The sequence below is a fragment of the Natator depressus genome, chromosome 9 (assembly GCF_965152275.1).
Source record: "Natator depressus isolate rNatDep1 chromosome 9, rNatDep2.hap1, whole genome shotgun sequence".
Taxonomy (NCBI): domain Eukaryota; kingdom Metazoa; phylum Chordata; order Testudines; family Cheloniidae; genus Natator; species Natator depressus.
This window is the reverse complement of record NC_134242.1, coordinates 12067519-12139607: the sequence shown is the minus strand read 5'-3', so window position 1 is coordinate 12139607 and position 72089 is coordinate 12067519. Positions and strand designations below refer to the sequence as shown.

The following is a 72089-nucleotide window of genomic DNA, read 5'->3' as shown; positions in this document are numbered from 1 at the left end:
TCCATTGGCTTCAGTGGAGCAGTGCCAACCTACAGCAGCTGAGGATCTGGCCCAAGATTTTTGGTTTGCATAAACCAAGGCCATATGAGTGGTGGAAATACACATGATATTATGGGCAGCTGAATTGTCAATAAAGCAGACTCCAGGGTCTGCCTCTCCACTGGATACCAAGTGGTAAGAAAAATACACAGCGAAGACAGACATTTTAGAATCACCCCAGAGTTATCAGAATACTACTGTTTTTCTCCTCTTTTGCGCCCAGTGCATTGAGGGAGGGAGAAAGGGTGTAGGTTACAGTTTCCCAAGAAATATCAGATTGCATCCTCTCCCTCCCTTCCCCACCAACAGAGGAGTATTTGTTATAATACAGCTCTCTCCCAGAGGTGCTGACATTTACGCTGGAGATGTACAGAGTCTTGCCCCCTGGGGAAGGCTGGTGCTATTACTAGCAGCTAAGCGAGGTTGCTAACCACCACCACCACGCTTCTTGGAAGCTCCTTTTTACATTCAGCTCCATTTGCTAAGGTCCATATTTCCATTCCTGCTCACAGGCTCATTACAGTAAGTACTGCTGGTGATGACAGATGAGGGAAATGCAGGAAAAGAAAATTGCTCATGCTGGTCCTATCAATAAGGAGTGACCAAAAGAAAATGAAGTGTAAAAATGACAGCAAATTAGCTCAACTTTACCATCTTTGAGATGTTTAGATGAAAATCAGTATAGAACTGCAACATTGTCATCATTGTTATTCACACGCTGGCTACGATGGACATCTCATTGCCAAAATGCAGGCCCATTTCTACAATCTGCTGAGTGCTATCTGTTTACACAGAGGTCAACGGGGCAAATGTGGAGTTCCTAACTCAGTATCTTCACAGTCCTTTCACAAACGCCTATTAACTTCAAGATGCTACACTATCAGAGAGAAAACAGCAGGCATTACCTTTAGACATACAACATCTGTTCCTGAAAGCAGAGCTTATGTACCTTTAGATATGCATTCTGCAACAGCGCTGCTCTGCTTTTTCACCACACCTTTATTTATATGGCACACAGTAGCGGAGATGGGCCCAGGCCACAATATATGGAACCCCAAAGTCTGGGAAATGTATGGAGGCCGAGTTTTGGTACAGCTCCACCTGTGTGTGGTGGAGGGGCGGGGGGAAGCTCCCTGAAGTAAGCATAATTACACTCTCTCTATAATCATTTATAGAGGTAAGGGCCTTGTGAATGACAAGCAGGGATGAGAAAAACACCCAGATCCACTGGAGATTAGTGGATGGAGTTTGAATGGGAATCCTGCTAATGGCCAAGCCTACCTTGGGAACTAGCAAACTAATTTAACTAATAAATCTAACTTTAACTCCACCCCACTGAATACAACAGGATAGAGGTGATTTTTTTTTTAAGGTACAAGGAGCATTAGGTGCCTATGGAGAGCCTCTGAGGATTCATAACACCGAATTCATATGCTCTGATCCATATAAAAGCCGCCATCCCCTCCCACTTTAGCCTGGTGGGAAGTCATAACTTACTAAGAATAAACAGCATATGAAAATAATCAAGAATTTTTGTTCCTCTAAATCTTTAGAATTATCCCACTCCAGGCACATATTTTGCAATTACCACACTACAGTGAGTCAACCAGCTAAACAAGCACAGAGGTTCAATTTATCTTCAGTTTACTGCTTAATAGCTACCGCAATTTTTTTTGTATTACAGTATTCCCAGATGATCTCCCCCAAGCTGGCAGGCAGTAGCTGGTACATACTCTTTTTTGGGTGGATGACTTTCCTTTATATGCAGGAAGAAGAAGAAAAAGGTGGAGAACGTAAAAAGAAAATTGTATTTGCTGTGGAAGAAGAGAACCTTGAGTCAATACACCCTGCAGCTCAGAAGTATCCAAAATGGAGGGCCCTGGAGTTACCATTGCAGCCCTGATTAAAGTTAAAATGCCCCTCGTGCTGGAAGGGCTGATCCAAAATTCACAGAAATCAATGGGAATATCTCCATTAACTTCACTGGGCTTTCAATCAGGCTGCTAGTGATGCATACAGCTGGTTGGGAAAAAATTGTAAAGTTTCCTGGTTGAAAACAAAGGGGGTGATTTTTTTCATGAAAATATTTGCCAAAAATGTCCACACTTTTCTACTAACTCTAATGATGCGTCTTTTGTGCTTCAAGCTGAAACCAAGAGTGTGACAAAGTGCACGAAGGCCCTGATTCAGGAAAACTTTTCTAGTCAGGATAACACTTCAGCATATGAAGTCAATGGGAGGAAAGCACTAGGCTTGGCCCTTGCTGGTCCCTATATTTTTTTAAAAAGAAAAGGAGTACTTGTGGCACCTTAGAGACTAACCAGTTTATTTGAGCATGAGCTTTCGTGAGCTACAGCTCACTTCATCGGATGCATAGCATATCGTGGAAACTGCAGAAGACATTATATACACACAGAGACCATGAAACAAAACTTCCTCCCACCCCACTCTCCTGCTGGTAACAGCTTATCTAAAGGGACCATCAAGTAGGGCCATTTCCAGCACAAATCCAGGTTTTCTCACCCTTCCCCCCCCCACACACAGACACACATACAAACTCACTCTCCTGCTGGTAATAGCCCATCCCTCTTTGAAACCTCTCAAAGCTTTCAAAGAGGGATGGGCTATTACCAGCAGGAGAGTGAGTTTGTATGTGTGTGTGTGGGGGGGGGGGGGGAAGGGTGAGAAAACCTGGATTTGTGCTGGAAATGGCCCTACTTGATGGTCCCTTTAGATAAGCTGTTACCAGCAGGAGAGTGGGGTGGGAGGAAGTTTTGTTTCATGGTCTCTGTGTGTATATAATGTCTTCTGCAGTTTCCATGATATGCTATGCATCCGATGAAGTGAGCTGTAGCTCACGAAAGCTCATGCTCAAATAAACTGGTTAGTCTCTAAGGTGCCACAAGTACTCCTTTTCTTTTTTCTTTTTACGAATACAGACTAACACGGCTGTTACTCTGAAACCTATATTTTTTTAAGCACTTGTGGGGGTTCAGGTACCTACATTTGAAAATGAGACCCACAATATGCGTGTTTTATGAAAGAGCGATATCCAGTCATGGCAAGTGTTGATGTCAGTGGAAATGAAAGGAGTTCTTTATTTATACTATTTTCTTTTGATTTATTGGAACCAACAGGCAGCTTGGAGAATAGGTAAATGAAAGATCTTTCTTTCTCCCACATGCACACACACCTCCTCAGATCATCTTCAGCTAATTCAGAACAAACTGAAGTAACACTAACCAGCTTTGCTTAAGCAAGAACGTGTTCCCATAGTTACGATGAAGGCTTTCTAAATATGGTGGCCCATGATGCAAGCAGCTAGAATGACTGGTAAATAGGAAATGTAGTCCCGGTTAAATCCTAATGACCCACTGGCCACATTTTAACAGCTTTCACGAAGAGAGAATTATCATGGCTCGTATGTTTGGGGAGATGAGTTGCAATCGCTAGGGAGCTCATGAGTTCCGGTTTGATCATTTCGATGGTGCACAAGAAATCATTCCCCCGCCATGCTACTGGTAGCTTCACCTACAGCTCACTTTCGCTGGGACACCAAACACATTCTGTTTACTCTTCATAGGTTACGCAGAAGTTAAAAATAACACCCAGAGACAGAACACTGAGAATATTTTCCTTTTCAAAAGCAAACTGTTAGAATTGACGTCGTGAACTACTGCATCTATCAAACAAACCAATGGGCCCAGCAAATTTGATAATGTGAAAAGTTCGGACAGGACAGGGCTCTTTCTGAATGACAAAGAGAGGCTGTCTATTATGAAAGCCCAGCAGGAATCCAAGTTGAGACTTGAGAAAGATAGAGCTGTTTAAAATTTCGATTGCAGGTACTCAGAAGGAATTTAAAGTTCTCTGTGGAAAACTGTGATGTCACAGGCTGGAAAGCAGTACATGGTGGCTGAACAAACCTAGTAACACCACCACGATCCTTTCAGGCTCCCAACTTGTAATTCACTACATGTCGAACTGGGATATACTGTTGCACTGATGACTGGGTTGGGAAATATTTTTTCCCCTGAAAGTTAACAAAAAAAAATATTATTTTTTTTGGTAAATTGTCTGCAAATTTTTTTGGAGGGATGGATTTTCAGTAAGAAAAATGAATATTTTTGGCAATATATATATATATATATTTGGTCATTAAAAAGTCTGTTCTCTACAAAACCTCATTTTTTTTTTTTTGGAAATAAAGAAAAAACATCCACACCTTTGTGGTGAAAAAATGTAGACCAGTGGTACTTATAAATTTGAATGATCCTTCTGGGTCTCCAAGTTTCCCACTGTCAGCAGAAATGGTTTAGTGCCACTGCCATTACCAAGTGGCCAACGACTAGACTCTGCTACCTTTACTCACTCTGAGTAATATTTCACTCCGTGGGAAGTCGCACTGAAGTGAAGTGGCTGCTTTAGGAGTAAGGTGCTACTACAAATGAGAGTCTGGTCCTATGAAAATACACTCACATTATGACACATACAAAAAGTCAAGCCAGGCAATGAGGCTCAAGTGAAACTTGGATTTTCACTATCTGAATAGTCCTCTAAATAGTATAATTTTAAATTATAGAGCCCAGATAATATCTTTTATTGGACCAACATCTGTTAGAGAAAGATTTCAGAGTAGCAGCCGTGTTAGTCTGTATCCGCAAAAAGAACAGGAGTACTTGAGGCACCTTAGAGACTAACAAATTTATTTGAGCATAAGCTTTCGTGGGCTGGGCTGTAGCCCACGAAAGCTTATGCTCAAATAAATTTGTTAGTCTCTAAGGTGCCACAAGTACTCCTGTTCTTTTTGTTAGAGAAAGAGACAAGCTTTCAAGCTACACTGAGCTCTTCTTCAGCTCTTCATCTTGAAAGCTTGCCTCTTTCACCAACAGACATTGGTCCAATAAAAGATATTACCTCTCCTACCTTGCCTCTTTAGTATCCTGGGACCAACACGGCTATGACACTGCAAAAAGTCACAAATTATGTCAGTCATCTGAGAACAAATGGCCCTAACTTTATTGCTCAAAAATATTTTTCCTGGAGGCCTGTTGCTTTCAACAAGAAGCGCTTATTTTTGTTTTGTTTTGTTTTTTTAAAGCCCTTCTATAAGGAAAAACACTTTTGCATTAGCACACACAACCTATTCCTTCCAAAGATCAATTCCTATAAGTGAGTCAGTTTCTATTTTCTTCTAGGTTTGTACTGAAGAACGAAACCAGGACCTGTTGGGCTATTCCAAAATCTAGCTGTAATCTGGAACCAGAAGGAACCAGTAGAAGTTTTTTTTCTCCTGGAAAATCCACAAGGGATTTTACTTAATCTGGTTCACATACATTTATTTAAACTTGGGTATTTGTTCTGGGAGTGTTCACATTCTTTAAACAAAAGTTCCGCAGTGGCCTCTAGAAAAGCTGTTCAGGAAGCAGCTAGTTTCACCCGAGAATGTTACAAAACCCATTCCCCTGCCTACATTGTTCCCGGCAGAGTTGCTGCTGAGAGCTTGTATTTCTGGGAATGACCTGGTTGCTGTGTTGGCTAATTATTCTTCAACACCATGTTGTCATTACTAGAGTTAGAGCTTTGGAGGCAGGGTTGAACTTCCTAAAAGAACAAAATTCAAGATAGTGTTTTGTGTTTGTACAGCACCTGGCACAATGGGGTCCTGGATCCATAACTGGAGGTACCTTGGTGATACAAATAATAAATAGTATGTACTCACCAATTCAGAGAGTAGGGGGACATGACCTAAACACAAGGGGTCTGCTTTGTTCAGAAGTACCCACATGCCTTTGTATTATATGATTGTGTAACTAGAGATGGTAAGATCCAGATACCTGCTCTGTCCAGCCATTAACACTTCTTTTTACCTACTGTAACTAATCTGTCACTGCATAGAGTTAATGCTCAACCATTCCACATTCCGTGGCCACACAGAGTCATTAATCAATCCCCTATGCCTGAGCCAATTATGCATTTTAATATTTTAAGGCTGATTTTGTTTGTTTATACATACTTTTAAATCGTGTCTGTGTTAATTTTAGTTGTGATTTTATTTGTATTTTTCTTCAGGAGCTCTCAGACCATCAGATTAAAAAAAATCTGAATTAAACAAAATGTGTAACAGTTTAGAACCCAATAGATTAGGATAAAAAACAATATCAGGACATTAGTTACATTACAAAGCAATATGAACAGAAGAGAATGCTGGGAAGGAAAAGGCTAAGACTCCCCCTATAGGTTTGTTAAGAACTGACCTTGCTTTATCTGTAACTTCTCCCCAGCCCTCTATTTCCATGATAATGTTTATCTGTCTAAAGCTCATTGGTACTACAATATTTGATTTAAAGGTTTTACTTGCCAATTTATTGTAGAGGTTTATTCTTATCTGAGGAAAATAATCCACCTGATCTATGGGTTTTGAACTCACCAGCCCCCCCAAATCTATCCCAACTCAATTTTATCACAATCTTCTTGACTCAAGAACTGCAAACAATGACACAGGAACTTTCAGGTTAATGAGTTTAAGGTTTACAGCTTTTAATGCGAATGTCAGAAAGCATTACAAATAATCTCAATAGTGTTTAATACCTGTGATACAGCAGAAAATACTATAGGCTTGGTTCTTTAGCTGGCTTACAGTCCCTTTGCAGAAATCCAACTGCAAATGCCCAGCAGAAAAGTCCCCTGGCATAGGGGAACTCCATTCTCGTACATTTGGCCCTGTGCCTCTGCCCTTTTGGCATAGTGAAGGGGCATAGTAGGAGCAGTGCTATGCTATATGGCAAAAGGTCTATTGAGGCAGCAACTGTAAATTATATCAGACCAAGGCTGTCCCTGTGAATCAGGGAGCTGGAATCAGTCATCTGACAAGCCCACCCCCTTACCCATTCTTGCCCAGTGGCAATCTCATTTTCCCTGCACCTCATGTAGACATACTCATTGCGCAAAGTGGTGTAAAATGATACCATGCTGATTTAGTAGTGATTTACACCTACCTTGTACTCATTTTGCATGGTTGTAATTAACTACCTACATAAGGTACAGGCCAATGAAGATTCAGGGCCTTAGTTTGTGAATTGGCACTTTCTATGATGGGGTGTGCTTATTGCTTTTAAAATGCAATCTGTATACTCTTTTTCTCATCTGTTCTTAGATAGTGGCCCATTTAATATTCTTGATGACTGGATGACTATTTTGACAACTTTATATATAAAGTACAGCTGCTAAATGTATTTATTTGACAAACTGAAGCTCGTCTGTGTTTGTGACTTGTCCATGAGCAATTTCTGATTTCCCTGAGTGTATTTGCTATTCATATGAATGGTTTCAATGAAAAATTGTTGGTCTGTATTTATAAGCAGATTGTTGCAAGTATTTGATACTCTAAATGTGGGCTTTGCTCATGAGTTTTATGAAGATATATTGATCATGTAGTATTGTTTCTGCTTCCTGGATGGATTTAAAGGTTTCCAATATGAATACTTGAATACACTCTCTAATATTAAATTTACAGTTCCCTGCTTATATGAACATCTTTCCAAATAAACTTGTTTGACATAATCATTCCAGAAACCAAGCACAAGAAGGTTTCAAAGTCAGGCAAAGCAAATTCAAGGTTTTAGTTAAGTATTTACAGATAACTTGTTGAGAGATTTTCCCTATTTGAATTAACATCTGTTGTGATTTTTTTCTGTAGCAAACATGTCATTCTTTTTCAGTATTTCTATATCAATGAAATGAAAATGCAGAAATAAAATGAGGGAAAATAATAAAGTCTAACAAATAACAAATAATTCGTCAACACTGCAGCCTGTGTCTCAAAGAGCAGCTCAGCCAGTTGGTGAAAGAGATACTTAACCTAAATAGCCACTTTTCCAATCCACATCCAGGTTCAGTTCAGTTCATACACCTGTTCAGTTACACTCTTAACAAAATAATTAGACACCATATAGATGGATTGTTTTAATAATAAATTCTCTCAGTATCCAGATCATGAGCCTTTCCTATTGGAGGCTGCATTTTCCATCTCTTGCTACATTAGCATACTTCTGCGAATGTTAATGTCCTCAAGGAATGGAAAGGGTTAATTTTTCTAAGACTGAATCATCACAGGATTCAAATACAATAGCCCATGCAGAATAAAAAGCAAGAGATGCATTTAAATGCCCCAAAGTAATTTGGTTAGTCAATGAACCACAGTATCTTCTCCCCACTCACTGTTCACTCAGCGTCCACCACTTATATTTTGGATCAGATGCTCACTGTCTGAAGTAATAATGGATAAGCGATCCAAAGAGTGGAGCATCGCTTTGAATTGCTGACACACTGAATAGCACTATATTATGCAGCACTGTGTTGCAAGCCAAAATGCCCAGTTTTAACATGAAGTTCTCTGCAGAGAAATTACTTCCCCCACAACGCTCTGATAGATATTCTCTGGGAGAGATAAAAATGGTAGACTGCTACATTTGTTCCATCTTGAGTGCATTGGCATGTGATGCTCTTAATTTTAATCATCTAATTCCTCAGACACAAATGTACATGAACTGCCTCTGACCCCTCAATTTAGTTTTCCAGATTAATATATTAAGAATGATGAAAATGGAGTTTGTACAGCCGGGTGGTGGTGGGGGGGGGGGAGAGGAAGCTGTGAGTGCAGCTTTTGCTACTGAAAACTTTTGCAGCAAAGTCCGCATTTTAAAGGTGTGAAATTTAACAAAATTGGATGACTTTCTGGGGAAACGAGTAAAAATTGCTGTCTCCCAGCAAAACTGCATTTTGCTCATGGCAAGATGCACAAAATGCGCTAGCGGAAGTGAGGGTGGTTGTTGGGGGATTTTGGTTTGTTTTTTTTTTTTTACACTCTTTTCTGGAATCCTGAGTTTTACCAGTCTTTTCTTACATTTCCCTTATACAGGTTCATCCTTCCTCTGCACTCAGTTGGTCATTCCAATCTCAAGTCCATTCCCTTATGACTAGATGTTATACAGTACTCTGTAGAGAAACAATGCTGTCAGGTACTATGACAATGTTTTGCTTTCCAAAACTGACTGTACTCTTGATTTTCACCCACTTTTGCCATCCAATGCTAATGCTACCCCGTCTTCCAACACCAGTGTCCTCTTCTGATACTGGATCACCCCTCTGGCAAGTAGTAGCAGATGCAGAGGGCCTTGTACTTAGGCTTCCCAGAGGAGGATAAATCAGTGATGTACCATCTACATATATACCACTTGGAACAGAGATGGTCAAACAGTATGCAGGTCAATCCCTTCTTTCAGGAATCTCAATCCAACACCAGTGCCTGCTTTCTAGGGAGAAAATCTGTCTCAGGAATTGACTGTAATCACTGACCAGGGCAGAGAGCAAAGTTTCCTGCAGCTCATACAGGTTCCTCTACCCAGAAAATCATATAAAACAAAACTAACATAATGACTATTTCTTCCAACACTAAAAACTTGCTTTCACACTAAGAAAAAGAACAAGAAAGACTATGTGTAACAGCTCCACAAAGTAGATGGCACTGTAATGTACCAACTTTGGTGCTGATCCTGCAGTTAGATCCATGTGGGCGGACCCCCAAGAATGATGTTACCCTCTAGTGACCCATTACAGTTGTTAGCTATAGGAGTTCTCCCTTGAATCAAGTGGTAGTATATCCTACTGGTCAGTGTGCTACATGTAGCCCATCTATGCCTGGATCCACAGAGGATGTGAGTATTTTACAGCCCTGTCTACAGAGCCTGGCTCTTTAGCTGAAGCTATGGGACCTGTGCTTTGAGCTCTGGAAGTCATTGTTTTAGAACTCTTATTTGCAGTGGAAAGGCCAGAATTCTAGTTGCAGCTCCGCATACATGTGATTTATATAGGGAGTTATCTGTTGTAGGTAGCAGATTAATTCACCACTGTTGCTGCTGAAGGTGTTTAAATGATTCAGCAGGGAAGGGGCAGATACAGGCAGTAATGAGCCCCCAATGCTCAAATAAAGCACTTTTAGAAGGGTGAGTTTTAGGACACACTGCGGGAGGAGGAAAATTGCTTTTATATGCTGTTGATCTTATTACACAGTGGAAATATACCATTAATGTGAAAACCTGTCTCCTCAATGTGGGTTCTAGTGGACTGGATTGAAAAAGGCCTGGACAACACTTGATCCCACTCCAGGCTACCCCATTCAATCCTGAAAGCAAAAAAAAAAAAAAAAAAAAGCAGCAATAACCTTGAATAAGAGCTAGATGAATAATGGGTTTTTTGATGCACGGGAAAACATTTTTCCCTGAAAACAATTTTTGGCCAAAAAATTTCACCCAGCTTAGCATAGAACACGGTTTATCTCCTGCCATCCACATCTGGGTAAAATAATAAATCAAAAAACTAATAAGCAACAAAATGACCTTTCAGTTCTGAATCTGAGTTCTGAATCTGGTGCCTTCACCAGCATGGCAGCTTGGTTGTTGACAGAGGCCTGAGATGCAGATTACACAGGGGTTGCTACTCATCCTGATTTATTCACCACCAGGGAAAAAACAACACAAATAAATAAGTAAGAGCATCTGAGGGGTGTAAACAAAGACAAGCCCAAACTGTTTTGGTTTGCTGGCTCCTAGCCTGCCCTACACATAAAATGGATAGGTTAAGTGAAAGCAGAAATCAAAGCAGAGGGGTATTCTCCTGGGTTTAAAGCAGGGCCAGGGAGCATTGGTTTCTACCAGCTCTCTGGAAAAGGAAGAAAAGCAAAGCAAATAAAACACACTTGCACTAACATGATATCCCAGTCTCTCATTTCATTTGGTTCAGGATACCTGATGACCTCTGCTAGAAGGTAATTAGTCTAGGGGTTTTTTTAATTTGCTCAACAGTTACATTGTCACCTGGCAAAAAACACTGAGGCTTCTAACTTGTCCAGTTAACCCAATATGATCCTTTCCCCATTAAGAATGAGTGGGGAAAAAGCCTTTTCACTGGGGAATTAACCTTTCATGGAGGATAGGTTCATCAATGGCTGTTAGTCAAGATGGTCAGGGATGCAACCCCGTGCTCGGGGCAACCTTAACCCTTTGACTGCCAGAAGTTGGGTGGGGAAGAGAGGCGGATCATTCCAGCGGTCCTGTTCTATTCATTCCCCCGAAGCTGTGCTGCTGGACACTGAGACAGGATCTTGGGCTAGATGGACCATTAGTCTAGCCTCGTCTGGCCATTCTTATGCTCTTCATTAGCCCATGGCAGAGTTGTATCCTAGCTAATATTAGACTGTTGCTGAAGAAACCACATTCCTTTCCACACACCCCCAGAATCAGGTCCAATGCTGTATTCCTTTATGTGAGGCAGCTGATTGCCTGTGGTGTCACACAGACTCCTGTAAAACTGACCTACAGATTGATATTAACTGAGTTTAATGACAGTGGTGATGAGTTTATTTTTCATTCTTACTGTTACTGAACACATTTTGCAACAATTAACCTTGCAATATTACACTAACTCCCCAAATCCCAGCCATTGACAATGAGCATTGTTTATCCATGTTAAATCAGCCAAAAATATGACCTATGGCAATGATCTGTTCTGGGGAAAAGCATAATAGCTTTGCTGTACATTGCATACAACTCTCAGCTGGGTCTGGATGTCATTCATGTGATCCACATCCCATCCTCATCACTAGTATTGTTGTGTGAGCTGGGAAGCAGATCCAGGTTTGAGGCATGACAAGATCTTGTTTATGAATAGGGACCTACCAAATTCACTGTCCATTTTGGTCAATTTCACAATCATAGGATTTTAAAAATCATAAATGTCATGATTTCAGCGATTTAAATGTGAAATTTCACAGTGTTATAATTATAGGAGTCCTGACCCAAAAAGGAGTTTGTCATGAATATAAAGGGAAGGGTAAACCCCTTTAAAATCCCTCTTGGCCAGAGGAAAAATCCTCTCACCTGTAAAGGGTTAAGAAGCTAAAGGTAACCTCGCTGGCACCTGACCAAAATGACCAATGAGGAGACAAGATACTTTCAAAGGCTGGGAGTAGGGAGAGAAACAAAGGGTCTGTGTCTGTCTGTATGCTGCTTTTGCCGGGGATAGAAGAGGAATGGAGTCTTAGAACTTTTAGTAAGTAATCTAGCTAGGTATGTGTTAGATTATGATTTCTTTAAATGGCTGAGAAAGGAACTGTGCTGAATAGAATGACTATTCCTGTCTGTGTGTCTTTTTTGTAACTTAAGGTTTTGCCTAGAGGGATTCTCTATGTTTTGAATCTAATTACCCTGTAAGGTATCTACCATCCTGATTTTACAGAGGGGATTTCTTTACTTCTATTAAAAGTCTTCTTGTAAGAAAACTGAATGCTTTTTCATTGTTCTCAGATCCAAGGGTTTGGGTCTGTGGTCACCTATGCAAATCGGTGAGGATTTTTACCAAACCTTTCCCAGGAAGTGGGGTGCAAGGGTTGGGAGGATTCTGGGGGGAAAGACGTGTCCAAACTACGTTTCCCAGTAAACCCAGTTAGAGTTTGGTGGTGGCAGTGGAGATCCAGGGACAAAGAATAAAATTAATTTGTACCTTGGGGAAGTTTTAACCTAAGCTGGTGAAAGTAAGCTTAGGAGGTTTTCATGCAGGTCCCCACATCTGTACCCTAGAGTTCAGAGTGGGGGAGGAACCTTGACAGAGTTGCTGGGGGGGGGCGGGGGGGTTGCAAGGTTATTGTAATGGGTGTTGCGGTACAGCTACTTTTACTTTTGCGTTGCTGTTCACGTCGGTGCTGCCTTCAGAGCTGAGCAGCTGGAGAGCGGCAGCTGCTGACCGGGAGCCCAGCTCTGAAGGCAGCCCCGCCCCCAGTAGCAGCGCAGAAGTAAGGGTGACGATACCATGACCCCCCGAAAATAACCTTGTGACCTTTTTTGTCAGGACCCCCAATTTGAGAAATGCACTCAAAAGACCATTTCACGGTGGAAGATCAGATTTCACAGTCCATGACGTGTTTTTCATGGCCGTGAATTTGGTAGGGCCCTATTTATGAAGGTATAGCAATTACATGTTGGATGAGAGATTCTGTTCCTAGCTCATGGCTGTCCAGAAGGTGCTGCTGAGACCTACAGGCAAATAGGATATTCACAGAAGGGCTTTAAAAGAGACAGATACCCAAGAGTCTACACAAATTGACTTTCACTACTGCAATATTGCCACCCAAGTGCTCAGAAATCATGAGATTAGCTTAAAAATTGTTGTTGTGTTTTAAAAGCTGGGTCTTTTTATTCACCTTCTGAGTTTTGAACCTTTAGGGTTCATATTTTCCATCTTTTGTCCACAAACACAAGAACTAGAAGCTGGCTTATCTTTTTATGGAAGTGGAGATCCTTCCATTTTCACATGACTCCAGGAGCTGGTGCTTTAAGAAAAACACAAAATATGAGATTTGTGATAAAATTGTGAGCGTTAGTTAGCACTACAGCCCTTACCCAGTGAAATCCATAAGAAGGGGATACTTGAAAATCTTGATTAAAATAATTGTAAAGCGTGAAAGTCTCTATCCAGTTGCGTGAGACTTGGCAGACTGAGTCTGAATATGAGAAAAATAGCCATCAACTAAAATCCCATATAAAAAGTTTACTTAGCCTTTGAGCCCTTTGGGGCAGGGACCATTTTTCTGTTCAGTAAAATCCTACAGATTAAAGCAATTGGGTTCTGTGATGTTGGGTAGAAATTACTCTAAACAACTACTAGACATCCCCAGTAGAGAACACCTGCAAACTCTGGGAAAATTCAGATCCATCTTTGCTGCTGGAACTTGTCTCTGTTCTGGATGGCTCCCCCAGGCCAGGTACGATATGGCCTGGGTGCAGTAACACAAGGCGACGAGCCATGTATTTCTTTGCTTTCAGAAGTTTGTGTCGCCACCTTATTTCAGTGGGGATTTTTATTTATTCATTTTCTTAGGTGTTTATTCCCCTGTTGCAGCCCTCTGAGTCCTTATGACATCGCCCACGGTGCCGTTGCTAGGCAGCACAGTGTACTGCAGCAAACACTGGAAGATGGCAGGGCGGAGGTGGAGGAAGCTAGCTGGGGGCTGGGTAATGGAAAGTGCTGAGACAGAGTTTCCTCTCCCTGTCAGCCTTTCAGGTTTCATGGTCCGGTCACATACTGAGCCAACAAGCCAGCCCCTATGGAGAGAAAAGGAAACAGTATGATGCTGTTATTAAATGGAAAATTGTTTTATTTCATGGCAAAATTGTTCTGATCTGCTTTCTGGGCATCATAGCTCCACTCCAAGACCAGTCAATCAAGTGACACAGAATTGCCAAATTCACCAAGTTCTCATTGGACCTGCTTTGGTTGCATGCTTCAGCCAATGCTGAGTCACTTTCTCTTTCCCACACACCAACACAGCACGGGACAGTGAGACTTACCCACCACCACCACCCCCAAAGGAATGAGCTTTACTGTGCATGCTGGTGCCAGGCACCCAGCACTGTCATAACAGGCCTTTATTCTGCATATGGCACAAGCTAAGAGTCCAAAGAATGTTCTTTACCATCAGACTGGGGAGTGGGTAAAAGGGGGTGGGCAGAAAGAATTAGGAATACCTCTAAAATGTGCAGGATATCACCAAAACAGGGAATCCTGCCATTTGCCAGCTGTTCAAGCCACTTGTGAATAGCTTGGCACATGTCCAACAGAAACCCATACTGGATTTTACATAGATGTTTGGTTGTTAAATCACATGGACTAGGAACGGAGAAGTTCTTCAAAACAACATATTTATCACTTGGCTTATTTGATGGATGCACATTTTAAGGCTGAGGGTGAAATCCTGACCCCACTGGTGTCAATGGACTTGACTTCAGTGGATCTATGCTGATTCACAGCAGCTGAGGATCTTCCCCAATGCACATAAATGTCTCCATCATCAGGGAATTTTGGAACTTAATTGGATCTCCTGGTCTCAGAGGAGGAGTTGCTACTTGAGGTGGATGAACAGGGTTCATGAAGAGTTCGACACATTGTTTATTCACAGATTTTTGTTACATCATGTGGCCAGCACTGTAGATAGCAGAGGCATCAGATAAATAATTCAGGAGTTTTCCCGCATCACTCAGTAACATTCTTTTGGGGAATAATTTCCCCACTGTCCCACCATGCAGCAGGAAGGTGTGCTGATTGTTCGGAAGAGGAAAAGCCTGGTGAAAGATATAAACTCCAGACCCGCAGGTACAAAGAGATACACACGTACCCTTCATTTAGGGCATAAGACTACATACATTTCATGCAGTTCTATTAACAATATACCAGGGCCCCCCATAAACACATACAGCCCAAACTGGTGGTGTGCACAGACTGCTCGTCCTGATACACAGTGGGGTGTTGCCATGGTGCTGTCTGCTCTCTACTCCCCTGCTTTGGGGAGGAGGAGCGAGGTTGCCCCAGAGCTCAGCAGTGGCAGTTCTGCCTGACTATGACACCACCAGTGCCAGGGAGGAGCCCACACACCCAAGCGACTGGGTGGAGATCTGACCCACAGTGCATAAATGCACCTGTTTTCTTTCCTCAGGTGTGTGCTGGGAATTAGGAGTTTGTGTTATTGTTCCTGGCTCAGGGCCTGACCATGCCATCCTCTCTAATATTGAGTAGTGTTTTACTGCATACGTGGTGCTACGGCATCAAGTCTGTGGCACAGCCAGAAATACAAACTCAGCACGAGCGGCACTGTTATTATTAGCTGTTTGTATTACAGTAGCACTCTAGAGAACTACCCATATCAAGACTTGAGCCCTACTCTATAAACACAGAGCAAGACACAGTCCCTCTCAAAACAGGCAAGCCAGAGGCACAAAGTGGGGAAGTAACTTGCTCAAGGTCATACAGCAGGTCAGTGGCAGAGCTGGCACTAGAACCTCATGCACCTGAGAAGCAGGCTGGGGCCCTACCCACTTGACCACAGTGCCTCTCTAAATAGTACATGGCAGACTCAACTTCTAAAGAACAATGCTGACCTTTGCTGGCCAATGATCTGAACTACTATAATAGCTTTAACTGACAGACTTATGGGTTGAATTTTATTTTTCATATTACATATATATATATATATATAAAATAGTAAAACTCCAAATATTCCATCTTAAATAAAATTAATGCTCAGAATAACTATTTTCGAACAGCCAGATCTGACTTAAAACATAAGAACAAGGAGAATTCAGATCTATGGCTGAAATGTCATCTGTAACATGCTCCCAAATGCCTATGTATTGTGGTGTCTCTCTCAGACAATTATAGCAACAGCACATACCATACATCTTTGTAGTTAAGACACAGTTTGGAGAGTCAGAAGATCTGGTCATTGACTTCAGTGGAGTAGGATTTTACCCCAGGTCCTGTTTCATACTTACTGTGTGACTTTCCTTCCTCCGCTTTCCCATCTGTAAAATGGAGACAGTATTTTCCATATCTACATCAGGGCAGGATTATGTGATGCTTAATTCATTAATACATACGAATCATTAGGAGATCCTCACATGGAAGACTTTACAGAATTGCAGAGGGATGAATTTCCGATATTGTTTCAACTTGAATTCCATGGGTATTTAATGCTGGTTTAATTCTTGTTGCTTTTTTCCCAAAAAAAAGGTCCCCGCCCCCATCACACATTATATAACAATCTGTGTGACAGCCAATTAAGCAAATGAAAGAGGTTTTAATTGGATTTTAGAGGGTGCTTACAGATTAATGTGTGTAGATGGCATTTTGGTTAATAATATCTGACATCAAATTCTAACACTTTCCTCCTCCTCACTTTTGCATATAGGAACAGAACTTCAGCTGGATTTTGGTTACCTACCTTGATTGTGAGAAATCTATGCCACTGCAATTTAATATAACCCACTCCTAAAATACACACTAAACACTATTATATTGGAAATGGATCAGAGCACTTGTTGCTGATATAGTTCACGGTTCATAGACTGGAGTGGTCCTAGAATGAAATTGCTATTGAAATAGTGTCCTTTAGAAAGGTAGCTCAGGAGATTAGGAGTTAATACTATTACTAATAGCTCTATAGCTCTACAGCTTGAAGTGTTAATGTAAGATTCTTGTGTCATTTTAGAAAAGGTGACAATTGTTTTATTTTCTGCTCAGGTGGTTTCTTTAAAAGATAATTTAGAGTGTGGGGGAAATACACAAAAACCTGGCTTTGTGCGGAGCTTCCATTTCTGGTGGTGGATACTGCCTCCTGCCTGTGATCTGCAGCATTACACTGTATGTGGTGAAGTCTGTGCATACATGTATAATTTGCAAACCCTTTGCAATCACCCCCAAATACTGCAGTTTTATTGTTGCAATCTGTAGTATTTTACACCATTACTACAGAATACTGTAGTACTTACTTATATTAGGTTCTATTTAGCAGCACTAAAACTGGTTGCAAGAGAGATTCAAGCGTACTCGAGCAGTATGATTGTAACACGATGGCTGTGCCACAGATAGAAGTTGAAGAGGCTAACAAAAGTAGGGTCTTTTAGCTCAAGCAGTAAAGGCTCGTGCATTTAGATCCAGACATAGCAGACTCGATCCCAGCTATCAACAAGCTGCCCTGAGGTGCAGTGTTATATTTGCATACACAACACCTCAGTCATCCAGGCTGTACACACACACTATTCCACCGGTAGAGCTGAGTGAATTGCAGCTTGTGTGCTTGAATACTCATGGGAAACAAACCTGCCCCCTGTGAGCATTCACACAAGCAAACCGATCTGAAGGGTTATTTCAATCAATGAGAAGGCACTGCAGCACACGACTCCTGTGACCAATCACAAGTGAGCGCCAATGGTGATAAATTTGAATATTAATCCACAGGGTAAATCATATTTGTGAGCAATTCTGACTAACGTGTGATCTCTGTTCCCAGATGTTCCTCACACGGAAAAATGCATTGTATTGATTGTTACAAACTATTCACTGTGTATTACCCCACCTTAATGGTGCACAAGTCCTATTGCAGGTGGGAGGGGAGCTGAATGGAAGCTACACATCTTATCTTACACACAGATCTGCAAAAGGTACAGCAAGCCCTGCAGGATAACAAAGGAAGGATTAACCAACATTATTATTAATTATTATTATTAATAATAATAATATTGTTTGTTATTTGGATTGCGGTAGTACCTCAGAAGCCCAGTCATGGACTAGGACTCCATTGGGCTAGGTGCTGTACAAACACAGAACAAAAGATGATCCTGGCCCATAATATGGAACTGAGCACTCTTCTGATAGGAACGGGGAAAATGTTGGCCAGATCTTTAGCTGGTGTAAATCACCATTGCTCTGTGGGGCTATATTAATTTTTTACACTAGTTGAGGAGATGACCTTCTTTCGGGAGGCAATGTGGTCTGATAGAGCACTAGACTGGTACTCAGGAGAATGGGTTCTATTCCTGGCTCTGCCACTGGCCTGCAAGGTGACCCTGGGCAAGTCACTTTCCTCCCTGTGTCTCAGTTTCTCCATCTGTAAAATGGGGTAATGATATTGATCTCCTTCATAGAATGCTTTGAGATCTCTAAAAGTGTTATTTAAGAGCTAGGTATCAATGATTATTATTAGCCTGCATGCAGTGTAAAACCAGCACAGCATAACCAAAGAAGTGACATTTGAATCTATCTCAGCTCTTATGTAACACACTGTGCAATTTAGGTACTTCCAAGCAGCCCACTGGCAAAGACAGACATAGTATTAGACAAGAAACTACTCAAGTTTTTCCTTAACACCACGTGTTCAGGGATTATTTCATGCATGGGAATTGCAGCACGATTCTTCCTCGCCTCGTCGCCTTCTTCAGCAGCAGGGAGAAAACCAGCAGCTGGCTGAACAGCAGCACATTTAACATTTGGCATTCTCTCCTGGAGTCTGTGGAGCGTGGGAAGGCAAGTGGGGGAAGTACCAAAGCACGGCCTAGCAAACAGACACAAGGAACCCATGCAGGCAACAACCATTATCAGCCGCAGCTCTGCATAAGGTGACCCATAGGCGCCGACTCCGTGGGTGCTCTGGGGCTGGAGAGGCTCAGCACCCACTGGCAGCCCCACAGATCAACTACTCCCCCACCCACCGGTGGGCCCACCAACCAGCTCCTCCCACTCCTCCCAGCACTTCCCGCCTGCCCAGGATCAGCTGTTTAGCGGCATGCAGGAGGCAGAGGGGGAGGAGCGAGGGTGGGGCATGCTCAGGAGAGGGGGCATAATGGGGCAGAGTGGGGGCAGAAGAGGTTGGCGGGGACAGGACAGGGGTGGAAAGAGACAGGCAGGGTGGGGTGGGTGCTTGGGGGAAGGGGTGGAGTGGGGTGGGGCCTGAGGCAGAGCAGGGGGCCAAGCACCCCCCGGCAACTCAAAGACAGTGCCTATGAAGTGACCACTATACTGCACAAGCAGAGCTGAAGTACTGATCACAGCCCTGTCTTCCAAACCCTCCTCCCCTGCTCTTTCACGATAAACTTGGCTCTACTAGAGAAAAAAACACTTAGGGCCAGATCCCCAGCTGGCATAAAGTTGCATGGCTCTATTGATTTCAGTGGAGTTACACCAGTTGAGAATCTGACTTACTTTTAAAAAAAAAAAAAGTAATAATTTCTGCAAACATTGCACATCTTGTCAAAAAGGCAGATGGGGGGTGGGGGCATAGTGGGAATCCAACTGGAAACCAGTTAAATTTGTTCAGTATTAAGCTGGATGGTTTCTATAATTGAAATAATGCAGTTTCCTCCTCCAAAATAGAAAGAATCAGATCCACTGATGGCAAGAACTTCATTGACTTATATGGAGTTACTCTGATTTACACCAGCTGAGCATCTGGCCTGATATTCTCATTTGCAATTTTCACAGGTAGCAGCAAAGGGTGAATGAATTCAGGCTGAGGCTTGCAGATCTCTTTCTTTATGTTGTAGCATATGGATTATGATGGCACTTTTAAACCTCCACATCTGAAGCATAAAATCAATTTTTAAGAACACACCAACTTTGGAAGCTTTTAAAAAAAATCTACAAATTAGTAAAAGAATAAATCTTGAACACTGGCTGTTTTCCAATGTGCTTCCACCTACCACGTCTATTTCAGATCTGATAGAGTGTCTGAAATGACAGAAGGTTTCTGTTGTTTCTGAAGGGATGTTTTTGACGTCTGATGTAATATGTTAGCTCTTCGGCACTATGGGAATAACTTGAGAAGTTTTAAGATTTCAGTTACAAAAATCCCCAAAATAGTTATTTTGGGCTTAATCCTACAATCATTCTCCTTTTGAGCCAAATTATGCTCATTGTTACACCATCATAAAACTGCAGTAACTTCATGGACATAAATAACGACAGCATTGTCTTTTGGGGAACTAAGGGCTTGTCTTTACTGTCGTGCTACATTGGCACAGCTGCATCGTCTGGTGTAGACATGCTATTTCGATGGGAGAGCACTCTCCCGTTAATGTAAATTACTCTACCTCAACGAGAGGTGGAAGCTATGTCAGCAGGAGAATGTCTTCCACTGACATAAAGCGCTGTCTACACTGCACTAAGTCGATGTAACTTACATCATTCAGGGGGATGGGTTTTTTCACACCCCTGAGCGACGTAATTTACATCAATTTAAGTGGCAGTGTAGACAAGCTCTTAGACACATGGTTCCTCAAGGATGCTCAGGTAGTACAGTGATGGATGGATGTGTAAGGGCTGAAGGACAATACCTTTTATTTCAGCCCAATATTTCAGATACAATAGTCTATACGGTTTTATGTTAGCTGAGTGTGTGTGAGGAAAATACCAAGGGCCTGAATTTCAATAATATATTATTGAAAGGGGATGTATCTAAAAAAACCAAAACAAAACAAAAAAAACCCTTCTTTGGAAGGATGCAACCCCTTTCATTCTGCTTGTCCCATCTGTGCATAGGACCTTGCTGATATCTCTATATCTTATAGGTAAAATACGTTATGAAAATTCTTAGGCTCTGTTGGGTAACAGTGCACAGGTCTCTGCTAGAGATTAAAATAGTGTATGTTATTATGTGGTATAATGCTTATATTTTTAGCCTAGCATCTCAAAAGTTTTTCCATGCCATGTGTTTCTTTCATATTGACCTAGATGTTTTGGATTCCCTGAATCTTGTAAAAGTCTTGGTCTGTGGAGTTTGTTTCCATTGATGAACCACAAGTGTAGGTATTTCCACACGTCTCTGCTCCTAACAAGAGACATGCAACTACCGGGTAACTGTATCTTTAGCTTAAAGCTCATCTCCACTCAGCCTGTCTTAATGGAGGTAACAGATGAAAAATGTTTATATTTATTGTATTCTTACAATAATCATAATTAATAACATAAGGGCATTAACAACTAGTGACACAATAAGAATGTAAGCTAGGCATATTTGCGCATGTGTGCACACATCTTTTTAAGATGGTTTGGTATGAAGAATAAGACATAATGACAGATGATGAATTTCTTAAGAGCAACTCCATTCCTCCTACCTACTCTGTAATTCTAACAGAGCTGTCCTTTTCATAATTCCTAGTAATTTCATATTACATTCTGGAAACACAGCTAAAATGAGCAGAAAGAATTGCAATATGGAACCACAAGGGACACATGGAATAAGGAGGAAAGGTGTTAGCAAAATGTGACAACTTCTCTGCAACTTCAGAGACCAAGTTTCAAACCCGATTTGAAGTGATGGATAGTTGATGGATTTAGCTCAGTCACATCAGACAGACTGGCCTGTAATCCACTTTGTAACTGTCACACGTTAGTTGATAATGCTTAGGAGAGGATTGGCAAGACAGAACGACATAACAGAATTACCTCTATCATCTACTTTATACACAGTTTAGTGAACTGGGATCATCAATGGTGAGCTCGTGCTAAGGACCCTTGCGACGTCACTGCATTTTCAGGAACTATATCTGGAATGGGGTGGGAAAGATGACATTTCTCCCCCCACCCCCATTCCAGATATGGTGCAACATATAGCACTGTGGGGATTTTATGCCTTTCTATGGAACACCCAGCACTATCCAGTGTTGGAGACAAGACCCTGGCCAGGATGGATCATGGCCATGCAGCAGTATGGAAAAAACTATAGATGTTCCTATAGGAACACATATTTCCACCATACCTTTACACACAGGTTTATGACAAAGCGAATTCCCCTCCTCCTTCCACCGAGGTATGGGGAGGAGAAGCTGATGCCAATATGCTACTAGGGACAGAAGAGTCCAGTTCTGCATGCCCTGCACCCAGTCTTACCACTGAGAAATCTGGTCCACACTTACAGACACTCTAGTCATGTGCTGCCACGAGCAGATTGACCTTTGGCCTGGTGTCTGGAAGAACTCTTCCCCCTTGGACACTCCACACTTTTGTGGGGCTCATCTGATTAGCCATGTCCTCTGTTCTCTTTCACTCTTCACAGGCCAGATCTTCAGCTGGTGTGAATGACACAGCCCTATTGACTTCAATGGAGCCGAGCCCATTTACTCCAGCTGAAGATCTGGCTCCATACATGTAATTGTTCCTCCAGAGCCCATGCAGAGTGCGGTAGGGGGAGAAAAGGAGATGAAAGGACTGATGACCTGATGCAGCATGTTAGGTGCTGAGCTCACTCGGGCAGATGCAAAAGGGGAGGGCAGGAGTGATTTCAGTATTTTTTAGGAAGTATGGAGCTGGCATGATGTTTGTCAAACACAATGGCTCAGTCACTTTGATTCCATGCAGCCCTTTCCCCTACACCCTTCATCCGTATTGTGTCTATTTAGACTAAGCTTTTCCCAGTGGGGAATTTTGGGCTAGGTTCTGGTTTCCATCTAAATCCAGAGTTACTTCAATAAAGCAAATCTGGATTTTCACTCATTCCAGCAAGCAACATCTGACCTCTTTGTCTATATCTGAGAAGCACCCAGAACATGGATGCCATATAAAATAATAAAGATAGCCATTCTTAATAAGCAGATGAGTACATTTTCAGCCCTCTGAGCTCTTTGTTTTCTCTCAGCATAAGCACATTTTTATTGCAGGCTGCTGTGATCTTCCAAGGGATAATATGAGGTGGTCTGAGCCAAGTTAATTTGCTTCCTTTTCTTTTTTTAGGATTGCAGATATCATCAAAAACAAACAGTACAAAGAAGTGGGGCGGGGAGGAGGGAGAACAGGCAGAGCAGAAATTGATTCAGAAACTAATTAAAATAAAGCATAGTCCTCAAATCCTCTTTAAATTATTCAGATGTCCCAATACTGAAGAAAGCAATGGCTCCTCTTAGCTGTTCTTCACTAAGTGTTCTGTTTTGGTTTCCAGAAATAACTAGTTTAATTAAATGTTCAAGACCACCTACTCAAGTGAATTCAGACTCTCACAGCTAGGGATTTTGAAGATTCCCAAAGGACCTGCATTTTTAGTGGCTCTGAATATTTAAAATGGAGGTACCTTTTTAAAGGAAACAGAGGTCAGGATTTGAAATCAAGGGACGGAATCCTAGTCCTGAGTAAGCCACTGGCTCTCTTTGGACTAGATTGTAGTCTTACAGATCATCGATGTAAGGGGCAATGTATAACTGCACCATTCCAGGAGCACAGCAGAGAATTAATTCTGGCTCAGAGAATCATGAACGATTCCTTCCCTGCTCCCCCACTTGTTCTGTGAAGGGAGTAACCAACTTCATCCTTTTTCATGGAACTGGTTAGTCCTCACTGTGCACCTGGCCATGAAGTAGGGGATGGAGCAGGATCTAGGGCTCTTCCCTCTTGACAATCAGCTCACAACAGGGGACCCTGCTCTCCCTGCTGCAGTCACAATCACAGTCCACTCAAGGGACTAGGTGAGGGTTCTTTCTCCATCACACAGCTCTCAGTAAGGGCTGTGATAATTTAGTCCTCAGTGACTGTGGACAAGCATCTTGATCTTCATGCCTCAGTTTCCTCATTTGTGGAATGTGGATAATCAAACTTATCCAATTTTCTTTCTTTGCAAAGCACTTGGAGAACTGCAGATGAAAAATGCCAAGTGTTACTTTAACAGAGTAACAAAATAACAACAATAATAATAATAATAAATATGGTGAGGTCTTTAGAATCAATCGTCATCCTCTGTCCATTTGTTCCAAGAGAACTGATCTCCAAAGGCTGAGTACAGAACTTTCCCTAAGGAACAAAGCAATTCCTCATGGCAGTGGGACAATTCAGTACTAATCACCACAGTGGGGCTCCTCCTTCCTTGAAATTTCAGATTGCTGGAAAAGTTCTGATCCTCTTCCACCACTACTGGGAAATTGAGCCTTCCCATTTCCCGTGGTGGAACAATAAGAATACCTTTAGAGTGACCACCCCCCCGGATGAAAAATTGCTTAGGGAAACATTCTAGGAAGTGTCTATTTCAAGCCAGGTTCCTGGGACATTTATGTTGGGAGAACATGCTAACAGTAATTAAAAAAAGCCTTGTAATAACTCTTGTGGCTGTAGCCCTGACCAACAAAACACCACCTTGGCAAGCCTGTCATTCTAGTACAGATCCTGACCTTGCACTAGAGAACTAGAGGCCAGCCTGATCACACAGCCGCTGCTCTCATCACTGGGGTTTTTCAAAGCTTGCACAACTGGAGGTTCCCCTTAGTAACTTCACTGTAAGCCAGTAGTTCTCCAGGACTTCTTAGTAATATCTGGAGACATTGTCCCCGGTAGTAATTTCAGATCAGTGTATAGTAAGGTATAAAAAATACATCAGAGGGTGAGATGAGGTGGGTACGTCTAGCAATAACCCCAAGGGCAAGATTTTCCAAGCTCATACAGCCTGATTTTCAAAGGAGTTGAGCAGCTGTAACTCCTGGTGACTTCAATGGAAAAAAATTTGCCTAGCTATCTGAGCAATCCTTGCATTTGCACACTCAAATTGCATAACTGTGCACAGAAATGGGCCCTTACGTGGGAGGGGAAACAACAAGGTTGGTTAAGTGATTCCCAAATCCCACACCACATGCCTGAGAAAATGTCCAGCTTGCCTCCAACTAGGCCCAAACTCCCTTTGGTTCCCTTCCACAACCTTTGGGGAGGAAGTCACCTCAGGAACAAATGCTGCACTCAGCAACACTTATCTGGGCAGAGACAAGCCCCATATAAAGATCAGGTATGACTGGGGGGTGGGGAGGCCTTTGGAGAGTCACACATACACACAGCAATAATACAATATACCCAGCCTCCAATACCTAAATATACAGATTAATACTCTCTAAACTGAGTACGAGTCCGGTCACTAGTGCTTGGGCATAGTGCAAGCTCAGAGTGCTGCATCATGAGCTCTGCTGGGCTGACTGGTGTCCGTCCCCATGTTCTGTAATACAGGGCTGGGTCTAGGCTGCCCGTGCAGCCTGGCTGCAGCCATGCCCCAGATCTGCTTGGTGATCCAGTCTCCTAGCCCTGAGTTCAGGCTCTGTTTGGACTTGGTCTCCCCAGCAGAATCAGCCAGAAGCACCTTCTGCTCAGACCTTAGCATGTGTGTTCTCTCTCTAGCACCAGCCCTGTGCCAGCTAGTTGGCTCAGAGTCAATAAGATGTCCCGCAGTCAAGCCCCTGTCCTTGTTTCTGAGTGACATTCCTCCCCTCCAATGGGAAGGATGGCTAGCAGCAGGGAGTGAGGTGTGGGATTTCCTTCTAGTCCAGCTCCCCTTTCTGAGCACTCCCACACCAATCAGGCTCCTGGAGATAGAGCTGACTCATGCGCAATGTGGCCACTCCGTGCACCTCCCCTCTTGAGCACAGCTGTCCCTGGGGATGTCTTTCCCAAGTACCCACTGTAACTATCCCTGTCGCAGCATTGCTTCCCATAACACCTTCACATACAGCACCAGTAGAGCAAAGAACCTGGTTTTGTGTAATCAACAGGCCCAACCTCAGCTCTGCTCTGCCACAAACTGACAGGAAACCCCCTGTTCTGCCCGAGCACTGCAGTGCATCTAGGCTCTCATCCTGCATCTCTCAGGACCAGGGCCATGATCCAAGGCCCCGTCCCAATAAGCCCATCATCTAAGGTTCACAGAGACCAGTCTGCCTTCCACATACACTACTGGGAGTAGGGCTCATATCCTCCATCTCAGCCCTGGGCCGGAAGCCCTCTAGCAGTTCCACCTCAGGGAGCTTCCCAATATCCAGGAGTGGCTGGCTTTTCTTTGCTGCCATCTACGGCAGCCCTTTCTCCATTCTCTCATCCAGCACATTGCCACTGAGTCTGTCCCCCTCAATGTGACTGTCCCTGAGGGACCGGCTGTGGTCAACAACGGCCAGCACCTTGTTCTCCATCTGTAGCTGGACAATGCATTCCTACAGCCTATGGATGGCAAGCTGGGCTCTTTCTGGCTCGTTCATAAGTGCCAAGCAGCTCAGGTGCCTTGGAGTCCTGGCTTTCCAAGTTGGCAAACTTGATGCTTCTCCACCTGGAAACACTGGCAAAGCTGCTCCTCTGCCCAGGTGGTCTCTCTTCTCTCATGCAGCATCTGCATCTGAAGACAGCTCCTGAGGCTGCTCATCTTGCCCTGTCGTTCTCGCAGCCACAAGTCTAACTTTCTGCTCTGCTCTTGCACACTCTGCAGGTCTCTCTCCAGGTTTACCACCTCCCGGGTCAGCTGCCTGGTCTGCAGCTCATCTCCATCTTGCAGTGCTGAATCCAGTTTATGCTTAGCATGATAGAGGGCAGGAGCACGATTATTTGTATCGTCTGAAAGCATGTCCCCCCATTTAAGGGATACTGTGCCTTTTCGCAGCAAGTAACTATACCCACCTGGCTTGGAAGGACTCAATCAATCACGTTGATTCAGCTTCCAGTGCTGAAAGAGCTTTTCCATCTGGATAGCTTTCATCTAGGAGTGCCCAATAATGAACTCATCTGCAGAACACTGAGGATGACAGGAATGATCGGGCATTGGCCAATTAATTTAGTCTGCTGCTCCCAGTCAGGCATTGGACCTAGTATTTGTCCATTCGAGGCTCAGTCCTTCACCCCAAGGACTCAGTTTAAGGCCACTAACTTCTGTGCCTCATCTCTACGTAACAGACTTCTGCAAACCCTTGGTGGATAGACCATTCTGGTGGAACTGGTCACTGGCTCTCCTTCTAGCCACTGGGTTTCCCCATTGCTCCTTGCACCCCTGCACAGTAGCCTGACAATGGCTACCTTAAGTGCAGGGATTGCTCTCTCCCAACACTTCACTGGCAAGATACCCCATGGGACAGGGATGACTGATGAAGTAGTGGGGAGACCATAGTCCCACCCATCCCCTCTCCACCAGCCAATGGAGTTGGCTGCATGGGCAGGGGAATGCATGCTGCACTCAGGAAGAGGTACAGCAGTGGGCGTGCTCCCTTTGCACTCCCATAGAGCTCCACCTGGAGACCACTGTTCGGCACAGCCCTGACTACAGAGCGGTGATTAAAGACTAGAACTGAAGCAGACATTTTCCTCTACCTTCTAAAATAAAAAGTCAAATTTATCCCTTCTACAATGTCCAGAGAAGAAAATAGCCCATATTATTAACTGACATCAAATAAACCTGTGAGAAAGAGACACTTTGGAAGAAAGGCTCTGTCCTGCTCTTGACCATTAACTCCGGATTAAGCCCATTTAATAATCCCAGTCTATGGCCTTGTTTACACTACACAGTTTTGTCGACAAAAGTCAGCTTTCATCGACAAAACAATGGAGGTGTACCCACTACAATGCTCCTCTTGCCAAAATTGGGATATGCGTGCCATCTATCACCCCGCCGCAGTGAGGCAATCCCATTGCTTTAAAGCCATCAGGCATTTCCTGCACATTACAGAGAGTCACAGTCCTTCATAGTAGGAGGCGATTAATGACCCTGCACACTTGCATCACCACAGCCCCCACGGTGGACTTTCCAACTCCAAACTGATTCGCAGCTGACCAGTAGCAGTCGGGAGTTGCCAGCTTCCACCCAGCAATTGCCACTCACTTTTCCACCGCCAGCTCTTAGTCTGGTGTCCCTGCGCTGCAGTGGGGGAGCGAGCTCCTCACACAGGTCCAGGAAGGGGGATTTGCGTATCTGAAAGTTCTGCAGCCACTGCTCGTCGTCCCAGACAATGACAATGCAATCCCACCTCTCAGTGCTTATTTCCCGAGCATATCGTGTGCAGCTGCTCTGTGAATGCCAGCAGCAATCTTGAATTTTTTCTGTCCATGGCACACAGCAGCACAGGCACCACCGATTCACTTTGATTCACAGCTCATGAAATACTGTAGGACCGGCTGTGCTGTGTTCATAATGCTCATCACCAGACTGGTCAGCAGTTCAAGATCCATGCTTTCAGGCAGAGATGGCAGGTGCACAGTTAACAAGGGCCGTTGAAAAATGGCATGAAACAAAGTCGGAAGCCCATGGAATGATGAAAGAACTTTATCATGGGACAGTGAGCACACCCCTATGATGCACCATGATCTGTTCCCAGAGCTCCCAATGGCAGAGGGTGGTGAGTTACACAGTGGGATAGCTACTCACGATGCAAAGCTCTCTCTGTGAAGGCAAGAGCACCGACTGTGGATGCGCTCTGCTGACAAAAGGAGTGTTGTGTGGACATGCACAACCGATGTAATTAAAGCGGCTTATGACTGTCAACGTGACTTAAGTCCACTTAACTCTGTAGTGTTGACATGGCCTAATTCTTATTGCACTTAAAATATTCTTCCCCAGGTTAAAGAAAATATAGTCCCAATTACTTTGCACTGGAATCTGCTCGATTTCAATGGGTCTAAGAATTAACAGAGCTTACAGTCAGACTCTGAGAGCAACTACAAGCCTAGAATGTTGCACTGTTCTCCCACCCACCATAACCTCTTCTTTTCAAATCCCAGTGCATCCTTCCTAAGGTGTTCTGTGTTGATGGGTAACTTTTCATGAGTTCTCCATCCACTTTTCTTCTCAAATCCATCCCGTCTGCAAGCCTTAAGCTTCATTCATTTAAGAAGGATCTCAGAAAGATCTCCTCTCTTGCAGCTTGTTAAATCTGTCATTAGCATACCATTGTGACTTTGCACTCTATGATTTTATAAAAATATGCTAATGAGTGAGAATACAATGTAACTGGAATATGCTTTCTGCAAAAGGTCTCTTGTAAGGTATCATTACAAAGCTTATAATCTACTGAATGTGGTCATCCTATTTGTATAAATGTATCACTCTTGTATCTGAAACTAGAAATATGAAATCTAACTCTGAGGTCCTATTGTAGTTATGCAAAGTGTGGGTCATTAATGGTGGTTTGGAATCTTAATGGCTCCCATTAACCAGGACAATTGACTGTAGATGGCTCTGTTTAACTTGCAAGTCTTCCTGTATAGGTTTGTTCTGGCAAATGGGTAATGAAGTCTTACAGTGACATGTGATCATGTCACCTGAACTGGAATCCATCTTTAACCTGGTGCTTTTCCATTAAGAAGGAGGGGTGGGAACCCAGAGGGACAAAGGATTCCCACCTTGTGCAAAAGATATATAAGTGGGTGGAACAGAACAAAGGTGGGTGGCCATCATGACAAATTCCCTAGCTACTGCCTGAGCTGGAACAAGGGCTGTACCTGGGGAAAGGATTGTGCCCAGACTAGGAAGGTGTCCAGTCTGTGAAAGAAACTTATTGAAACATCTCTGAGGGTGAGATTTTATCTGTATTCAGTTTTATTATTGTACTAGGCTTAGACTTGCGTGTTTTATTTTATTTTACTTGGTAATTCACTTTGTTCTGTCTGTCACTACTTGGAACCACTTAAATCCTACTTTCTATATTTAATAAAATTACTTTTTACTTATTAATTAACCCAGAGTATGTATTAATACCTGGGGGGGGGGGTGGCAAACAGCTGTGCATATCTCTCTGTCAGTGTTATAGAGGGCAAACAATTTATGAATTTACCCTGTATAAGCTTTATACAGGGTAAAATGGATTTATTTGGGGTTTGGACCCCATTGGGAGATTGGCATCTGAGTGTTAAAGACAGGAAGACTTCTTAAGCTGCTTTAAATTAAGCCTACAGCTGTGAAGGGATGTGGTTCAGACCTGGATCTGGGTTTGCAGCACGCTAGCGGGTCTGGCTCGAACCAGGCAGAGCACTGAAGTCCCAAGCTGCCAGGGCAGGAAAGCAGGGGCAGTAGTCATCTTGGCACATCAGTTGGCAGCCCCAAGGGGGTTTCTGTGATCCAACCCGTCACAACCATAAATGCACCAGATACACTGCACCATTGCAAAACCTCAGAGTGGAAAAAATGGTTTGCTTTACTATCAGTGTAAACTTTCATCTTCTTCTACAGTCTTATTCAAAAACCTCGGCTATATTTTAATTTGAACTTAATGATGGCTTACAGAAAGTCAATGTTTAGCACAATGGCAGCTGTTTTTGTCCCCCCCCCCCACAGACACACCTTCTTGGTTTCAATTAAAACAGATTTATTAAAAAGATGTTTTGCAGACATGCTGCATTGTACTGCTGGGGACACAGCGAATCAATTAATTTTGGAGGGCTGCTAATACATACAATTTGCACCATCAGCATTTAAGTGAAGAAAGGGTCATTTAAAAAAAATCTTTTACCCCTGTGGAATATCTAAAGTCTACTTCCCAAACAGCATGGCCTCACAGTTCAGAGCAACGGTGGCACAGGCTGCACTACCGTGACTAACAGCTAGCACACATCACATCATAATAAAAACCATGACTTGGAATGCAGTCAAGATGCAGTGGATCATAAAATAGCTTTTTATCTCTAATTTCACTGAGAACAGCAGGGTTGGTGCTGAATGCAGAGGTATCACTAATGGTCTGAGGCCATGTTTTTTGGAGTTAAGGAAATTAGAGTACAATTGTTGTTCCCGCTAAACTTTTGAGCTCATTCTCTTTTTCGCTGCAGCAGCATTAGTCACCTTTTCCCTTGACAAGCCTGTAATGAATGCATGCATGTGGAGAGTACATAAAACTGAGCAACCCGAGCTCTCCGCTTGGCCAAAACAGACCTACATTCCAGAAAGTAGTTCATTTGGAAATGACGCAACTTCTCCACGTATCATACCACCCGGGTTAAGCGCTGTAATTTTGTAAGCTGAAGATAATGAAGATCTATAGGCCAGATCCTCAGCTAGTGTAGAATGGTGCAGTTCTGCTGAATCCAACGGTGTGACTGATTTACACTGGTTGAGTTTCTGGCTCCAGGCGTATTAAGAATAACAGAGTATCTACAATATATCTATATTTTGGATATATCATCAGCCGTCCACACCCAACAGATGCAAGTGCAATGCCGAATCTGAAGGTCCATTTATTCAGTCAAAACTGTCATTGACACCCATATAGAGGGCATTCAATACTTCTCAGGATTGGGTCTGTGTGACGCAGAGGCCCATTAATTGTACGTTATCCTGTGTGTCAAGCAACTCTTGTCATGCCTGACATACTCACTACATCTAACATACTATTGTCATAATCTGTATCTAAAAAATATCATGTAAGGTATTATATACCAACTGATAACATGCTGGTCTTGAAAATCATTGTGAGCTGTATGTATGGGGTGTGTACAAAGAATTATAAATATGTACTAGAATTACATTTTAGCATGTGTTTGGCAAGGAATGCATAAGCTCACTCTCCCCTAGACAAAGGAATGTGTATTAACAATGAAGGTACAATTACATGTAAGGTAAAAATGCTATCAAGCAAGGGATAAGATAGCATAGCGTCTATACCCCCAAGCAGGAGAATGAAAAGTCAGTCTGAGCAGAGTTTCATTTCACACATTTCAAAGGTTTACTGGACTATAAAAAGAACAGGAGAGAACCCCCTAGTTATCCTTCACCTAAGGAGTCAAAGAGTCCAAATGCTTTGAGCTCTGTGTGTTGGGTCCTGGCTAAAGGTCTAGCCAGCCACCGTGGAAGACAGACTGTGATGAGAAAAACTTCTTTGAACGAAAGACTCTAGTTTGTTAAGTTGAGTTTTAAGTCTTAGAAGTGTATTTTGACTTTTGTTTGTCTGTAACCATTTCTATCCTTATTCATTATATTTGGTATCACTTAACGCTATGTCCTTTTGTTAATAATCTTGTTTTACTTTACCATAAACCAACTTATGGCTTTGATTGAAGTGGAATTAGAGTAACAAGCTGCTGTGTGTTGTCTCTTTAAAGAAGCCATGAACTTGATCCGGTTTTGTGAGAGTGTTACAGTAAGGAGGAATTGAATTGTGGAAAGAGGCCTTTGAGGAACTTACTTGTTAGGCAAGGTTTGGACTAGCGGAGTCCTGAAGAATTTGCTGGCAAGGCAGACAAGCTGATGACTCAGGGAGCTCACATATAGCTTAGCAACAGAAAAGCTCTCATTTGCTCAGGCTGAGAGGGGTAGCACAATGGCTCACAGATCTGGGAACCCCAGCAGAACTTCACGGTCTGTTACCATGGTGATGAGCTCAATATAAGAATCTATGCAGTCAAACAGGGTCCAATATAATCCTCCTTTTAAAAAGACCTGTGAGATACAGCATTCTTTGTGACCTTTGGAAAACCACCACCACAACAGGACTGTTCAATAACATTCAAGAAAAATGATGGTGGTTTCTGTGTAGAAAATCAGCTGTAAAATCAGCTGGGTTGAACCTTTGCAGAATATGTTTTTATTTGATTTACTTCACACTAACAATATGAGACTCATCTTCCAAACACTTTGCTTTCTCTTTTTTTTTTTTGTTTTAAAAACCCCAGCGCAAGAACATTTGTGCTAGGGAAGAAAAGCCTCACAGACGAATGGCTTTGTACATACACGGATAAAACTGCCTGAAATAGCTTTGTTTTGAAACAATCATTGTCTCTTAGGAATTTTAGTTATTCTGTTGGAAGATAACTCTCAACGTTTTTCTGTGTCTTTCAAAGTAGTTATTTACTTAGTAAGTGAAGGGAAAAAGGAAAGAAGTTTCTTCACTAAATTTATTTTGCAGCTGTGAGCATCACAAGCCAGAAAAGGGATGAAAGCAGGCGAAAGACAGGATTACATTCCACCCCAACTCCAAACTGACATTCAGAAATTGTCCCCAGATTATCTGAATATGGAAAGATTTTATTAGAGATTCCTGATTGTTAAAAAGCTGGCTAGAGTCCAATGGTATGTGTGCACTTTAGATGTAATTTTCAGATTGGGTAGACTACACTAGATAGTTTTGATTGAACTAGCATGTTCGCAGTGGGTGGGAGGCAGTACCGGTTAGCTGCCACAGTACAATCCTGTCCAAGACCCCTGTATGTACCTGAGTGTTGAATGTCTAGCCATTAAACAACAACATAGTGTAGATGAATCCAGGAATTCACAACAAACATATATAGTTTCAGGAAAGACCATTTTGTATACTGAAATATGGTACACTATATTTTCTTGAAAAAAGAAAAGGAGTACTTGTGGCACCTTAGAGACTAACAAACAAATCTTTTTGTGAATACAGACTAACACGGCTGCTACTCTGAAACCTATATTTTCTTGGTGTTTTAACTTATGTTTAGTGCCTGCATCTCCCATTTATTTATACACGCACACACACACATACAGAGAGAGACACGGGGGTGGGGGAGAATAGCTTTCTACTGGAAAACAGCCCAAGCTGTGATGTTTGATCTGAAGCCCGAACCAAATGGCTCCAAAGCCTGAAGAGGCCTGATCTGGTGCCTTGGTTCATCTGAGTTCTATAAAAGGTCCAAGCAGCAATATTCAGATTACTTCTCCACAGTCCAACAAGGTCTGGTATGCTGGTTTGGATCCATCTTATACTATTTCAAAATTTCAAGTCTGCAGTTGAATTTTCCCATGTTCCGATTTGGCCTTCTCTCTACTTGCTATAATAATCATATTACGTAGTGCCACAGAATGAAAAAAAGATGCAAAATTAGCAAGTGCACGGAGACCTTACTATTTCCAGCATTGTTATGCAACACCCTTCCTCTACCCAACCCCCACATTGTGCCATTTCACTCTACGATGTGCACATGTTCAGAACAATAGCTTGCATATGTGCACGGTTACACCTCTGCTTTCTTTCCACTAGGTGCTGTAGTCTTTGACTTACTGATCTTTCCTTCATGCATCTCTTCAGAAAATTCCATGGTAGGTACATCATTACTAGCTGTCTATTCTATTTCCAGCATAAATTTAAAATCACCTCTTTGTCCCTTTTGCAGCCCACACCCTGACACAGCATCTTCTCACAGTTCTCTCCCACACACACAACTCATGAAATTACATTCCTAACCCATATGGGTATGATGAATGGTTGGTATTCACCTCTGTTACACAGGACCAGCTCACTCGAGGGTTTGTAGTGGGTGACAGAATGGCCACTTGTTCGCTGGTTCAAATGTCATTTTGGATGGCAAGGACAAAAGGTTACGCAATGTTTATTCTTTGTTTGCCTAAATGAGTCAATGGTATCATAAAAACGGCCAGGATTGACAGTCTTATTCGCAGCCTTAGAGAGGTCAAGAATCAGGAGGTGGCTGGACTACTCTAGAGAGATATTGATTAGGGTGGTGTGTGTGTCCAAAATGAGCATTTGGGCATCTATGTAACACTAAGATATACTGATGGGCAGCCTCTAAATGACAGATAGAGCAGTGATTCTCAAACTTTTGTCCTGGTGACCCCTTTCACATAGCAAGCCTCTGAGTGTGACACCCCCCCTCCCCCATCAATTAAAAACACTTTTTAATATATTTAACACCATTATAAATGCTGGAGGCAAAGTCGGTTTTGGGGTGGAGGCTGACAGCTCACAACCCCCCCTCCCCCATGTAAGAACCTCGTGACACCCAGAGGGGTCCCAACCCCCAGTTTGAGAACCCCTGGGATAGCGAGATAGGACAGACGTACCTAAATGTAGGATTTGTGCCTACTTTAGAAAATTATATTTTGCTAGAATAGAAAGCCAGCCACAAAAAGCTGCTTTTCGTGGGCCTTTTGTTTCAGTAATTAACCCCAAAAAACAACCTTTCTGCAGACACACTAGTGAAATACACTCGTAACAGGCCTCACTTTGGCCTTTTTTTCTCTCCAAGGTGTTGAACATGAGGTCAGTCATTCCCCTTAGAACAAACATCAGTCTAGTGGAACTGCTTTCTCGGAGGAAAAAGAAAAAGAAAAAAAAAAGCTCCCGTTCATCATCTTCCTTCAGCTTTTCTCTAACAGAGACTGTGGCAATATCCGTTTAAGTTTAGAAAGCATATTGTTACAGGATGTGTGGGAACCACAAATACCATCTGAGGCCAAGTTACAGTAAATCCTATTCTTAGTGTCGCTAATGGAAGTACTTCCTTCTCATCAGAAAAGTAAAAGAAAGTAGGCCCATTAATTTTTCACTCACTGCTGCAATAAAAAGGCACTTTACAAGGGAAAAAATGACTCCAATAAGTTACCTGAGGCATTCTCTGCTTCAATATATTTCAGTGTCGGGAGGATTGAAATTAGCTCTGTCTATAAATGGTCAATGCCCAAGCTCTGCATAGTGTACCATAAATATGACTTCAATTTTTTGTCTATATTTATGTTCATGTTTTTACATTATTCGTTATTAAGGACACACATTGCAATAAAAGGCTAATCATTTACTACTGTCGTCCCTGGGCATTGTGTATAATACTGTAGAATAAATCAGAAGGAACACATTTGCCCTTAATGTGAATTTAATATGACAAGGGATATTATATGTTCCACTTGATCTGACTGTTTACACTTCCTGTGCCTGGTTTTCCTGACCGACACCAGAACAAAGCAGGAGTAAATCCTTTGAAGTCAATGGATTTAAGCTAATGTAAATGAAGTGTAAGTCAGAAGAGAATCAAGCCTTCTGTATCATGAATTCATTCTCTATTCATTGTAATAGCATTAATTTAAATGAACTGGTTTGATATTCTTATGGCTATTATATATATGTGTAATTTATGCCATGTTTTCTAGTGCTTGGAGCAGGAGACTGTTAGTCAGGACTCCTGGATCCAATCCTTGTTCTGCCCAACTGTGAGCTACTGAGGACGCAGAAGTCCCACAATCCCCTTTTGGCGTCATGGAAAGTTATGGCTGCTCAGATATCTCAGGATCAGTAAGTCACTTTGTATTTCAGCTTCCTCAGGATAATCTGGGGGTTTCTTTTTTAAATGGGATAATATTAGGGCATCTTTAGGACTAAGAAAAAAGAAAAGGAGTACTAGTGGCACCTTAGACTAACCAATTACTCCTTTTCTTTTTGCGAATACAGACTAACACGGCTGCTGCTCTGAAACCTGTCTTTAGGATTAAGACAGACTGTACTCAGTACCAAATGAGAGACACATTTTGTAAATGCAAAGTGAATTCAGTGCTCATGAAAGGTGCCAGCTTGTCAGCCCTGAAAGTTAACATCTGGTCTTTGTCACCGGGACAAGTGCAGCGAGTGGCATTGTTACCCCAGAATTTGACATAATACCACGGTCAGCAGTTTTGTACGTTCAGCTATTGCCAGCTGAAAACCAAACATCACATAGCTAGGAAAATCTTAGGGGAGGAGACAAGGTCAGACAGCTGCATACTTGCAGTTTGTTAATCAGAATAGGAGGGTGGCACAGAAAGTTAACAAGTATGGAAGAGAGTGAGTATACAGAGGCCTTGGTTTTAAGTGCCCCGACACATTGTTATGACTAGAAATGTTTTGATGATCAGAGATGAGTAGTTTTGCTGAAATTAGGAGAACTGGTGACCCACTAGAAGTCGCTATAGGTTATGTGCTTTGTTTGAATAAAAGATTAGGTGAAAGAATATGCTTTGGAGCAGACCAAAGAAGCTTTCTTTCAGCAAGAATCTGACAGCTAAATTCCCGGGGAGCAGCCCCCCCGCCCCGGAATGCTGGCCACTGATTCCTCAAAACTATTTTTTAACTCTAGATAAATATACTTGTTTTAACATGCACTAACTCTGCTGCGACAGCATGTGTGTGTGTGTGAGTGCACCTGAGATCTAATAAAAAAGTAGTTTTAGGTGAAAGCACACTTGCTTGTATCAATTATTTATCGGGCAGATTGATTTATTCCTGACACTGCCTGGAGAGAAACAGTTAAGTTACCAGCGCATTGGGGTTCTGAGAAACCCCAGGTAACAGCATCAGTGCAAGCTTCCACTCATGTGCCTCAGCCTTAACATGGGGGGGGGGGGGAGATCACTTCTAGAGGAAAGAGTAATTCCTTTTCCGTGTCCATTCAATCCTGGGTCTCTCTGCAGAGATCACCAACCCATCCAGTAGGAATTAGTGTGAGACTAGCCTTCTATGTCAAAGACCACCCCTCAGAAAATGGTGACTTTCTGTCTCAACTGATCTGGAAGAATATCAGCAGCCTACAGGTAAAGGTTCGGTAGCCTGTTACCAATCATCTGAGCCATTCACAATGCCATGTGTATACATTTCTGGTCCATGTCGTAATTTGTATGACAACATAGAAACACACAGTTCCAAATAGCCAAAGCTCTTGTAGCTTAGTCTTGGATGGATTTCTTTCCTATCAAAAAGGATGGGAGATATTATTAAGCATTATGATTAGTGATAACAAATAGTAAAAAAAACATTTAGGGCTAAATTGTGCCTAACCACTGCATGAGTAGTTGCCTGGGGGTATTGGCATGAGGAGTGGGCCTGTCAATACCGCCCTAACTCTGATCCCATTGAAGTCAATGGGAACAATAAGGTGAGTACTACATTTTGAAAATATCACCAAAAGAGACTCCAACCTGGACAAGGTCCAGGTCTGCTAGCAATATCCGCACTTGAAGCACAGAGGCTACTCCCCCATGGTGCCCCCCAAAGGTCCAAGTCCCCCCCAAAGCATGACAGGAGGAGACAGGGCCATGGCGTTTTTACACAAAGGTAACAAATGGAAAGAAATATGTCCAGAGAAAAACAACTCTAATCTGTATGAGGTGGCTCTAATGATAAAACACTAGAATTTAGGGCTGTAGTGGAATTGTGTGACCCACATGAGTTTCTCCAAAAGAGGTTGCCCACTGCCAGAGTATAGAGATTTGACCGATAAACTGAGGTACTGACATGAATAAATAGTACATTTAGATCCCAGGGAACCTGGTTCTTGTTGCCTCATAATATTGTACTGAAGACTGAAAGTCATCATTAAAAAAAAACAAAAACTTTGGTATGTCTGCATTTTCTTACATAGGTCAGGTAGGTTAGCAGGATACTAACAGAAAAAGTGCTACAAACAGAAATAAATTGTGGTTTATGCATTTGGTTAGCTGTTGGGGTTAAATGTTGCAATATTTCACCTGACACAAATTCTCCTTTACATTTCCTCTCTTCAGTGAATAAGAAGAGCCTAAGACTAACAACAACAAAAAAAAAAAGAAAAGGAAAGGCACAAATGAAAAGACAGTCAGGCGGGAAAAAGATTTCTTTCTGACTCTGTACTGCAGAGCTCTCTGCTTCACTGGTTTTGGCTCGGGACACAAGTCTCAGAAGACTTCTGGTGAGCACGAGAGACAAGCCCTCCAAGTTCATATGCTCTGGAAGAGTTTAACCGTTGTCAGTTCAAGACGGCCTTGTGCAGCTCCATCTAAACCACTCATTCACTGTTAAAATGAGCTCTCTCCTTCCCATTCATCAAGGTACTGGAACAGGATATTCAAGTGGGTTCACAGAGGTACCGGTACATGGTCTCCAAATGGGCCCTCAATGGGCCAAAAATTTTGAATTGTATTAGTTTTCATACTGGCCTGTCTTACAGAAGCTGAGCAGAAGGGATTCAGTCATGGTATCTTCACAGAAGCAGAATTACAGAGTAATTATCCCTCTCGGATATAAATAAATTAGAGTGATAAAAAGGGACGATCCTAGCTAAATCTATTTGCAATTTTCCAACATGCATCAACTTCCCCCAACTGAAAACCAAAAAAATTTAGCCAATGTTTTTTGTGTATTTTATTCTGTTCCAATCATAGCAAGACTGCAGGACAGCAGTATGTTTGCATCTGTAATGAAGGACACTTGAATTGTATGATTAAACCAAACTGGTCTTATATGTTTTTTTTCCTGTGTGGAATGCCATTATTTAAATATTTTTATTAAAAAAAAAGAAAACAAATGAGTTATGCAATGCAGTGAATACAATCTAATGAAAAGAATATATAGCTCCACCTTTCTTTTCGCAATCAACCTGAGAAAACAATTCATCTTATTAATGTCCATCATTTTGGCATTTTCAGATGCTTTGTTTTAAAGATGACAATCAGACACACAGAACTAACGTTTTCCTCCAGTCATTCAGTCACTTTTGTGTGTTTTTGCTTATTTGTTTGTTTTTGTTTTTAAAGGGGGGCAGCTGCTTTGTGATCAGTCAAATGTCAAAAGTCATTCTTATCATAACAAAGCAGAAAATAAAATATTCCAGGTAGCTCATTGTCATGGACGTTCTTTAAAATCATAAAGGGGTAAGATCTTTATCTCCATTCACATGGGTTAACTTTCATTAAAGTTAGTGGGAATTGCACCCCTGCGTCAAAGAAAAGACACCTAGTGCTCTGCCTCTTCTTTTTAGCTTTAGCATCCAAGGAAGAAACTATATAAAGGTGAACTTATTTAGTGGTCATCAGCTTCCTCTGGAACACAGGAGTGATTTTGGAGGTCCACAGGTATTTTCTCATCGGCATTACTCATGTGCTTCAGTGCTTTTATAAATCAGGCACTTACATTCAAACACATTAGCCAAACGTCCAGTTTGCAAAGGAAATACCTAAAGCCCAGTAAGGATTTCAGTTTGGAAATCTAGAGGTTAATTGACATCTCAGTGACCTCATATCTGCAGTAAAAACTTTCAACATGAAAAATGTAATCTCTGTAAATATTGTAATTAAAGACAAAGATGTTTTCACAATTGTCAGGAAAACAGAGTGTAAAATTACCCAGGAGGGAAGAAATGAAAGCAAACAGATCTGTAGGAAAATAGTCTCATGTTAAATATCAAACTAAAATAAAAACTGCCTATGAAAAATTCACAAATAAATACTCATAATGCATTTGCAAATGTATTATCCTCTCAGGTTTCATAATTCTGTGAGAGTGCGATTACTTAACAGTGGTGCTGTTATAAAATTACACATAGTGGCTGGCAGGTTTTGAAACTACTCCAGAAACCAAAGTCTGACATTACACAACTATTGTATTTGGGTATTTGGCAACAGGAAATCTGGCTGACGATAACTGAGTGGTACCGAGCTCTGCAGCAGGCACTGAGAAACTGTGTCCTTTAAATCTTCAGATGGCAAAGTAGATATGAGATTACAGCTGCACACACGAGGATATGACATCTATGCCTATATTCATCTCATGGCTGGTTTCACATGACTCATTCAACCTTTTTTCTGTTACATGAAAGGGAAGCTAAGTAACAAGACCTCTGGTGATTTTTAAATGGGTCCAAACCTGCTATGGTCTACATTTAAGGAGTAAACAGAATAAAAAGATAGTCATCACATTCTTAAAGTTGTCATGTCATGGAGTTGTATCAGCCCACCGGTATCTGGGCAAATCCTATGTATATTTCATTATATGTGTTTCCTATGCAATCCTGTTCAAACATACAGGCAGAAGTGCCCAGAATGTAACAAGCAGATCAAATGTATTTACACACACACACACACACACACACACACACACACACGACGAGTCAACAACATCAGCAGATGTTATTCCAGCTATTCATAATTAAATAGAATACTCAAGTAAATAAACGAACACAAACCTGCAGCACTGTCTGTTTTACAAAGATAAGCTGAAAATTTCAGCAAAATTCAAATGTGCCCACAGGCGGCAGAGGATATGGGAGAAATTTCCTGGTTCTCTGCTGCCCAGGAGAGTATTCACATAGTAGGGTTGTGTAAGTTACATTGGGTATGGGTCAGAGTGGTTCACAAGAGCCTTTCCTTTGGATATGCATCATCACTGTTCAGGAGCCAGGCCTCTTGTGTTTTGCTCTTAATCAGAGATTCAGTGAGTGCTCAAATTGGAACTCTGTTGAAGATGAAGTTTTTCATCCTGTCCTCTGGAGAAAACACTAGATGTTTCACAGGATTTTGATGCAAAAAAGAGTAGAGTAACATCTACAGGCCCTAACAGAGGTAGATAAAGGCCCCGTTTTGCTAGACTCCATAAAACACATAGCAAGAGAGTCCCCACTCTGAAGAGCCTGCAATCTTAACAGATAAGACAGACAATGAGTGGGTGCAGAAAAAGAGGCAGAGAGGTGTAATGTGACTTGAAATAAGACATATAACCCATAAGTGGCAGAGCCAGGCATATAGAACCCAAAATAAAAATGAAAGCTGGAAAAGTTTTTCAAAGCATTTGGAGGAAAAATGTGGGTTTTGGTAAATGTTCAGGGTTTTTTGAGGCATCAAAATAATTTTTTTAATCAAAACTCCATTTTTTGTTCATTTTCTTCAAAGTCATTTTTCATAAAAAAATGTTTGTGTAAACATTTTGACCAGATCTAACATCTGCCCTTTGGAGATACTATCATTTGGGTCTATGTTCCACATTAACTAATGTTTGGAAGATGAAAGCTAAAGCATATATACCAACTAACAATGGGAGGATAAATTCATTTTAGCTAGTAATTAGTCATCCATGCAGAGAATATCTCCTGAAGATCTATTGGAACAAGAGCCTGGAGGAAAAGTCCAAGCCCTCCAGGGCTGGCACACAAGCTTGATACCTGATTCATTCAGTTCACCACCTTTTCTGTCTGGTGATGTTCAGGTTCTTTAGAAAGGCCAATTAACCTTTTTTAACGATCAGCAAAAAGTTCAGCACTGCCCTTTAACCCCCTCCCCCCACTTTCTGATGAGCTCTCTGTGGCACACAAAGTGCTTGAGAAGACTTTTAACTTCAAAGATCGAAACATTTGAGGGACAGTAGAAAAGCAAGATTTAATTTTTAAAAAGGAGGACAAGAGACAGACACTTTGATCCACTACTCTGTCTATGGGAGCAGTCTCGACAACTGTACCTGTAAATTATAATTAATGTCTTGATGCCCGTCTGTGTTTCAAACTCAACATGCACTTTCACCACTATGGAAATTACAACATTTCTATGGGCTTTCTGGGACACAAGCAAACAATGTTAGATGCTGGTAGGTAAAATGCTTCCCTCTCACATAGCTGCCAAGCAGGTCCCCTAACTAATACTCTACTTGCTCTATTTAGATCCTGATCCTTACTCTTGGGAGTTCCTCATGTTTAAGGCGTAGGAGGCCATGTGACTATTTGAAATACGAAGTCTGAGAATGACATTATAATGTGGACTTCTGTTAAAAAGGAGGTCACACTAGATGATCACACTGGCTCCTTCTGGCCTTATAATTTGTGAATTTATAATGTATGCACATCAATTCATCTGTGTGGTACCATTCCATCCACCCATAAATAAATCACTCTCAAGGTAGTACTGTATTTCTGATCGACTGCTATATGCCAGGTTGGCGCATCGCCACGGGCAGCTGTCCCTCATTGTAGCCTACGCTCCCACCAAGGAAGCTGCAGACACTAATAAAGAAATTCTATCAGCAGCTAACAGCAGTGACATAATCAGTACTGCCACACAATTAACTTATTATACTTGGAGATATGAATGTTGCACTAAGTTGTCAGAGAAATGGCTTCAAGACTACTCTTGGATCATTTTGCTCTGGAACAATAAATTAGAATTCTGTGACATTTCTCTCCTTTTGCACTTCTTATAATATTGCCAGCCCTGACAGCTGGTTCATAGATATTCATCAGGAAACCAGGATATCCAATGAAGCGTGGACCAGGAAGGAGCTGGACCATATATTCGTCCTGAAGCATAGTATAGTAAAGTCACGTTGGGTTTACAGATGTGCAGAAACCCCAACAAATAGTGGCCATCGTCTCCTTGTTGCAATTACCCTCCTATTTCAACACAAGAACAAGAACAAGAACATGTGTGTTATGCAACAAAAGGCATCTATGAAAATTCAGCACTTGCTAACAAATACTCTGTCACAGTGAATAACAAATTTGACACACTTGGCTCTCCCCTGGATGAATCAGCTTGGGCAGCCATAAGCACAGTCAGCTGAGAAACTGAAGATGCCATCCCAAAATTTGAATGCTACCAGTGATGCCCTTGGCTATCTGATGAGATATTTCAAATTTTGCAAAAAAATTTGACGCCAGACAGCACCATGATGATGCTGAATGTAAATGTTTACAAGGCATTTTTCAGGTGACAGCAAAAATAGATCATTATTTTGAAAACTTGGCAGAAGAGAGAATAAAGGTCTAATAAATTACAGCCTACACTCAAAGCTATTAAATCACTTCAATCCAAAACTGGACTTTGCTCCAGGTTTATGCAGACAAATAAGGCTGATGGTAAAAAGTGCTCAACCCAAGAACTCCTGCAAAGATGGAAGGAATATTATGAGGTTGCAATTAACCATCCTGAAGCAATCCATGCCCTGATCTGCATGTGTTAGTAGTAGATGCAATACCTGACCCCATAACCTATGCAGTCATGTCTACATTGGAAGAGTACCACCCTGCTATAAAGAAACAGCAAAGAGGCTGGACCCAACGGCATAATACCCAAACTGCTCAGGTGCACCATAGAGCCCATAAGTGTAAGATTACACCAATTTTTTTGTCCAGGCTTGAACTACTGGGAAGGTACCAGCAGAGTGGAAGGAAGGATCTTCATCATCCCACTTTGTAAGTGGAAAGGCCCGCACACTAATTGCAGCAGCCAATAATTCTTTTTTCTGTTCCTGGAAAAAATGCATACATGTCCTTCTAGCCCAGCTCCAGCCTCTCCTTGGGAAACATCATCACCCAGAACAATCGGGCTTCAGTGCTGGGCAATCTACAATGGACACTATGCTTGCTCTTCATCGTTTATCTGAGACCCATCACAAATTGAATCATCCTTTGACAGCAGCAGTGGCGGATTAGCCACTGGGCCAATGGGGGGGTCCCTGGAAAAATGGGCACCCCTGCACCCCACCCACCCACCACTCCTGCTGGGGTGTGGAGTTGGGGTGCAGGGGCTTGCCCTGCTCCTCCCAGCGCTCTTGGCAGGGAGCAGGGGAAATCACCGTACCCCGACCGCTCCCCGGAAGGAGCGCGGAGTGGGGACTGCACGTGGAAGGGGTGGGGAGCCCCCACTTCCTCTGGCCCAGGGCCTCACAAACTCCTAATCCACCACTGGGCAGCAGCATATGTAGACCTGAAGGCAGCCTTCTATTCTGGCGATAGAGCTGCTGTATGAGGCACTGGCATTCCCAACATTATCCTGAGGTTAATTCAAAAGCTACGTAATGACTCAGGGGTACAGGTTCAAATGGAAACCCATAGTCTGACAGGGTTTAGACTAGATCAGGGGTGAAGCAGGAATGTGTCCTGGTCCCAGCCCTATTCTACCGCACAATGCATTGGTTCCTTGAACAATTCTCTGCAAAATATCAGTATAACAGCTGTTTCAACTTTTTACCAATTGAATTACGTGGATGATGTTGTCCTCTTCGGGCCAGGACACAAACGATCTTAAAGATGCATTGGAGAGCTTCCTTGGGCTAAGAATGTCTTGGGCAAAAATGATGAACACCAGATCAGTAATAATCGTGTGGTGATTTTAGATGCCTGGGTTAAAGCCCTACAATGTGGCCATGGACATTCGGCATTCTGGACCCTTGCTGTGTAAGTGCATTATTGTTGGTGATGTCATTCGTGGATGTGCAGTTCCTATATATATATAATAGCATTCAAAATGGTGGCACCTTCCAGGGAGGAAGTATTATAAAAATGCTCAGTGTGTGTTCAGGCCTGAAGTTTACAAAACGATCAGACTCCCCTCTATATGTCAAGAGGATGCCAGGTTCCTTTAGATTGCCGCTTCTTGTGGGATCATGACCAACAGGAGGGCCACAAACAAGTTTCAGAGGATCATGGCAACCATCCCTTTCTTTATGGCTATTTGGAAGGAGGGTCCCAAAACTTTTTTCTGGGGTAACATGCAGTCACAACATGGAAAAGGGTGAGAATCAGAGCACTAGACAGTATGAGTAGTTTCTAACCAGGCATCTCCATACTGGGTGGTTCTGTGCTGATATTTACACATTTGGATTGACTGGAAAATCTTTTTTTTTCCCCTCCTTGAAAAAATATTCAACAAAGCCTTTTTATTCTCATAAAAATTTGCTATGAAATTTTTCAGGGTTTTAGTTTTAAAACCAAAATATTTTGGGTTTGGATTGGCACAAACTGAAAAATTTTCAACATATTTTTGGTGAAAATCTTCTCTGTCATTAAAGCCATTTTCCATTGAAAAAATCATTTTAATCATCTCTATAATTGCTATTGTCAAATGTATATCAAGTTGAACTTATGCTGAATTTTGTAAATCTTGAGTTCTGCTCTAAAACAGAATTTCAAAATATAAACCAGATGACTGGCGGGTAGTTAATGTAATGCCAATTTTTTAAAAAGACTCCAGAGGTGATTCCTGCAATTACAGGCCTAACTTCAGTACCAGGCAAACTAGTTGAAAATATAGCAAAGCACAGAATTATCAGACAAATAGATGAACACAGTATGTTGGGGGAAGAGTCAACATAGTTTTTTGTAAAGGGAAATCATGCCTCACCCAATCATTAGAAGTCTTTGAGCATGTCAGGAAACATATGGACAAGGGTGATCAGTGCATATAGTATACTTGGACTTTCAGAAAGTCCCTGTGACAAGCTCTCTCACTGAAGGCTCTTAAGCAAATTAGGCCAACATGGGATAAGAGGGAAGGTCCTCTCATAGATCAGTAACTCATTAAAAGATAGGAAACAAAGAGGAGGAATAAATTGTCAGTTTTTACAGTGGAGAGAGGTTAATAACTGGGTCCCCCAGAGGTCTGTACTGGCCAGTGCTGTTCAACATATTCATAAATGATCTGAAAAAAGCGGTAAACAGTGAGGTGGCAAAGTTTGCAGACTATACAATATTACTTAAGATAGCTAAGTTCAAAGTTGACTGAAGAGTTACAAAGGCATCTCACAAAACTGGGTGATTGGGCTACAAAATGGCAAATAAAAGTTAGTGTTGTTGGGGACACTGGGCACTACACTAGGTAACTCGGGAGGGTGGAAGACCACGAGTGTCAAGGAAGCCCTCCTGCTCTAGGGCCGGATAAACCAAGGCCCCTTTGGTCCTTGAACCCTCTGTGATCCTGCATAACTCTGAGGAAGCTAGCATACAGACAGGTTTGCACACGGCTCGCCAGCCAAGGCCAGCTTCAGCCTGGGAAACAGATAGATAAGGCAGAAATGTTTAGCAAAAACTGGTAACAAATAGGACCAAATAAGGCAAGGCTTAGGCAATGCTACTGAGGAAAAACACAATTGGCTGCTTTAGCTGATTGGCTATGGTATTGTGCAGGGCAACAGGTAATTGGTTGCATAAGCTTGTGTAGTGAAATAGGCAAAGGTATAAAATGTATACTGGAATATGCTGCACTGCTGCAGGATTTGAGACAGCTCAGTCTCCCTGCGCCCTATTTGGAGCTCCAAATAAATCTCTCTGCTTCTCCACCCCGTTGTGGTCATTGGCACGACGCATACCGGGCAACGAACCCAGCTGTTGCTTGCCTCGGGAACTCTGTGCCAGCAACAGTGTTGATATATGTAAAGTAATGCACATTGGAGAAAGTGAATAAGGAAGTGTTATTTACCCCTTCATATAACACAACCAGGAGTCACCCAATGAAATTAATAGGCTACAGGTTTAAAACTAAGAAAAGCAAGTACTTGTTCACACAACACACAGTCAACCTGTGGAACTTGTTGCCAGTGAATGTTGTGAAGGCCAAAAGGTATAACTGGGTTCAAAAAAATAATTAAATAAGTTCTTGGCTTTTAGCCAAGATGATCAGGAACACAATCCTATGCTCTGGGAGTCCCTAAATCTGTGACTACTAGAAGTGGGACTAGATGACAGGAGATGATCACTCGATAATTTCCCTGTTCTGTTCATTCTCTCTGAAGCATCTGGCACTGGCTACTGTCAGAAGATAGGATACTGGGCAAGATGGACCATGGGTTTGACCCAGTATGGCCAGCTTATGTTCTTAAACTGAAAATTTGTTTAAAAAAATTGAATAAATGCAATTTAAAAACAAAACAAAACCAAACAACAAAAAACCCAGTTTCACTCCTTTTTTCCCCTGTATTTTCATGTTCTGGTGTATCATGTCAGAATATATTATTGCCCCACCAACTATGTTATTCTGAAGCCGCTCGATATCCTTTCAAATGCATTTTTGCCGCAAGTTTGTGTATTTGAGATGTTATTTTTAACTTTAAAAATATGGTCAGTAACCTTTTTCCCTACAAAAATAGAGAAGCTTGTGTTTTGTACTTTTGGGAGAGAGTATGGCTGGAGCAGAGTGTGGAAAACAAGAGCAGTGCGTTCTATTCCCAGGTATGCTAACAACTCTGTAACCGTGGGCTAGTAGCTTAATCTTCTGTAATTCCATTAACCATCTGCAGTAATATCTACCATACCAGTTTTTGTGAGGGTTGTATAATTAATGTTAGTAAAGCAGTCTTACACAGTGTTTTATTGCTTAGTAAAAAAAAAAAAAGTACTTACACTGAAAAATATAATATGGATATCACAAAAATGTACAGTATCTCACAATACAGTAGTTTAACTGAAGTGTTTATGGAATATTTTATCTACAATCTTCTGAGATAAGATATGTTACAAAAGCTGTACCTTTTGTCTTTAGATCAAAAGCAATTCACCTCTTATGATCTTGCCCCTACTCTGACCACAGGGAAGAAAAAGTCCTCTAGATCACATCATATTCTGTGTCTTGTGTCAAGCAGGGTCCTTCTAGTACTAATTACCAGACCTGTTAATTCAGCTGTTGGGTTTTTGACAGGTGAGAGATAGCAGCTATAAATGTCCATTTCCCCTACTGATGTAGTGAGGAGTTAAGAGTAGGATTATAAAAAGATAAAAAGCTATTTCAAAAGCATTTCCTGCTGTTCCCATTGCGAGATCACAAGATTTCATGTACATTCAAATACTGAAGGAGAGATCAGTTCCTATTTACTGAATATCCCTGCAGAGGAAAGCAACCAGCAGATTGGAAGCCTTCCTGAAGTGGTGACAGGTTATTTATTGAGTTATTACCTAAAAACACTGCACAGTAATTTACAAGAACTACGTGGTAACTACACAACAACTCCCTGGAAAACAAGAGTAACTGCATGGTTATCTTGTGGCAATGTTATTACTTCATCTTGTGATAATGTGATAAATAACTAAGCCATAATTCCAGAAAGTGAAATTAATCACAGGCTAACCTGGTGCTAGACATTAAATTCTGGGCTTGACTAGAATACCTTTGGCTTTGGGGGATGCTTAGTAGAAAAGTGAAATAAGTGAAAAATCACCTGGTTTATCCAAATATTCTGCAATATTTCACCCTAAAATCATTGAAGAAAGCAAGATATTTTTCTTTTGCTATTGTCTCCTTCACTGTGTTCTAAGCCCCCTTCCTTTAAAATAGGTGCAAAATCTACTATCAACATCTTATTCTACCATTACTGGGTGTGTAAGTAGGAGGCTACTTAAACAATGAAATGTGCTATTTAGTGTACCAGAGTTCTTTGCTGGGTACAATCAGTACTGCTCAGCTGTGTGCCATAGGCCTTATGCTGCTGAAAAGGTAAAGGAAATTCTCCTTTAATCCAAGTAAGAGGTGCCTATGCCTTCAGAGGAGGAGAATAGGAGTTCTATTCCCCTTGTCACCATGAAGTTGAAAATGGTGACTTTATATATCATAAGGATACCCAGGAGACTATAGGTACCCATAGAAACTGAAGGGTGTTGAGATGAGAGATGCATTTAAAGGGTGTTCAATATGTTAAGGCACAACAAAGATGAAAGCTATACTGGAGCTACCAGTGAGAGTCTGTTCACTGGGCTTCAGTGCTCTCACGTGGTATTGCACCATCCTGTCATCAACAATGTGAGGAAACGATTTGCAAAGGGCTCATCTGACCTTGATGTTTTTAATGCTCAATGACTTATCCTCTGAGTTCATCCACCTTGATCAGCGAGAAGCTCCGGTCACCCCAACCCAGAACCCCACACCCCCTCCTCCCTATCAATGCACACTGCAACGTAATTGTTACGAGGGCCACTAAAGAGGTGTTTTACAGTAGCACAAAGGACTGAAATAGTTATGTAGCTTTGTCACAGTTATCATAGCGAGGCAAATTCATTGAAGACACTTCAATGCTACCTATGTAATGCAGCAAAAAATCACCTAGTTATATAGTAATTAGATCTGGGTAAAAACTGCAAATCAATATCTGAACACATTGGTTCAATTTTTTAAACAAAATTTGCTTTGGCTGCATTTGCAACTGTCTCTTATTATTTGTTATTTATAGTAGAATAATAACTGCAAGCCCCAACTGAGATCAAGACCCTAATGTGCAAGGCACTGTAAATACACAGTCAAAGACAGCCCCTACCTTTAAGTGATTACTATCAAAATAGACAAGACAGGAAAAGCATGAGAGAAAGGAGATTTCATTATCCCTACTTTCGAGGCACAGAATTAAGGCACAGAACCTGAAATTGAACACAGATCTCATGAGTCCTGGTCTTTCATGTTTACTTTCTACAACTATCCTAAAAAACAAGTTTGCTGGCATAATTGTTTGTGGAGTCAATGGATTTTACGTGAATCCTGCAGAATATTCACAGAAATTGAATTTTGAATCTGCACCTTAGGTTAAATTATCACCACATATTTTGCAATGAGATGTAGAATGGAGGGAGGATTCTTTGCCAAGCTGGCCTCAGAAAGGCATAAAAGGAAAATGATGACAAAAGGAAATGGAATAAAAACCTAAAATCTAAGAGAAGTAGAATGCAAATAACATTATGAATTTTATACATGAACTGTCAAACAAATCATGTGCTTCCTTGCAGTTAAGTGCTTCCTGATGTTCTGTCTGGTACCCTCAACTCTGTGCCTGGAAAAAAAAATCTTTGTCTCTAAACCATCATGATTAGTTTGGCACTCATCTAAGACAACACCAAATTTAAGTCACAACTTAGCAATGTAAGTGCAGACAGATAAAACCATTGAAATGTGGATTTATAATTGTGATATTTAGGCAGCAGGAGAAAATAAACAGCACAGAGGGTGTGTTGGGCTTTTGCTGATGAAGAATTGGTGTAAATTCTGCAGGCTGTATTCTGAAGTAAAGACCAAAAGGAGGCCCCACTCCTTCAATCAGATAAGTACAGGAAAGCTTCACACCTGCTGGCACCCCACTGAAGTTAATGCAATGCCAGCCTCCCATGGAGATGCAATTACAGGATTCGCAAAAAGAAAAGGAAGACTAGTGGCACCTTAGACTAACCAATTTATCTGAGCATAAGCTTTCGTGAGCTACAGCTACATGCATCCGATGAAGTGAGCTGTAGCTCACAAAAGCTTATGCTCAAATAAATTGGTTAGTCTCTAAGGTGCCACTAGTCTTCCTTTTCTTTTTGCGAATATAGACTAACACAGCTGCTACTCTGAAACCTGTAATTACAGGATTGGTGTTTAAGGGTATGTCTACACAGCAATCAAACACCAATGGCTGGCCCGGGTCATCTGACGTGGGTTTGTGAGCCCAGGCTGTAATATTGCTGTGTAGACATTGTGTTTGGGCTGGAGCCTGAGCTCTGGGACCCAAGCTCTTACCTAGGTGTCTACATAGCAAATTTTAGCCTCTCAGCCCATGTCCTGTGATCCTGTGTCAGCTGACTCAGGCCAACCAGGGGTCGTCTTCCACTTATACCCTAAGTGTAGTGAAGTTTTTGTTACAAGAGAAAGAAAAATCTAGATTGAGCGCATTAGGCTTCAGCCAAAATATTAATACAGTTTGAGGTGACCTCTGGTAAGAGAAAAATACACTGCATTTGATTCCAACCTTCCGGTTTGGTCTAAATAAATCTAATTTGTTATGAGCGATTGGGTTAAGTACAGTACTTAAAAATGTATCTCAAAGGATTGCTCATCCACAATTTGTTTATGTTCATGGGATACTAATAGATGTGGATTTGCAATTAGGGTTGCATTTTCATAAGATTTGAAACAGAAGACTAATATTTATATGCAACAAGTACAGCTCCTTCTTTTAGTATAGTAATTAGACTTTCGTTAAGCAGCTGAGCTGCTATGGTCATCCTATAATTTATCACATTTAACAATCATGGGTAAATGGCTTCAAGAGGTAACTTATGAATCCACATATTTTATATTAACTTGTAAAATGCTTTGCAAAGAAGCAGGTTCTCAGCTTTTAATAGCAGGGGGAGGGGTGACTGATTTCTGCAAAATTCCATTTATTGCTCAGAGTGCTGCACAGAAGCATGAGGTTTTATTCCCCCCAGCCAAAACTTCACCTAATACTGCTGTAATAAGGGGTAACAGTGATCTTGTTAGGCAGGGATTCTGTAGTCAAACTCAGAGGCTGCTTATTACAGAAACCTGTCAGACTAAATCAAATCAGTCCAGGCTTGTGCCACCAGACATCAGCATGACAAAAGATCTTGCCAGCTGCAGAGTGAGAAGTAAAACTCCCCCTCCCCCCCCCCCCCCCCGCCCCCGGAAGGGCTGAAGAGACTAAAGGATTCATGTGGACATAACAGCAGCACACATCAGGAAGGGTCAAGAACATATTCATTTTGACAGGTTGCATGGTTATGTAATTTTGTTACTGTTCACCTACCATGGCGATGGGCACTTGATACCTAGACCAGTCATGAGGCCTAGACCATGGATTAATTAGAGAAACAAATGCAGGAGAATGGCACTATTATCAGCTCTTCTGTAGAAGAACAACATGTAAAACGTGACACATGTAGCATTGTGCCCTTTAAAAAGATATGGTGAAGGTTAAAATTCAGTTCCCCCCGTCACATTTAACACCTCCCTTTAGCACATGGATGACTGGGTTGCCTATCCACTCAAGGCGATAAGTCACATCTAAAGTTCCCAGGGATCTGTAGGAATATCAATGTTTGAATAAGCTATATGTACGTATACTCTTCATCACTAGCAAATATCATTAGATTCAATACTATATTCCTCTCTAGCTACATTTTTGATTGGATACGTCTTTCATTCCAATATATTATTATGGCAGTGGTGAATTTTACAGCTTCTGGGCCTGACTCTGATTTTACTTGCACTTGTTTTACCAAGTCCTTTGGCTTCAGTGGAGTTGCTCCCACTTTATAGCAGTGTAAGCAACATCAGAATGAGGCCTGCTATGGCTTGTGGCTAAAAGATTATTTCCTATTTGGGAATTGCTAATTTATCACATGTTAATTAGTCTCTAGAATGTAGCTAGAGAATGGTTGAACAAATACAATGAAGAGAATAGTATGAAACAGTACAATTTCCACAGGGCATCTCACAGTGCTGCCTTCTGTACTGGAAAATGTCACTCTTCTAAAATAGATTTTGCATCTCTGAAAGATGACAGTAGGGAAGAGCTTTAATCTGTAAAACAGAGAGTTTCAGGCAGAATAGTAAGGTGGGTGGGTTCATTTTTGATTAATTTTTTAATTGTAATGTTTAGTGTATTCTTATAAGTGTTCTTTGTTATTTTGTGCAGTGCTCCTTAATCCCTGGGTGACGCTGTGGGACTGCAGAAATACACTAAGTAGCAGGAGCATTTGCAGTTAAGAGATAGGCATTACATGCATTTTAATGATTGTTGTTACATGCATTTTAATGATTGTTTTCTGTATGCCACCTGCAAAGGATCAAATTTCTGTACTATAGAATTTCCAGGACTCGGGGGTACTTAAATTAAATCAAGTTTAGCACATCCATTTCTCAAGAGGAAAGGGAAGCTGGAACTAAGTACAAAGTAATTAAGTTATGATTTTCTCATAATCAATAAGTAGGACCAGTAAGAAACAGCAGACATTATAAGTGAAGGTCAATGGGCCAGAGACCAATCCATAAAGTTCTATCCCAGTCTGAACATTCTGGTTTGATCTCACCCCTGTTAAGTATCTACAGTAACTAGTTCCGGTTCTAAACATCACTTTGCTAATTGTTTCCTGCTGCTAACTTTGTGAGTGTACTTCAAAAGCTCACTATCCCCTCAATGAAAGTGTTCGGCCTGCCCTTTGTTTCTAACCATGTCTTAGGTTCTTAACCCTCACCTACATTCCCAAATGGAGAAGCCAGTCAATTAAAAAAATATCCTCTTTTTTAATTAGAGTGTGGTATCTATAAAGCCACAGCCCTGGAAACAGAGGCTCCAGATAAACAGAACAGACACACTAAACTATGCTTTCTTCTGTTCCTCTCCCAAACTGCTTCCCCTTAGAAATTAAAGAAAGAATTGCAAAACAGCCTCCTATAAACAAGAGGGTGAATGAAGGCAGCTGGATCCAATTATAAGGGCTCTTGTTCAATCTAATTGGGGTGGGGATAATGGGAGAGCATAGTTCACCTGTAAGCTGTTAAGGCTCTGTCTGCAACTATAAAAGCCTCAGTTAGGAAGCTTCTAAGATAGAAGTAAAGGGGGTGTTAGAAAAAGTATTGGTTGGGAGGCCTCTTTGATAAATATTTTCTCTGCTAGAGGGTACTGTCTGGGGAGCAGTTCCTCTCAGTAGAGGATTTTTTGTTGTTGTATAATATGATATATTTTTAGAGATGTTCTATGTCTGAAAGGAATAAGCCCTTTAGTAAACAATGGCTGTAGCTTTGGGACTGTTAATTCACCTTGCACCACAAAGAAGAGTAGATTAGTATTTGTTATTATTGAGTTCTTAACCACTGCTAAATGTACCATTAGCACTCCTTTTGGAGAAAGGCTTTATTAATGTGGATGCTTGCTGTGAAATGGACTGAGACCTGCCAAATGGCTACTGGATACTAATGACTTATTTACTAGTGATTTAGAATTGACTTGAACCAGTCAGCTCCCAGAGAAAGGCTTTTCTGTTTTATTGCTGAGTCATCATGGAGAAAACTATCAAGCTTGTTTGATAGCAGGATTCTTGTCAAGAATAGAGGTTTTTCAAATCTCCTGTACAATACTGAGCAGTTTCCTGCACCCAACACTCTACATAGGAATCTGTGTGTTCCTGATTATTTATCTAACTTATTTGTAGAGTGTCTAGCAGTCATGTAGGTTGAAAAAGTGGCACTAGAATAAAGCTGTTAGTCACTGACTGGTGGATATGTTGACAGATGCTAATAATTGCCTGTTTTTAGGTATAAGAAATTGGTTGCAGCAGTATTCTTATAGGGGAGAATTCACTTACACTGTTCTATCTCACTGATTCATCAGACCCTTCTTCTAGACTTTGGCTCCGGTTCCGGTTCCAGACAGTGATTAGCTTAGTTGAACACAAAGGATAATATTGTATCAGCAGCCTTGCTGTTGAGGAGAAACACTAGATAGCTAAGTTCTTTCTATTGTGAAGAGAAGCCAAGCAAGAATAGGCACCAGATAAAATGATCTAAAGATCTGGAAGCAAGAAACACCAACATTTATTGTGGATGTGTGGGTTAAAAACAGCTGCAGAATCAACGTCAGCAGCAAGTGAGAATTTCCTCCTTTGTCTCCCAAAATAGGCCTACCTGACATAACAGGGGGAGGGGGTGAAATGTTAATGATGGAAGCTACAGTTTTTGCCTCCCATGGGGAGTAAGTATAGGCAAAGGAGACATTTCAATTTTTGTAACTGAAGACTCTAGCTTCCCTGGTGACAGGTGCTTTTGGAAAGTAATTAAACAGCAGTGACTTGTGCATGCAGCTGGACATGGAGTGGGACACGATAGGGGGGTGTGTGTGTATAAAAACACCTTTTGTGAGTGTTGTGACAGGCAACTATTCTGCATCTAATCAGGGGTGTCACTGAGACCCAGAGCTCAAGTTCTGAACAAAGTTTGCTTTCTGAATTAAGCTTACACTTCACATAACGTGGTAGCCATGTGCTCTAAACAACACTGCTCAGAATTTTGCCTAAACAGAACTGTAACAGGGTATGTTGGCCCTTAAAGAGTAGGGTAGGCCAGAAGACCCTGTACCAGGAAACTGGAATAAACAAAGGCCTAGGAAATGGCCTGGCAGTGAAAGAGAAGAAGCCATCCTGGGGAACTTGGAGTTGATTGGGAGAAACCACAAGACACTGTTTGTTTTAGGGCCTGGGATCAGGACCCTTTGAGTGTAGAGTGGGGCCGGGGTCCCCTCTCTCCCAGAAAATTGGGAGGAGCTGCCTGGAGGATGGCAGTATATAGACTGGCTTCTCTCTCAGAACAAAGGAGATGATAAAAACATAAAGAGGGCTAAGACTGAGCTCCAGCCAGCAAAGGCTAGGACTGGTGGCTTCAGGTGGACTAGACTGGGACAGAAGAAGTGCTGTGTGTGGCAGAAGAACTAGTGCTCCATGTGAAATGTTGTGTTGATGGACTTTATTCTGAGAACTCTGAGGGTTGTTTAAACCATTACTGTTATTAAACTAGCCCCAGATGGGGGTGCTCTTGGCAACCACACTATCTCTGTTGTGGTTTAAGGGGCCTTCAAGAGAGGGCTAACTGGGGCAGGGTGCCTGCAAAGCGACCCCTGACCACAAGCTGTGCTCAATAAGCAAACATCCAGCTACAAATCTCTCCTTTTAGTTAATTTTTTTCTTTATAAATACCAGAGCAACCACAGAAACAAGGCACTGCACCATTTCAGAGTAAAATTGAAAATGGTTCTATTAATCTATTACCTCTCCGGAAACTTGTTTATAGGGTAAGTATGGCCATAAATTGGAACACAGAGCAAGGCACCAGGGGGCCTTAATCTGACTGGGCTTCTGGGCAGTACTCTAAAACATGTAATCAATGTCCACTGGCCTTAGTGGAGGTGGCTGAATACTGCAAAAATTCATGTCCTCAGCATTTGTTCAAATTCCAAATGGCTGTTCCGTTTACCCATTTTCACGCTGTTTCTCATTCACTAAAGGCCAGTCTTTGAATGAACAGTTTGTGGAGTGTCTGTTCTCTATTTGAATACCTGTCTCAATATTTAAACTAGGGTTGTCATGCAAGAACAAAAAGATCAGTTGTTTGTTGTTTCTAAATCATTGCTGTGATGGATGAAGAGCTGCTATGTAACCATCAAAGTATACTGGTTATGTAATAATTCTATGAGTATTGTATGTGACCTGGCCAGGGGGGTAAAGTTCCTGAATAAATGTATTGGCCTAAGTTAGTAGGGAGCTGTTGGAAAAAAGCAGGATAGCAACATAACAGGTCTAGATAAGCAACCTCCTAGCAAACATTTGTGGGGATATTACAGGACAGTGACCTATTTCCAGGCTTCAGTCCAAAGCTGTATAACACTTTTGCCAGTGCTAATAATTTTAGGGGTATGAAGAGTTAGAGTGAGAAGGGAAGTGATCCCAAAGGCTTGAGTGGCTTTAAAAGTGTCTCTCCCCAAACAGGAGAGAGAAGGTTTGTGAGTTAAGAAGAAACCAACACCCAGACCCTAGAGGACTTGGAGTGCCCAAAGAAAGCTTAGACATCCCAAGATCCCCATGTATCAGGCTAGACACCTAGTTTGTTTACTTTTAAGACCTGTTGTCTCTGAGATACACTTGTTCTAAAAAAATATTCTGCTTTAGGAAGGCTGTTTGGTCACTGTGTTAACCACTGGCCAAAGCTCCCAGCATGTACAGAACAGATACTGAACAGAAATCAGGCCTGCTCAGCTAAATAGAATTCTAGTGTCTCTGAAGAAGATAATGTTAATAACAAAACATGTAAGCTTTGTATATAAAATTTAATTTTAGCTCCAATGGGGCCTGATAAATTGATAGTCCTAGTATAAGGCTGGTACCAGACCCTATGGAGGAGTCAAGGGGAGCAGGGGTAGGAACATACCTAACTGGCTTCAAGACTGAGCTTGATAAGTTTATGGAGGGGATGGTATGATGAGACTGCCTACAATGGCATGTAGCTGATCTGCAACTGCTAGTAGCAAATATCTCCAGTGGCTGGTGATGGGACACGAGATGGGGAGGGCTCTGAGTTACTACAGAGAATTCTTTCCCGGTGTCTGGTTGAAGGGTCTTGCCCACATGTTCAGGTTCTAACTGATCACCATATTTGGGTCAGGAAGGAATTTCCCCCAGATCAGATTGGTAGAGACCCTATGGGGCGGGGGGTTGTCTTCCTCTGAAGCATGGGGCACTTGCAGGGTTAAACTAGTGTAAATGGTGGATTCTCTGTAACTTGAAGTCTTTTTTAAATCATGATTTGAGGGCTTCAGTAACTCAGCGAGAGGTTATGGGTCTGTTACAGGAGTGAGTTGGTGAGGTTCTGTGGTCTGCAATGTGCAGGAGGTCAGACTACATGATCACAGTGGTCCCTTCTGACTTTAAAGCCTCTGAGTCTTTCTGAGATCAGCCTTTCCATTTGTCCATTTCTCAGTAAGTCCTATCCCAGAAGAAATAAAATTCTCCCTTCTGCACTTCACCTTAAATTTTGCAAGGCCCTCGACTGATATCTTCATTTGGCTGTGTCCAAAAGATTTCTTTAATTATAGAAAAGCACATCCCTTTGCCTGTGTCTAGGGGCCTGTACCTGGGAATATAAGGACTCTCTGCCTATTAAAAATTATCTCTTTCTAGCAATGGCAAGAATCTTTTCTTTGTGAAATATCAGACATAAGATCTGCAGTTTGCTCTCCACAGAAAGGTTAGCTTCTTGACTGATCAATGCCCCACAAGTCTTACCCAAGAGCTCCTGCAGAGAGGCAAAAGAGACGTATTCCTGCTGCAGGGAAAAGTCACCTTCTTTTGTCCAAAATGGGTGATAGGTTGAGAGAGCAGCAGGTCTAGGACAGAAGATAGTCTGTTCTAAGAAGGTGAGCTGGTAACTGTAGAAGGGCTAGAACTGAGGTGTGATGTCAATCACTCTCCACAGCACGGTTATATTCATGTAAGTGATCATCCTCTGTATTAACATTTTGGCAGCCATTTCTCAGAAGGATGACATGGTGCACTTTCGCCCTCTGTTTCCTGCACCACACTCAGACCACAAACACTGTGGGATGATCTCATTTGATTTCCCAGAAACTTTGTAAGCTTCTATTCTCCCCCTCAAACACAGCTTGGAAAAAGTCCTACGGTCAGGCTACAATGAGTAATAGGTTTATACCGTTGCATGTCTAATGGTATTTCTACATTATATAGTAAACCTGGGTCTGAGACCAAGGCTTCTGGACGCGGTGTTTCTAAGCCTGTGCTTGAATATCTACGCTGCATTGTAAACCTGGGCTTACAATTAAGAACATAAGAACAGCCATACTGGGTCAGACCAAAGGTCCATCAAGCCAGTATCCTGTCCTCTGACAGTGGCCAATGTCAGGTGCCCCAAAGGGAATGAACTGACAGGTTATCATCAAGTGATCCATGCTCTGTCAGTTGCTGGACCCTGGTCCCACAGCTGTGTTAATGTGTCAGTACTGCACTACATGGACTTCTGACTTGGGTCTGTGGCTTGAGCTGCGTCCACGTTGGCAAAAATGACAGGGCTGGGTCCCAAGTCAAAGCAGAACTCTAGTTCTGACCCAACCCCTGAGCAAGGCTCTAGGATCCAGGTCCTGAGTTCTTGCAGACACAAGCCAGACTGATTTGTGTGTGGACAGAACTGGGATTTGGGCTCAAACCCAAGTCAGACCCCCCTGCTTAGTGTGCAGTGTAGACATACCCTGAATGTCCTACTTTATTTATTTGTCTCTAACTCCACACCAGCTGAACACTCCTCCACTTTATTAGTTTGTTTAGTTATAGCATCCATTTTGCCATCACAGTCACCTGGCAGTTGTATGAAGACACTTATAGATCCACTTTGCGTGTGCGCTCTCTCTCTCTCTCTCCTCAAGTGAAAGACATTTTTCCCTTTCTTCCTCTTACTCCAAGCCCAGTAGTCTGAGCTGGCCTCCAGCCTTCAGAAGAATCCTTCTATTTGTCATTTAGTTTAGTTTTATTTGTCTGCTCAGCTGCCTGTGTATTATTCTATCTACATCAAGATCACTGATCTCTCTGCGGGCTTGGCCATGTTAAGTCTGTCTGGTATGCCCAAACAATTTTTTCTAAAATCTGTCTCCTGTTAAAGAAATTTCTCTCTTGCACTTGCTTTCTTTACCACTTCACTTCAATCAAAACTATCTCCACAGAAGTAGTTCTGCAGATTTAATTTCTTCCCTTAAACATAACATCTATCCTCACTCATATTGCCTCCCTCCTCCCATTCATTTAAATGGGCTGTTTTATCATGGTAGATTAATGTCAGAGACCTTTCCCCTGATTTTAAATGATTCATGATTATATCAGACAGAATATATTTCTTTTTAAATACATGTTCTTGCTATTCTGCTACACTTCACTCTGTGAAATCTCTGTATGTATTTTTCTGGGCTGTCTATTGGCATTGCAAAAGCAGGTTTCTGCATGAAGCGTGTGTGTGTGTGTGTGTGTGTGTTTATTTAATAAATTGTCATCCTTCATGGGTCAGATTCTACTGTCATTGGAGTCAGTGGCAAAATGCTTGTGGCATTCAGTGGTGTAAGACTGGGTCCCATGTCTTCGTCATCTCTGCTTTTTCCTCTTTCTGGTATATTAAAACATAAGAACAGCCATATGGGGTCAGACCAAAGGTTCATGTAGCCTAGTATCCTGTCTTCTGACTGTGGCTGAAGCCAGGTGCTTCAGAGGGAATGTACAGAACAGGTAATCATCAAGTGATCCATCCTGTCTCCCATTCCCAGCTTCTGGCAATCAGAGGTTAGGGACCCCATCCCTGCCCATCCTGGTTAATAGCTTTCACCACATCATCCGGCAAAGAGTTCCACAGGTTGTGTGACTCTTCAGCAGAGTTTCCTTTAAATGTTTGATCATTTTATGTGTCCTCACAACACAGGGTCTGTAAATCCAGGTACATTCTGTTTTCCTACAGGCCTCAATGCTAGGCTGATCCAAGTCCTGCTGAAGTCAATAGGCTCCCATTTCATAGGGGATTCCTCAATCAAGTTTTTCAGTGTAGATACCACTTTCTTCCTGACAGAACGTCAGAAAGGGTCATGAGTAAAGCCTATGTGGGAACCAGAATTTGTTTTGTGAAAAATTCTGCAGTTTTGAAACTTTGTTTGTTCCGGTATGGAACAACTTTTTTAAATTTCCCACAAAGTGAATTTTTGGGGAATTTTTTTTTGTTTCATTAAAATATTTCATTTCAATAAAATCATCTAGTTTAGAATTGGACTTTTAAAAACATTTATATAAAATGCAAACATTGTCATTTTAAAATGACAAATCAAATGTTTTGTTCTAAAAATGTTAAAACAATGTCTCAACCTCATTGAAATGCTACTTGCTATTTTTTTTTCCCCTAAATGAAATTTTGTCAAAAGTGACACACGCCCGCAGAGTTTTGGTTTCAATGAAATGGTATTTTTCAATGGAAAAATGTTTCTTAAGAAAAATTTCAACCAGCTCTACTCAGAGAGGGTGTCCTTCCTTTTGAGGTAACACCACAGCGACTTTACCTCAACAGAGTCTAGGCCTCATCTCAGAATAAACCGTGCTGTTTTTGAAGAAGAAAAAGCCAGGATTAAGTTAAAACCAAAGAAATACTCTGCACAACCTGTCTTATTTTACTCTCAGTGAGGGAAAAGCTGGCTGGGTTCATTTTGGCTTACTTGTAGTAAAGTCCTAGTCTTGAGGCTTGTCTTCATGGTGTGTCAGTCTGCACCAGAGAAGGTGTGAATTCTAATTCATCAATGTGTCACATACTACCGGGCCTATATGAATCCTTCTGGCATGCATTAAAGTTTCCTAGTGCACATTAATGTAGTAAGGGACTAGGTTAGTACATACTATAGAATTTTAATGCGCACCAGCAGGGTCCACATGGGCCAGTTAGTGTGCAATATGTTGGTCTGCATTACAGTTCACATCCCCATTAGTGTGCACTTCCACAGCAAGACAAGCCCTTAGGTTTCTAGATTATTCTCTCTTTTCTGACCCCCTCAGACTTGTCAGAGACACATCCTTCCCCCAACCCTGTTACCTTGCAGGCTTCTTTGATGTGCCTGGCTTATTGGCATACCAGATGCACTCCTGCCCCTTCCATTTGTCCCCAGATTCATTCAGGTTTGTATTCGTGCAGGAAGTCAGTGGCACAGCTGGGAACTGGGCTGAGGTTACCTGAGTCCCAGGTTCAGGGTTCTACCCATTACACAATCCTTCCTTTGCCCCCTCTGCCTTAGAAGCATCACTTTTCACTTTCAGGAGGAAAAAAAAGGTAGGCAAACAAGAGGGAAACAATAAGAGCAACCTTCCCCTACCCTCCATATAATCACAAAAGCTGAATATGAAAATCCACTCCTCTCTAGAATGATCATTTCACACAATAAACTAGAATTGTGGTATGCTATATGTGAGAAATCAAGAGGAAATGCTGAACAAATAGATGTTGACGTTATAAAGGCTTCCCAATAATGGTAGCTAAAAATGTACTAATTTTCTCTTAGCTGCTATTTTATGACTAAGCATAACACTTCCTATGAGTGATAGTAGCAAAGAACCATAAAACTGACAGTGTAATGTATAACTGTGATCAAAAAGACTGGGAGATAGATGCATAAGGGAGGGAAGAGAACCCAAGATGGGAAAGCATTGTTCTATAACTCTATGATAAAGGACATCTTAAACTGTATTTAAGCCATTGTGCCCAGTATTGGACTCAGTATTATAAAAGTGATTATATGGCCTCATATTTATATAGCTCCTTTTTTCTAGATGGATTATCATTTATATAACAACCAAATGTGGGCTAAGAGCTTTACAGAACAAATGCCTGGAAGAGATTACAATCTCATTTTATTCATGATGCCAATATATTGTGGTGATGAGGGCCCTACTATAAGTACACAGATTGAAAAAGAGACAGAGTCAGTAAGAGTAACAAACAGCAGGGGGAATCTGGACAAGAGAGAACAAGGGTTACAGCTGTAATTTGGATCCCAAAGCTTTACCTGCTACTGGAACACGGCTACCCTGAGATGGTATGTTACATCTCTTTAAGAGTCCTACACTTCAACTTCAATGGGGGTCTTTCTATTGACTTCAGTAGTTGTTGAGCAGATCTCATAGGTAGACTGCAAAACTATCGGGCTGCAGAGGTAGACAGGATCAGGCCTTACAGATAGAGGGCAAAGCCCACAACATTTCAGGACAGGAAGTGAAGAAGGTGGCCTCAAACAGTAGTGCTCAAACACTTCCTGGAGGTTCTCAGAATTAAACATTTTGAGGACCAAGCAGTGCAGGACTGGGAGAGGATATGGGTCCAGGAATGAAATTATTACAGAGTGATCTGCAGGATAGAAATATTAAAGATGCCCTGCCATATCCAATTGAAATTGCCTACGAATTTAGGTAGGAAGAATGCAATAGTTACCAAAAATGGAATTTGGCCAGGAAACTAGGATTGCCATACCTTCTGCCTGTCTCCATTACCATCACCTAACAATCTTTAACATATCCTCACACCATCCCTTTGAAGCAGGACAGTGCTACTATCCCCATTGTGCAGATGTAGAACTGAAGTGCATAGACCAAATGACTTGCCCAAGACAGCACAGGAAATGTGTGACAAAAACAGAGACGTGGACCCAACTCTTCCAAGTCCCAGGTTAACACCTGAACCTCTAGGCCATATTTCCTCCCATCCTTGCTCTTGTGAAGAGTGCTTTGATTTGGTTAATGGCAACAAATGATCAATGGTCAGGGTAATTAAAGGCCAGGAACAATCCAGAGGAGGGCAAGAAAAATACCAGGGTATAGGAAGCTTTATTATACATATATGGGGCACAAATCCTGAAGTTCTTACTCCAGTAAAAAGTCCCACAAAGTCACCACAGAATCTGGCCCAAAGAGATGGACTGATGCAAAGATGACCGTTCTAGTCGGGGGAAATTATACAGGTCTCTTGGGAGAAGAGGGAAATCAGCTCTCTTCTGAGCAGCCATTCATGAATTACATGAGGAAAGAAAAACAATTGATCCTTGTCCTTTTTATAACAGCCCTTAACATATTTGAAGACTGTCACAGAGAAACTGGGGAAGTAAATGGATTGTTAAAAATGTCTCTTAAAAGTTTTATGTCTTGTATGCCTGGTTGGCGGATACTTGCACTGACTGCCTGGCGAGATCTTCCCTGCATTCAATTTTACAGCAAAAAGCAGTGAGTTCTCCCTCCCTGTGCAGTGGGTAGTTGGTGACATTTACTTCCTCTATCATTTAGCAGTTACTACAGTGACGGTCCAAAGTCTCCTGGGTTGGAGAGAATTAAAGAAGAGAGAAATGTATGTTGTCGGTTTTTGTGACTTCTGTAGTAACTAGGATTAGACCACGGGGCTCTGGGTTGCCATCTGCAGGGAATGGAATTTCGTTACCTTGCATGGACAGCAAAGTCATGTGTTGTGTTAAATTAATATTGAAGTAGAACAAAAAGGTCTTTGTATGTGAACATTCTGCAGGGCTGAGGCATGGACCAAGCATTGCTACCACCTCAACACGCTACAGTAACTTAGGGCAGTACAAAAACCAACACCAACCCACCCAACAATCAACTGCCAACAAAAGCTTGTAAATCATTTCAAGACTTTTTCAGGAGAATTGAGGCGGGGGGGAAGAGGGTCTGTAGCTCCACGAGTTACAAATGTAGAGCCTGTGGATCTGATTGACCACTGCATTAGCCCAGTCTTATGCTGGTATAAATCCACCAATTGAGCTACTCTGATACAATGCAGAGGTGAATCAGGCCCTGTGTTCATTTTCCATGCTACAGACTAATATGAAGTTAATGGCACTTAGCCTCATCCATGTCAAGCATCACTTGAAACAGAGAGAACCACAGGGGAGAAAGTTGTCCAAAGTTGCTTCAAAGGGATAGCTCACTCTCATAGGATTCTGTATGCTCTTTTGGTTAGTCAATCGAACATGAGTTAGAGGGGTATGATACTATGCCATGTTTGCTGCTGCTTTGTCTAGTACTTCCACAAAAACATCATCTCCGGAACAACTAGTGTTGACTGCCAGTAGATGACACAATCACTTCCACCATTGGAGAACTCTAAATCTGACATAGGATATAAGCCTCCGATCTCCACTGGATGAACTGTTAAGGATACATGGCGACATGAAATGTGAAAATAAAGAAAATGCAGTGGACAGTGATACTTATCGTGCTGGTCTAATTCTATTCTAAACTACAGTATTAGCTGGTTATTGTACTGGAGGTTAAAGAATCTGATCTTGGCTCAGAATGGAAAAGTGTAAGCACATCTGGATGAAGCTCTGAGACTGATGGAGAAAGGTAATAATACAATTCATGAAAAGAGGCACGTAAATGATCACAAGGCAGTTTTGTTTCTGATTTGTGGAACAGCTGTGAACAATCTGTTCCCTTCCTATCCTATCAACCACAGACAAACAAACCTAGTTAATACGTGGCTAGTTAGCACTGAAAACACACCACAAATACTTGCTCACCAGTTATGGTTAGCTGAACTGGGGCTGTTCAGTGGCTGTCAGTCTGCAGAATATTATTTATTTATATATATTATGGTAGCACCTAGAATCCCTAAAATGAGATCCATGCCCCATTCTGCTAGGCACCATACATACACATAATAAGAGACATTCCTTGGCCTCAAGGGTTTGCTGTCTTAATAAACCAGCCAGACAAAGAGTGGAAGGGAACACAGTGGCACCGGGAGATGAAGTGACTTTCCCAAGATCACATGGAAGGTCAGCGGCAGAGTCAAGGACAGAATGCAGATTTCCTAAGTTGAAGGCCAATGCTCTATCCCACGAATCTCAGTGACTCTCCAGAATACATGATACGGAAGTTGCTTCACTTAAAAGGTCCACACTGGTGGAAAGTCAGGTCACTGCTATGCTTTTAATCCTCTTCCTACTAGGTAATGTACAGAGGAGTAAGTTCATAGTATGGGCTCAATGAATCCCAGCCATCCAGTTAGCTTTCCAACATGTGACATTTTTGATCACTCTGTTTATCAACGTACCTGATGTGCAGAACTGAACAGATTGGCATGTGAATTATTCAGAGCATTGTACCTGATGAATCATTGATTTTGTTTCCTATTTCTGAGCTATTGATATGCTACACAAATCCCATGTAGGATATAACTATAGACTGAATGCCTGGTTTATAAACACACCTTAGCATCACTGTGCAAAACTGCACTGTCTTGTAAAATTGATTATGCATTATAAAATGTGGGCCTCTTTCCTGTAGAAACTATACTAATCAAATATTTCAAAAGGAAATGAAGTCATATCTGCAAGATGTGTTGTTTCTGTGCTTCATATAGGTGGATCCGTTGTATGTCATAATTTTTTTCCCGAGCCAGTCTGAGCTATATGTTCCCTCATCTCTGATTTGTAGTCGCTTCATTCTCCTGGCAATCTCTTTCCAGTTCGTTGTGTCTATAGCTGCTAGGCTTTTCCATCTGGTCAAAAAATTGAGATTCACATCCTTTCAGAGACTGGCATTGCATCCATTCCATACAATGTCTGGCGAGAGGAACAGTGTTTGCACTCCCTCTGGGCTAGTGCATGATTGGCATGATGCATCCCATCTACCACTGCCAAGTGAGCCTATTACTTTCAGTAATAAAGGGAAATGAAAAGAAAATTAAGTATAATCTGCTTCAGAAGCTGGCCTTTACTGAACCAGCAGGCTGAAAATCTGTCTACATGTCTCCACCTCTCCACTAAAGTAATTGTGGATAAGACATTGGCATGTGAAAGGCAAGGCAAAGATATAGCCAAGTGAGTCTTTTCCTGAATAAAATTTCCTTTCTCTTGCCCTCAGTAGAAAGCTAGTGGCATCTCATATGATCTAAGCAGGATGTTTCATCACCTAAAGGGTGTGATGCACAAACCTGGAAGGTAGAGCTGGGAAGAAACGTTCCAACTAAACATTTTTCCTTTGGAAAAAGCCAATTTGTCGAAATTGAACCATTCCAGGGGACAATGCTTCCTTCAATGAAATTGTAAGAGAAACCATGCAAGAGTCCAAGGCCAGCTTGGTTTCCTGCCAGCTTGCCTACCCAGTGGGCTGCTGGGGAGTCCTGGCTCCAAATTTCCCAAGCTCACACCTGTTTGGCAGCCCATGCTCCCTTGGCTTTCAGAGTCCTCAGATTCCTGTCAGGTGGACTATTCACAGACTCCTGGCTTCTCCCTGGCTCCCCAAGCTGCCCAGTTCTCTGCCTGGATGGCTGCCAGGTCTCCGGGCAGCTCAGGGAGCCTTAAAAATGTTTCAAAGTCAAAAGAAAATGTCATGTCTTCTAAAACAAAGTTTTGGAATTCCCATTCCTTAGGGAACTTTGGAATCTCATTTCTTGGTTCTGTTTCAGAATGATCTTTTTTTCAATGTCGGAATTTCCTACAGAACAGGAATTCCAGTTTGCTGCTAGCTCTACTCAAAAGGTTAAGAGCCAGATCTTCATCTTTCAGAGTAGCAGCCGTGTTAGTCTGTATTTGCAAAAAGAAAAGGAGGACTTGTGGCACCTTAGAGACTAACAAATTTATTTGAGCATAAACTTTCATGAGCTACAGCTCACTTCATCGGATGCATTCAGTGGAAAATACAGTGGGGAGATTTATATACATAGAGAACATGAAACAATGGGTGTTACCATACAGACTGTAAGGAGAGTGATCACTTAAGATGAGCTATTACCAGCAGGAGAGCGGGCCGGGGGGGGGGAACCTTTTGTAGTGATAATCAAGGTGGCCCACCTTGATTATCACTACAAAAGGTTTTCTTAATAATATCTCATCTTAAGTGATCACTCTCCTTACAGTGTGTATGGTAACACCCATTGTTTCATGTTCTCTGTGTATATAAAATCTCCCCACTGTATTTTCCACAGTATGCATCCGATGAAGTGAGCTGTAGCTCACGAAAGCTTATGCTCAGATAAATGTGTTAGTCTCTAAGGTGCCACAAGTCCTCCTTTTCTTTTTGAGATCTTTATCTGGCATCAATTGGTGGCGCTCCACTGAAGGCAATGCAGCTACGCAAGCTAACACCAGCTTATGGCCCAAGGAATTTTGGCTTGGGTTGGTGGGAGCCTATATGAGAGTTGAGATCTAACTTAGGCACATCATTTACATGTATATTACTTTCTTTGGAATCTGGATCCCAGAACCGTATTTCCAAACGTCCTTTTCTTTGTGGGAGTTCTCCTATTTTACCCATAGCTTTCTAGGTAAATCTAAAAGCTTGTGGACTGTATACTTCTCATTTCACACATATCCCTGCAAGCTGTTCAGCCTCAATCTGTTCAGCCGCAGGTCGGATGGTGCTACCACAAAGGCAAGTTTAGTACAGACCTACACAAGCATTTCAGACTGTATCTGGTCCCACCCCAAGTCCCACTGACGTGAATGGAAAAACTCCAATTGGCTTGAGTAGGAGCTGGATCAGGCTGGATTCAGGTTTGGTTTAGCCATCCAAAAGTTCAGAGAGTTCTCCAAACAGTTCAGATCTCTTGAGTCTGCAAAATTGGCCTGGGTATTGCATTTTGCAAGCTCAAGCTTTCTTCTACGTTTTCTGCCGCTATTATTTCCAATCAAAACTGTGAATACTGCAAGAACAGCCTTTCTCAGGGTATTCCAGCACTGTCAGCCCCAGACGGCAACTGGAAATAGGAAAAAAACAAACTTTTTTTAAAAGGTTTGAGTGTAGGAGTAGCTAAAGGTTGCAAGGAGGGGGATTATTTTTTCTTACTGTCCACTTTAATCTGTCTTTTTGAGAGAGGAAATAATCAGGCATTTTACCTGCTAGCAGAATCACTGTATTGTATTTGTCATCTGGAACAATGGCTCATAGTTACTTCTTACTCAGTTGAAACCACACTCCATCTTAACTGTATACATTAATAGTTATATGTCTATTGCAATCAACTCCGCTTCCACTGCCGTGCTGCTGCTCTGTTATTAACAGTATTTCATCCCACATCTCTCCATAGGGCTATGACAAAGACATATAAAATAATGATCTAGTGAAGGCCAGCTGCATGTTCCTAGTCTTACCATAGAGCACAAGAATGAGGAGAAATCTGAAAGATCTAAAAAGGCTTCCAAACTGATCTGGACTGAAGGAAGCACTTTGTCTCATTTAACAGTTTCTAATCAGACTGTGGAGTCAATGGCTGCATCTGCAGAGCGGTGGAAGAATGTGGTCATATTTTCAGCACTGGTATTTTTATGTAGGGTGTGGTGACATTCATATCCTAAAAGCGTGTTTAAAATAACATTACATGGGAGTGTTTTGTTCAAAAGGAAAGTGGAGATGGGAGGTATAGTTCCAAACGAGGTCATTGACAGAGTTTTCATTGTGGTTCCTAACCTGGCAGGCCAGCAATGCTGCTCTGGGAAGAAGGATGAATGGGCTTTGAGGCCCTAAAAAAAATGGATGGGGCAGGAAAGCTGACCCAGGAAGAAGAAAAAGGAGTGAGACGCAAGGCTGTGAAGGTGTGAGGAGTCCACTGGAACTTTCAACATTCCTGGGGGACTGTGCCCCCTTTCTTACTTAGCCTGTGGGAGAGTCAGAGAAGTACAACCCAATGGGGATTAGGAGCAATTCAAGGCTGGGGAGAGCTATGTCTGGGAGAGTTTACTGTATCTGATTGTTCCCATCTTATTTCAATGAAGTTCTGCTCAGCTTCTCAAGGGAGTGTTTCTGTGCCTGTATGTCCTCCTGTGGCAGCCTCATCATTCTCCTCAGTAAGGACTACTTCAATCTAGTGCTGCTGATGATTCAAGATTCTTCTGGGGAGACATACAATCATCCCCCATCTCAGCAACTGTGATCCCCAATGTGTTCGCAGAAGCTCCTGCTGCCCTTTTAACCCGGGCTTCTTTGCACTGCAACAAAATAACCTTAATGGTATAAGGATATTAAATTAAGGATTCAAAATTGATACAATCCAATGAAGTATCTGCAGTTCCACCAGGTAACCTGATATAAGAGAGATCGTTTAATCTTCATGTTTCAAGGCATGAACTATTTACTGGCTGGAGTCAGGAAGGAGTTTTCCTTCTGATACAGCCTTTCACAATTGTCTAAGCAAATACTGAGCGTGGAGCTGGACGCATAGGCCCCATTGTCAAAGGCAGGAACCTGGACTATGTGGCCCAATTGTCTGTTCTGAGATCATGTTTCTTGTGTTTCTATATTATATTCCATTCAAATGCAGCCATTTGATTTAATTTGCATTAGCAAGGTAATGCCGTGGAGCCCTGTACTTTTTAAACAGTTTATTTACCCTTTTTTCCCCCTGAGATTAGTGCACTCACATGCAAAGTGCAAGTAAACACGTCCACTGCTAGGCAACCTGCCTTTTATCTGAAAGGTTAGCATTCCCATCTGTGCCTTTTTGGGGGTAATAATGATGACAATGGCCTGTATCTAAGCCTTTTATCAATGAACAGCGTGGCAGGTCTATTTGTTTGAGGCCTCACTGACACCCACAGTCTCTCTGATTCAGTCTGACAGATTCAGGCCATGCTCCAGATCTCACAAAAGAGGCAGAGGCGGGTATTGATCCTCCTGTTATTGTTGGTGATTTACGGCTTCATTCCTTTAGCAGTTAAAAAAAACCCAGGGAGGTCACAGCTGCAGGCTGACAAAGTTCAGAGCAGTATATTTCTTCCCCTTCTGCCCCACTCTTCATCTCTTACTTTGATTCGAAGGGCACGCTCTGCAGGGCTTTGGAAACAAACATCAGAAACCTATGAAGTGGTGATGATATAAAAGGACCTAAAGGAATTTGGTTCCAAATATGCTTCACATTCCGACTTTGAGCAAAAATCTCCTGAACCATGGTTCAAAGAAACAACTGATTTTTATAAGGCTTTTACTAAACAACCACTGGCATGTTAATAACCTAACAGATGTATTCCTACCTATGGGTTAAACCAAAAGACTGTGAGTCATCAGATCTGTTTTCCCTACCTAAATCTGCCACTGACTCACTTGAGACCTTGAGTCAAATCACTGGGAGTCAAGAGACCTAGATTCTATTTCTGGTTCAGCCACTGCCCAGCTGTGTGACCCTGGGCAAGTCATGTCACATCTCTGTGCCTCTGTTTCCCTTCCCATCCTTTATCCTGTTTCAACTGGAAGCTGTTCAGCACAGGGATCACCACCCACTGTGTGTGTGTGGAGGGGGGAGGTGTGCAATACCCAACGCAATGGGGCACCTCAAGGTGCAACTGTAATACAAGTAGTGATGATAAACTCCACCCTCCTGCCAATGCATTTTTCCTCAGGAGAGGAGGGGGAAGGAGGGAACAGAAAGAGTGCAGCTGCTGACAGGACCTGCTCTGCTCCCTCCTTCCCCCATCCACTCCTCAGGGACCTCTCTGCTCCTTGGAGGGACAAGAAGGACCTGGGGGCCTAGAGCTGTTAGAGTGGGTAGTGCAGGCACAGGGAGGCTGACACCTCCAGTGCAGTAGAGTTCAGAGCTCCTCAGAGAAGGGCAGAACCATAGACAGTCACCCCCTTTAATGGGCTCTAGCACTGCGAGCAGTATGTCAATGCCCTGTTTGCTTGTAGACTCATAGAAGATCAGGGTTGGAAGAAACCTCAGGAGGTCATCGAGTCCAACCCCCTGCTCAAAGCAGGACCAGCTCCAACTAAATCATCCTAGCCCGGGCTTTTTCAAAAGCATAATTTTCCATCAAAAACTTTACTTTTATGGAAACGTTTTGACCAGCTCAAATGTATTCAAAACATTAAAATCAATTATTCACAAATATTATTTTATTATTATTCACCCATCCACTCATCCTCCCTGCTGGTGGTGAAAGAGTTCCATCCTGATTGCTTGGAGAAGCATGAACTCCCACTAGGGATATGTCTGTACTGCAATTAAAATTCCGTGGCAGGTCCATTCCAGCTGACTTGGGCTCAGGGGGCTCTGGCTGCAGGGCTGTTTCGTTGCAGTGAAAACCTTTCGGGCTCGGGCTGAGCTCTGGGACCCTCCCACCTCACAGGGTCCCAGATCCTGGGCTCCAACCCGAGCCTGGATGTCTACGCTGCAATGAAACAGCTCCTTAGCCCAAGCCAGCTAGCACAGGCCAGACGCAGGTGTCTAATTGCAGTGTAGATATACCCCTAGGACATCCTCAGGATCTGCACCAAGAAAATGCTATGGAGAATGTTCCCTGGTTCCACCTCCTCCTGACCATGACCCAGCTGCTGAACTGATGCAAGGTCCAGACCTACAATGGACTGTGTGTATAGAGCCAGTAAGCAGGAGAAAGCATGGCTGTCTCTTCTTCCTTGGGCTCATGGCAGGTTCTTCCAGGTCTACCTCTTCTTGCATGAGGGATGGGGAAAATATGGAGTAGCAGTTTTGTAGCTATGGCACATAGGCAGGTTGCCTTACATAATTCCTCTGGCATTCTAACCCCAAAGTGTATTAAAATAAGCAAAAGCTAAGCCTTTTATAGGCTTTTATTAGCCCTTACTTTAAAACACTGCATATGCTTTTTTCTTTATTATGGTTTCTTTTTGAATAAAACATCTGAAATATTTTCAGCATTGGAGTCCTGGAGAGATTGTGTTTCCACTGAAGTTAATTATCTGAAGCCTTCCATGTCAGCACCAGAGTAAACACTTCGAATTTATTACTAAAGGCTTCAGAATGCTGAAAAATATACTTAACACTTGTTTGGTTGTTACTTTAAAGAATGAAGTTATAGTCACACATGTTTTCGTTTGCTTCTTTCAGGGAAAAAATGTTCTCATATATTCTGGCAAGAACAGCAGAAACAAAA

General features: G+C 42.0%; 1 long non-coding RNA gene across 1 annotated transcript; it reads left to right on the top strand.

The window, feature by feature from the left end:
- The first annotated feature begins 12060 nt into the window (after nt 1-12060).
- Nucleotides 12061-39485, top strand: LOC141993369 (uncharacterized). Its single transcript, XR_012640828.1, has 4 exons — nt 12061-12147; nt 34119-34177; nt 36023-36164; nt 38405-39485. It is a non-coding gene; the product is annotated as an uncharacterized LOC141993369 (long non-coding RNA).
- The last annotated feature ends 32604 nt before the right edge of the window (nt 39486-72089 follow it).